Below are 66,423 nucleotides of genomic sequence, written 5' to 3' on the forward strand. Positions count from 1 at the left end.
TGGCCTGGATGCAACTTATATCTCAGATGTCTCTTAAATTTGTTCCCTAATTTCCATTCTCACTGCCTTTCACTTTATTTTAGTTTATTGTTTATTGTAATAGACTTCTGACTACTGTCCCTGCTTTTGGTTTATTTTTCCCACTGGAATATCTAGTAAGCAATAAGGGACACAGAACTGAAGCCTCTTTGGAAGTTATTTCTGTAGAGTTGGTAATTGAAGCCCATGGGAATGAACAAACTCTCCTGGACAGTGATGAAGGATTAAAAAACAACCACAAATCTCTTCCACTAATGAATTCGGGAAAGAGCGCACACCCATTTTTTTTCACTTATTCAATAAATAATTATTAATAATTTTTAGTATTATGCTCTTTCTATACTCTAGGGATTAAGAAAATAATTGAAAGGCAATAGGGTGGAGTTTTCAGCAAAGGCTTCATATAGGAGATAATGTTTGAGTTGACATGAAAGATGAAATAGGGGGTGGTTTAGTTGCTTACGTGTCTGACTCTTGATTTCAGCTCAGGTCAGGAGATCAGGTTGTGAGATCAAGCCCCGCCTAGGGCTCTGTGCTGGGTGTGGAGCTCGCTTGGAGTTCTCTCTCTCCCTTTCCCTCTGCCCCTCCCCTACTAGCACTAGCTCTCTCTCTTTCTCAAAAAAAAAAAAAAAAAAAAAAAAAAAATGGGGTGGGAAGAGGAGGAAAGAGGTGAGAAGTTAGGAGAAACAGAAAAATGTGGACATGAAGCATCCTCGCCTTTTCAAAGTTTTGCAAACATTTCCCTATGTCTGAATATTGGGAGTTAGATGGATAATGAGTGAGATGAATAAATATAAGATACAGCAAGAGGCAAATTTTACCCCGATAACTGGTGAGCTTATATTCCATAAGTAATTTGGGCTTCATTCTGTAAGCAATGGGGGAACCACTGGAGAATTTTTTATTTAGAGTAATAAAAAGGTCAGATTTTGTTTTAGAAAGCCCAATCTGGCAATTATATGAAAAATAGGGTGAAGGATATAGTGACTGGAGACATCCTGCCTATCTATAGTCTAAGTGAAAGAATATGGCCCTGAACAGGGAAAATAGCAATGGAATTGAGAGGAAGGAATGGGTGTGATGGGCATCAAAAAAGTATAATTTAAAGGACTTAGTGACTGGATGGCTGTGTGAGTGGGAACTCCAAGGTGACTAACAGTTATTTGACTTGGGTGAATGGCTGAATATCATTCATTTCTCCTTTGGGTCATTAAAATAACCTCCATATTGATCTTCAGTCTTTTACTCTTTCCACTTTATTCTTCACATTCCCATCAGAGTGATATTTCTAAAATACAATTATATATATATCCTATCACTTAAATTTTCTAGTCGCTACCTACGAGTCTGCGAAAGAAAATCTGTGCGACTTACTTTGGGTTTCTTGGCAGTTAGAGAACAGAACAGCCTCACTAAAAACACCTGTTTTTTATATCATACATTATAAGGACATAACACTTTACAATGATTCCAAGGATACCTTGGAAAGCGGTTCCCAAACCCATATGTATTTAGATTACTCTCTGGAAAGACTATGACAGATGGCTAAAATCCTGAGCCCCCATATTCTTGACAAGTTGTCTTCTACTGTCATAAAGTCTCAGACACACCAAAAAAAAAAAAATAATTGCTTTTTATTACCAACTATAGATTTGGCCCCAAACCCCAATGTATGATCCTGGAGAACTTGAATGGATCACATGAACACCACCTATATTAGGCAGCTCTCAAAAATCTAAATGAAACACAGATGAAGGGGCTTCCTTGGCTCCTTACTCCTAGACCTATTCTCTAATCATTACTCTCATATATTTGTCATCTCAGAGACAAAAAACAACTAAAGGTGACTCAAGGGAACAGAAGCCTCTCCCTGCCCCTAAATCGCTAAAATATGAGCTAGAGATTTTACACTGGCAGCTGCTAGGCCAAATTCCACTTATAAACATCTTTTGCTGGCCAGAACAGTAACACCCTGCAAAATGGTTTAAAACAAATAAAATCTGTATTCCTTCCCTGCCATCAAAATGTGAAAAATCAATTTGCAGTGGGGATGCCCTGTACATTTTGGCGTTCACCAGTCAGCTGGAGCTAGAACAGTATTCCTCTTTAGATGGGGTAGTTGGCTTCCAATTCATCCCCCCTGGCCCAGTTCCCTGATATGGGTTGGGCCAAATGCTTCTCCATCATTAATATGCATGCAAATCACCTGGGAAATGTTAAAATTCAGATATTGATTTGGTAGTTCTGGGGTGAGGCCCAAGATTTGTTCTCAGGTAATGCTAACACTGCTGGACCAGGAACCAGCTTGTCACTTTGGTGACAAGGGATTAGGTAGGTGGCATGATATTTAAGTGCTTTTCTTTGGAGCTAACAGTCTGGTTTTGGATTCTAGTTCAGTCACTTGCTAGTTGAGCCACCCCGAGGGTAGTTCCTGCATTAAGTGTGCCTTGGCTTCCTCATTTACAAAACAATGCTAATAATAGTCCTTAACTCAAAGGAGTTTAGAAAAGATTAAGTGAATCACTGTATATGACAGGCCTCAAAAGAGTATGTGGCACACAATAAGAAATCAATCAATGTTAATTATTATTATTCATTTCTGAAGTCATAAAGGAATAACTAAAATTATGGAATGGTTCCCTAAAATTATGAAATGGTCTTTCAGTGACCTCAGGATGAATTCCAGACTCCCTGGCATGAATTACAATGCCCTTTCGTGACCTGGCCCCTATTTCCTTCTCTAAATTCATCTCTCTACCTTTTGTCTCTAGCAATGCATTTTAACCTTTCTCATCTTGATCTCTCTGCCCTTGGAGTTCTCTTTGCCTAGAATACCCTTCCCTTTCTTTACCCAGACAACTCCTAAAAGCCCTTCAAAATTTAGTTGAGGCAACTCAAGTTAGTTGAGTTGGAATTCTTCCCGGACCCTTCCCATTACCACAGTGAGTTAGGTAGCTTTCTTACATGTCCCCATAGCGTTCAGAGCCCGTCTCTGCCACAACACTTACCACATCATATTATAATAGTCAAATTGTCTTCTTCTTTGGGGAAACTCCTATGGTCGTAAGCTTTCAACAAATGTCAGTTGTGGAATTATAGGTGAATCAATGATCAAATATATTCTTGGTGCTATTGTAGATCTCTATTGGCCCAAATCCTTTTATGAGACCTCTTCTTTTATGAGTCACAGATCTCTGACCTTTAAGAATCCAGACAGGTTACAGCCCCACGCCCCCTCCCAGGGATACACACATACTCACCACTGCCATTACCCCACCAAGTAACTGGTAACAATAGCCCTGTGTGTAATACACAGACATGGCAGTAATTAATTCTTGCATTTTCAGATTCAAGAATATGGCTGATGTGGGGCTCAATCATCAGCTAAGCTACTAACCCAGAACAGTGATTTTAAATCTAGATTCAGCAGACTCCATTCAAATTCATGCTAGGTGCTTTGCATAATTCATTTAACCTTCTTAACTCACTTTTTGGCCTGCAAGACCTCTTACAATCTACCTCCAGTTGGCCTCTCCAACCAAGTCTCACTGCCCTCAATGTGCTCCAGTCACACTAGCCTGCTTTTAGTTCCTGAGATACCCAGCTGCCCTCTGCGGGATCTTCATAGCAGCTGGCTCCTTGGTCTGAGATGCACACCCACCCCACCGACTACTCCCACGCACGTATGGACTCCAGACCATCTCTGCCTCTTTTTCATTTCCAGAATGCAAGCTCCTTGAGGCCTGGACTTGGTTTTTTGTTTTTGTTTTTGTTTTTTCCACCAAGAGTTGTGTCTGGCCCACAGGAACAGCTCAATAGATATGCGTTGAATGCTGAATGAATTAACACTTCCTATCAGGTCACTGCGTAACTGTGACCCCCGTCTAAGGGCAGCATCCCTCCCCCTTTAATTCTAGATGATCTCCCCGCTGGATTTGTTTGCTTGTTTGTTTTTATGGTATCTGTCACTGATTATAAATATTTTCATTTGTTCGATCACTTTTTTCTTTCCCCCTGTGTTATCTCCAACAGACTCTAAGTTACGAGGGAAGAAATGATACTAATTTTGTTCAGTGTCTGGCACCTAGTACTTAGTTGATAAATATTTTCTCTCTAGAGTTGTTCAGTGAAAATTAACTGGCCAAAGAAGAATGATGACACTATTATTCCATTTTATTTATCTGACATATAAAAGTTTCAAGGGCCCTTTGTAGCTGTAAGATAGAAAGAAACCATTAGTATTAACTATAGAAAGTCAGGATAGGAAAAAGCCTAAGATGTCATGAGGGCCATTTTCCTTGCTCTGCAGATAAGTAAATTAGGGCACAGGAAAGGGAAGGATTGTACACCTAGTTAGGAGCAGAACTGGAAATAAAACCCAGGATTTCTAACTCTGCATGATTCATCCATCAGCGGGGAAAAATTTAAGCCCCTACCCTGTGTACTTTGACTTATGTGCTCAAAGAGAAGCTAGGCTTTATGCGCTGGTTCTTAGCGCTGGTTGCAAACTGCAATCACCTGGAGAGCTTTAAAAAGTACTGATGGCTGAGACCCAACCCCAGAGATTCTCGTGTAATTAGGTTAAAGATTCTGATGCCCAGTCTACAACCCCAATCAATTAAATCAGAATCTCTGGGGATGGAGCCTAGGCGTCAGCATTTTTAAAGCTCCCCAGATGATTCCAACATACAGCCAGGCTTGAGAAGTACACTTTAAGAAGAAGAAAGAAATGGACTTATGTTGATTCATTTGAGAATGGAACTCAGGACTCCTGGCTAACATCAGTCGAATTCTTTAACCAGATATTCTTCCCTAATTATCAGTCCCTGGAAAAGACTTTCGTAAAGAGCCGTCGCCAACTTGTCAGAATAGAGCCAACTGTCCTGGAATGTCTGGATCAATTAATCTTGTAAATAGGGACTTTTGAGATGATTTTCATAGTCAAGTTTACAATAATCCAAGGTAGACAGGAGGCAGGGTTGATTTCATGATACTCTCTGCCCAGAAGGAACCTCCAATGGTTAAAAGGAACAAAACATATAAACTTATAGGAAGCAAATAGCTGCTAAGTAAAATATCATCTTATAAAAGGGAGACCCACTGGTATTTTAACACTTATTCAGATAAGGGATAGGAATAGTTTTAAAACCTCAGATTACATTTATTGCAAAGGGATTTAAAACACTTAATAGAGTACCACCTTTTTCATGGAAATTCATTATGTTATCCCACTTGATCTTAGCCAAAAGGCCGAGAAGCGATTCATTATGTTATCCCAAACTGTCTCCAGAATCTGGGAGTTTTGACTGCTAGATCTGACCACTCTGGTGACATCTCTGGTGCCCCGCTGTGAAAGCAGGCAGGACCCCTGAAGCTATTCGGTAGGTCCATTCAAAGGCAGATGCAGGTAAAAGACGAGCCCGGATTGCTACTTTTTAGGATCAGATTTTTCCATTTACAAAGTAGTATTTGGTCTTAGGAAAACTGCAGTCACTTCTATTATGCTTGTGAAGAGTTCACTTGTAGCCAGTTTCTGGAGGTGGTGGTAGTAATTAAGCCAATTACACAAAGACCTCATTTTGATAATCGTTTATTGTCAACAAATGACTCACAGTTTTGGTATCTGCAGCTGGTTAGGAAAATTCTGTGGAGACACTGTCACCTTGGCTCACTCCTTCTCAGTGTGGGCAATGGAAACTGGTTCTTAGCAGGGGTGTAAAAAAAAAAAAATCTTAACTGCTTTATGTATAAAGCACAGATATACATGCAGCCCATAAACAAGTATATCATATATCAGCCTTATTAAAATTTCATAGGGACCACAGATTATATGATTCCTTTCATTTATTATTATTCTTTTTATTTTTGAGAGACAGCACACATGTGTGCATGAGCAGGGGAGGGGCAGAGGGACAGAGAGAGAGAGAGAAAGAGAGAGAGAGAGAGAGAGAGAGAGAGAGAGAGAATCGTAAGCAGGCTTCACACTCAGTGTGGAGCCTGACACGGGGCTCAATCCCAGAGCCCTGGGATCATGACCTCAGCCAAAATCAAGAGTTGGACCCTCAACCAACTGAGCCACCCAGGCACCCATACAGGATTCCTTTTATATGAAGTGTCCAGAAAGGTAGATCTGTAGAATTAGAAAGTGGATTAGTGATTGTATAGGACTGGGGGAAATGAGGATGGGGGGCTGGAGGTGATAACTAATAGGAACAGGGTTTATTTTGGGGTTGATGAAATGTTCTAAAATTGACTGAGGTGATGGTTGCACAACTCTGAATATACTAAAAGCCATTGATTTGTGTACTCTGAGTGGGTAAATTGTATGGTATGTGAATCATATCTCAATGAGGTTGTTAAAAAAAAACACTTCCCTCCTTTAAAATAAATCATTGGGGGTGGGGGTGACTAGGAAAAAATGTTCAAAAAATGCTCCTTAAGGGGGCAATAATGAAAAGAGAGAGAGAGAGAGAGAGAGAGAGAGAGAGAAATTGTCTTGGACCAAAACACCAAGGAATTTCATTTTCAGTCTCTGCATTCCTAGCCTAAACATCTGCCCTGACAGATAGTCCCCACTTAGCTGAGCAGTGCCTTGCCTCCTGGATCCTACGCAAGCCAGGTAGTATCCCACACCTCTACCAATGGGTGGAGTCTGGAATTAACTCTGCTGCCCAGAGCCCAGAGTCTCTACTACTAGTTGGGCTGAGAAAAGGCATCGGGGGAGGTATGTCTTAGGGGAATCAGGAATCATGGCTGCCTTACAGGAATCATATTAGGAACTCTCTCCTAAGACCTGGGTAGCTTAAGACCACGAGAGGCTCCCTGAGCACTTAGATGTTGAACTCAGGTTAAGTCCTCTGGGATACCAACTCTGGGGTGGTTAGAAAACATGGTTTTTGTTAAGGGGTACTCTCAGAATCAACTCTTGTGGAAAAGAGGGGAAGGAAGCAGGAGTCAACTGAGGGAAAAGTTGAGCTATGACACAGCTCTGGCAATGGGCTCAGCCAGCCCCAGGAGAAGCTCTGAAGTTGAGTTAGCCCTTCAGAGTTGTCCCAATAGCTGAGCATGAGCCCTTTATTCCTGACGGGATATCTGGGTGGCACATCACAGCATTCACCCCCCCATCCCCAACATTTCATAAGGGTCAGAAGAACGCCCGTAGAAAGCTCATGAGGTAACCTGGTCGCTGTGACTAAAGCAGACTACAGAAAATGACCTCCCAGATGAATGCATTCTTTTGGTCACAGAATCATAGAGAATGGCTTCGTATAGTATTATAATGAGTATGCAGTTAACACTAGCTAATATCACAAACTTCTATTGATATTATGATGACATAGATGAACCAACAGTCACCAAAGAAGCTTCATCTGTCAATGAAGGATATTTAGTAAATGCTGTCAATAATGTGCATGTCAATACCATGCATCAATGTGTTGTGTTATCTAACCTGTGGTATCAGGTATGTTACGCTATTTCCTTAAGGCAGATTGCCACATAATATAAAACACTATATAAATATGTTTAATTTTTTCACACATATTGAAGAATGTACTCGTCAAGATCTCACATGTTCTGTCAGACATAGCTTTGGGAAACCCTGCTTTTTTTTTTTAATTTTTTAATGTTTATTTATTTTTGAGAGAGAGAGACAGAGCACAAGGGTGTGTGTGGGGGTGGGGGCCAGGGGGCAGAGAGAGAGGGAGACAGAATCCTAAGCAGGCTGCAGGCTCTGAGCTGTCAGCACAGAGCCTGATGGGAGGCTTAAAACTCACAAACTGTGAGATCATGACCTGAGCTGAAGTCAGACACTTAACCGGCTGAGCCACCCAGGAGCCTCAGAAACCCTGCTCTTATCAAAGCTACTCCCATCCCTAAGCCTTCCATGCTGTGTTCCTACTACATCTTTCTGGCTGCTATTGCTCTTCTAAAGAACCTTATATTTAGAAGGCATGAAGAACCCAGACTGTTCACAGAAGGGCTTTGGAGAGACTGTGAATTCCCTAGAATTGAATGAGAAGTGTGTGCATCATTGTCTATGTACATTTTTCTAGGACAGGGGTGTATAACACTCATAAAATTCCCAAAGGGGTCCATTCCTTTGGGTTTATTAATCATTTCATCTTCAGTGATGCTCTTTTTACTGTTTTCTTACATTCACTGTGTATTTTTATATTCCATTGGGTGTTATGAAGCAGATGAATTCCCACATTTCTTCAGTGCTTCCACTCAGGTTCCTCTTTTAACACACTCTGGGGTTCCTCCTTAAAAAAAAAAATCTCCAACTTCTTATGTGTCTTTTTTGAACAGAAACCTCTTAACTGATGACATACATACATTAATATTCACCCCCTGATAGTGGATATAGTCCAAGTAGGTTCAGTTCTAATATATCCAAGAAGCTCCCTACAGTGGTTGACGTGGCTGCCCAAGATGAGAGCATGCTCAGGGAGTTCCTTTCCTTGCCTCTATTTCCACATATACTCCTTTGTCTTGGTCTGAAGAGAAAGCCACTGGGCCTGTTAAATCATACAAGCAAAGAAAAAAGAAAAAAAAATGCCATTGAATGTTTGTCTTTTAGCTACCACTTATTAGCACTTAACTATCAAGCACTGGGCTAAGTGCTATATAAATAATCTCACTTAAGTCTCATAACAAGTCTATAAGGTGGATGTTACTGTAATTCTCATTTTACAGAGGAGGAGACTGATGCTTGTCAAGGGTACAGTGCTCCAAGTCACACAGATAATGAGTAGCAGAGCCACAGTTGACTCCCAAGTTGATTAACTCCAGGGCTCACACTCTTCACCACTAACCTTGACTACCCCAGAACCATGCAAGGCTGGCTTTTTAACTTTTTTATTGGAGGGGAGGAATATATATATGTGTATATATATGTATACGTGTGTGTGTATATATGTGTGTGTGTGTATGTGTGTACTAAAAAAAGTTACAAGGCTTAATTAATGATTACAAAATGAATGCCATGTAACCACCACCTGGGTCAAGAAATAGAACATGGCTGCCCTGTGTCTCTTCTTATCTCAACTTCCTCCCTTCTCACTGAAGGTAATCACAATATTGACTTTTATGATAATGGCTTCCTTGCTTTTTAAAATATTTTTACCAACTAACAATGCATTCCTAAACACAATTGATTAGGTCTGCCCTTTTTGAGGGGGGGGAGGGTGGTGTATAAATGAGATCATACAATTTCTCTTTTGCTATCTTGAGTTTTCCATTTGCTCAACTTTATGTTTTAGAATGACCTAAATGCTTATGGCTGTAGCTTGTTCGTTTTTGTTGCTGAATAGTGTTCAGTTGTGTTAATGTGTCACAATTTATTCTTTCTGCTGCTGGTAAACATTTGGATTGTTTTCATTTTGAGGCTATTTGGAATAATGCTGCTATAAGCACTCTTGAACCTGTGTCCTGGTGTGCATGTGTACACGTACTTCTAGGCTATAAACCTCAAAGTGGGATTTCTGAGTCATGAGCTATACATGTGTTCAACTTTATTTATTTTTTTTATTTAAAAAAATTTTTTTTCAACATTTATTTATTTTGGGGACAGAGAGAGACAGAGCATGAACGGGGGAGGGGCAGAGAGAGAGGGAGACACAGAATCGGAAACAGGCTCCAGGCTCTGAGCCATCAGCCCAGAGCCCGACGCGGGGCTCGAACTCACGGACCGCGAGATCGTGACCTGGCTGAAGTCGTACGCTCAACCGACTGCACCACCCAGGCGCCCCTCAACTTTAGAAGAAAATACCAAATTATTATCAAAGTGACTTACTCCATGCTCCCAACTGTGGCATATGAGATTTCCCATTGCTTCATGATAACGTGCGTTTAAAAGATAGGCTACAGCTTTGTTCCTTGCCTTTTATGGGGAAGAATCTCAAGTCCAAACACTGCTGCTCTATCTCCCATAGGTACACCAGGGCTGCTTTGGCTAGTGAACTTCCATTTTCCAGCCACATTTCCTTTTTCCACTTATATCCTGTCCTTTGGAAAACACCTCTGAATTATTATCAGAAATGAATTCAGCAGAGCTCACAGAAAGGAACAGGAAAAGAAGACCGATAATGGAAATTCCTATGAAGATATTCTCTGTGTAGCTACGTGACACAAATGTCCCAGACATAGGCATGATTTTCCATTTTTCAGGTTATAACACACACAGCCCACATGCTGACCAAACACACAGGTTTAGCCAAGTGTTTCCTATAGATGCTGCGCTACGATTAGTAATGAGGGGGTGGCAGGTTTAGTTTGTCAGAGGATTGAGTCAGACTGGAGAAAGAAAGCTCTGGAAAGGATTTTTGTCTGATGTTCAGAACAGAGTCCAGCACATAGTAGGTGGTCAATGAATATTTGTTGGTTGTTTAATGTAAGCTGAGTGTGTCAAACGTCATTTCTAATTTTTTTAATGTTTATGTATTTATTTTTGAGAGGGAGAGAGAGAGAGCACAAGTGGGAGAGGGGCAGAGAGAGAGAGAGGGAGATACAGAATGAAGCAGGCTCCAGGCTCTGAGCTGTCAGCACAGAGCCCGATGTGGGGCTCGAACCCATGAACCATGAGATCATGACCTGAGCTGAAGTTGGACATTCAACAGATGGAGCCACCCAGGCGCCCCTCAAACATCATTTCTAAATATTTCAGGGAGAAGCCCAGTGACTTTATGGGTTCTTGAATCTGTAAGGGAGGGAAACTTTTGACATCCCAAGCTGTTACTACAGTCAGCATTTCAACACTCCTGAATCAAGCACTTTTCTCCCTCCCTCTTCCCTCTAGGCTACACGCACTGAACTGAGCATGTGATGGGATGAAAGTGCCAGTGATGAACTTGCTGAAGACTCAGATCAAGAGAGAACTTCAGGATCTTTCAAGTTCCAATTACATGTGGATATCACCAAATATAGCTGATTTTACCTTAAGAGGGCTGCCACATGACAAAAGGATATTTTTTGTGTTATTATTCATAATTTATTTAAAAATATATTTAGAATGTAACCTCCTGTGCCAACCACTGTACTAGGTGACAGAGAAATAACAGTGAATAAGATAGAGATGTTTTCAACATTTTAGTCTAGTGAGGGATGTGGACCAAGTAAAGCCCTGACAATTAAACTTCATTGTAATTGGAACTATGATGGAGGAAACAAAGGAGTCTGAGAGCATGAAAAGAGGGTACAAAATGCGTGAGGGAGATGGAGGAAGGCTTCCTGGAGGAAAGGATATCTAAACAGAGACAAGAAAGAGGAGTAGGAGTTCGCCAACTGAACAAGAGAGGTAAGAAAATGCAAGGCAGAAGGTAGAGCATGAACCAAAACCAAGAGGCAAGAGAGAACAAGAAAGTGAAAAATGTTCAGAATGACTAGAGCACAGAATATACGAAAGATTGGGAGAGATAAGGTTATAGCAGAATTCAGGGGCAAGATTATTAAAAACCACATCAAGGAGTTCAGAGCAGTGGGATACTAAAGGAACATTAAAACAATTTTTTTAAGTTTATTTATTTATTTTGAGAGAGAGAAGGAAAGAGAGATTCCCAAGCAGCTCTGCACTGTCAGTGTGGAGCCTGATGCAGGGCACAAACTCGTGAACCATGGGATCATGACCTCAGCTGAAACCAAGAGTCAGACGCTTAACTGACTGAGCCACCCAGGTGCCCCTAAAGGCAGAATTTTAAGGAAGAAAGTGACAAAGTCAGATTTGGATTTAGAAGTGTGTTATCATAATCTGAGCCTGAAAATATGATGACCTATACTAAGCTAATGACAGTAAGAAATGAACTATATTTAGGAGGTGCAATTGGTAAGGATTGGTGACGAGCCTGGGGTGAGGACAGGGAGAATTCAAGAAACTTAGCGTGGCAGTTGGGTGAATGATTTACTGAGATAGGATACACACGGAAGAGCAATTTGGGGAAGGGGGTAGAATAGTGGGTTTTATTTTAGTTGTGTGTGTTTGAAGTGCTGGTGAATTATACAGTGAAGATGTGTACTGGGCAGATAAAACTCAGGAAAATCTCTGAGTCTTCTATGTAAACTTAGGAGGTCCAGCAGCCACTGAGTAAATGGTAGAATATTGTGGCTGTGGCAAACATATTAAAGGAAGCTAACTGGTTTGGTGGATGTTTTTTATTCCCCCATCATAGGCTTACATTGGTTTAATTTTCTGTTCTGGCTTCCTGGCCGTATTTGTTGAATAAGGACCTCAAAACCTGGTGTTTGTTATAAAGCAGATTCCAACAGCTAAAATCCAGATCCTTTCTTTCCAGGCAGCTACCTGGGCTACATTTCAAAGAAGGGACTCGAAGAAGGTAGCAATGGAGTTCACATTGCTTATTGGAATCAACACAATGACAACTAACTTTTTAAGCATTTGGAACAGAGTGATGCCTAACACCTTTACAGCTGCCTACAGACACACAAACAGCTCCACCAACTGCCTCCTCAAACGACCTCTAACTCATTGCTGCAAAGACTTAGGTGTTCTCCCAGGTAGGGTCCAGCCTAGACTAGAATGAGGGTAGTTCTTGCTGAAACATAAGTTAGGTTGACTTGTATAGCTTAAGAAACATATTAGACCTTTGAATTCAAACTTCAGTGAGCTTTTTAAAACCCCAACCTCTGCTACACCCCTCCCTTTTAAGGATTATTGAAGTGCTTTTCTAGTTTGCCAACAAACCTTTCTATATCTCAGTTTATATCTCAGCTGTTCAGATATTGAGCCAAGGAGAGACAACATTTTTCCTTACCTCACCACAATCCTTGAGAGGGCACTGGGGCTGAGAAAGGTTAAATCATTTTCCCAAGGTCAGAGAGCCCACATTCGTTAGCAACAGTGCTATGTTGGCTCCCATTTGCTATCCGTTATCTTAATCTTGATAGTAAGAATAATTTCCACAAAAATGATGAACATGTATTGAGCATATATTATGCCCCCTAAACTCAATGAAAACACTTGACATAGATTTTTGGCATTTAATCTCCACAACAGTTTTATGAGGTACTATCGTTTCCACTTCTAAGATGCGGATTCTGAAGCCTAGAGAAGTTATCACCTGCTGAATGCATGCAGGTGACCGGTGGCAGAACCAGGATTTGAACACAAAAGACTGATCTCATTGTAATCAAATACACTTTGGTTGGGGGGACCTCTGAGGACCTTCTCCCACCACCCAACCCCCTGGTGCCACCTGTTCAAAGATTCGGTGATTTATTTCTGTACTCTGGAGACTTCACATAAGTTATATCATGAAAAGTATGGTTTTGAGTGGTTGTGTTGAGTTTATCTGGTTTAACAAATTTTTTTGTCTAGCTTAAGCATTGGAAGTAGGTCAGGAAGAAGTAGGTAGAGTCAATCACAGATTGGCCCAGGGCCAAGTTGAGGTAGAGAGATCTATTTTTCAACCTTGAAGGTGCAGAGAAAGGACTGAATTGGTCTTCCACTGCACAGCTTGGGAGAGCCTAGTGCCTCCCCATACAGTGGAAGCCATCCTTGCCAGTAGGGGTCTCTGCTTCACAAAACAATATCCTATTGGCTCTTCTTTTGGATCCAGAAACATGAGGCTGGCTGGATTTTGTTCTCAGTGCTCAGAAGGAACTCTAGAGCCCAGATTTACCAGGAAAAAAAAAAAAAAAAAAATATATATATATATATATATATGTATATATATATATATGTGTGTATATATATATATATATATATAACAACATTTTACCTTTTTCTGGCTTTATTTTTTTAACTGAAAGAGGATTGTTAACAGGCAACTAAAACATAACAAAAACTTTAAAAAATAACTCCTGAGCATGGTCGCCCCCAAAGTCTCTAAGCTAATGCACTAGATTTGGAAATGTACATTTGTCATGCTTTTTTGAACTTGTACCCTAGCTGTCTGATCGTCCTCCATTCCCATGATACTCCTGTCCTGCCCTTCCATTCAGGTCTGTCTGTTTTGATTCTGAACTCTTCTCCACACCTTCCCCCTCTTCTCAGTCCTGCTAAGGTGACCCTGTTAAAGCTAGTACTTTGCCAATAATAGCCAACTCGAAAGGATGTAGTGCCTTACCTTCTCAGCACAGAAAGGTACTTGATGATTATAGAACAAATGTATCAATTATAATGCCACTTAGTTGCTAGAAAATAGATGAAAACGAAGATTGGAAGAAAAGAAAAAGGAAAGAGGTGAAGAAAAAAAACCTGTTAATAAACTCCTCTATGTGATAAAACATGTGTTTTCACATGTTTCTCTCTTAATATTAGTCTTAGGAAGCTTCCTTAATCCCCACCAGTGAGCCTGAACTTTGATTTGCTGAGAAAACTCAGAGAGCCCTGAATCTCTGTTCTTGATAAGCCAGATATTTTACACTCCCAGCATATGATTATCTTGGAAGCAAGTGTAGTTGAAGCTGTATGATCATCCTCATTCTTTTTCTCCACCCTACCCACCGTATGTTCAAATATCTCCCTCCCAGGCTCTTACTTCAGCCCGGAATTTACTGACAAAGCCTCTGCAGCCTGTGAGCGGGAGGGTTGGGGCAGAATGTGAGGAAAGGAAATAAATAATGGATGATAAGTTTGGCTGGTGACATATTGTTACAACAGCAGCAGAATCTGCAGGAGTTTAGATGCAGTTCTGCAGATTTGAAGAGATCTTCAGTACAAGAGAAAGCAAAGAAACGCTGGCTGCCTTCAGCAGCTCTATAATTATGAGCCCACACTTCACAGTTATCATAAGGCAACCAGAGTGGGCCCACACGTCCAAACATTTGTGGTCGTCAAAAGTGTAATCCAATCCACCAAAAGGTGCATGAAAACAGCTACCTGCTCAAAAAAAGCTCTCTCTTACACTCCCTCAGCCTGAAATGTCCCATTTATTCATCAAAAATTAATGGTTCTCTAGTTCTAACATTATGGCACCAGGGGAACAATATTGTATAAGACAGGTACTCAAATTCAACTGATTTGAGTAGAGGAAAGATTTGTTAAAGGTTTTGAGGGGAGAGAAAGACAACAGCAAGATGATGGACTAAGAAGCTATAGGCCTTCCTTCTCCAGAGATGCCATGTTAACAATATACTGATGAGAATACCCCTGTGAGAACCCTAGAGACCAGTCAAGAAGCTACAGCACTCAAGGCATTGTAAAACCAAGAAAGGATTCCAACAAAAAGGGTAGGAAATGTTCAGTATTTTCTCATGCAGAATAGTATGGAGCAACTGGGAGGTGATCCCTCAGACCAGGGGCTCTTCATCAGGATGTTAGCAAAAGAATGGGCCATGTGCCCAACATTCTATTTTGTCTGGGGTTGCCTGAATGACTGGTTTCTATCCTGCCTGACTTGGACCATCTAAGAAACTGGTACCAGAGTTTGGAAGCCTTTGAAAACAGAGGTGAGCAAGTCAGAGCTGCAGAACCCCAGGTAGACACCAGGGGGAGCAACAGATCAGAAAAGGTTTGAGATGTCCTAGAACCTGCAGCTGAATTGATTGGTGAAGGTCTTCCCCTGCGCAAAGCTAGCACACAAAGACCAATACTGCTGGGAAAGGTGGTTGTTTCTTCAGATGCTCAAATCCAGTAAAAGATTACAAGGCAAACAAGAAACACAGGCCAATTAAGGAACAAAAATAAAACCCCAGAAACTGACCCTAAAAAACCACAGATCTGGAGTGCCTCGGTGGCTCAGTCAGTTAAGCTTCTGACTCTTGAGCTCAGCTCAGGTCATGATGTCACAGTTCGTGAGTTCAAGTCCCCCCTGCCCCATGGGACTCTGCACTGACAGATTGGAGCCTGCTTGGGATTTTTTCTCTTCCTTTCTCTCTCTCTCTCTCTCTCTCTCTCTCTCTCAAAATAAATAAAGTTTTAAAATTCACAGATCTCTGAGCTGTCTGACAAAGAATTTAAAATAACTGTCATGAAGATGGTCAATGAGCTATAAGAGAACACAGACAACTAAATGAAATCAATAAGATGATGCAGGAAAATGAACAAAATAAGAATATCAACAAAGAGATATAAACTATAAAAAATAACCAAACAGAAGAGATGGAGCTTAAAAATACAATAACAGTACTGAAAAATTCATTGAGGGAGTTCAACAACAGAGTTTGTAAGGCAAAGAAAGGATCTGTGAACTTGAAGATAAGTCATTTGGACATGACTTACTCCTCTGACTCATCATTGAGTCAGAGAAGTAAAAAGAAAAAAAGAATAAAGAAAAGCAAAGAGAACATAAGGTATGCATGGGACTCTATCAAGAGAAATAATATACATATTAGGGAATCCAGAAGAAGAGAGAGAAAAAGGGGTTGAGAGCTTACTTGAAGAAATAATGGCCCAAACTCTCCCAATCTGAGGAAAGAAATAGACATACAGATTCAAGAAACTTAGAGAATCCAACTATGATAAATCCAAAGAGAACCACTCTGAGACACATTACAATCAAACTGTTTAAAGTCAAAGATAAATACATCATTTGAAAAGCAGCAACAGAAAAATAATTTGTAACGAAGAAGGGAGGGAGTTTCAGTAAGATTTTCAGTGGATTTCTCTGCTGACACTTTGCAGGCCAGAATAGAGCAACCTGATATACCCAAAGTGCTGAAACTAAAAAAAAACAACTGTCAACCAAGAATACTGTATTCAGCAAAACTGTCCTTCAAAACTGAAGGAGAAATTAAAACTTTCTCAGATAAACAAAAGCTGAGGGAATTTATCACTAACACACCTGCTCTACAAGAATTATTAAAAAGAGTCTTTGAGTTAGGGCACCTGGCTGGCTCAGTTGGAAGAGTGTGCAACTCTTGACCGCAGGGTCGTGAGATCACCCATGTGGGGTGCAGAAATTACTTAAATAAATAAAAACTTTAAAAAAAGAGTCTTGGGGCACCTGGGTGGCTCAATCGGTTGAGCATCCGACTTCTGCTCAGGTCATGATCTCGCAGCTCGTGGGTTTGAGCCCCGTGTCGGTCCCTGTGCTGACAGCTTAGAGACTGGAGCCTGCTTCAGATTCTGTGTCTCCCTCTCTCTCTGCCCCTAACCCACTCGCATTCTGTCTCTGTCTCTCTCAAAAATAAATAAACATTAAAAAAAAAAAGAGAGAGAGAGTCTTTTGGGCACCTGGGTGGCTTAGTCAGTTAAGCGTCTGACTTCAGCCCAGGTCATGATCTCGTGGTTCGTGAGTTTGAGCCCCATGTCAGGCTCTGTGCTGACAGCTGGAGCCTGGAGCCTGTGTCTCCCTGTCTCTTTGCCCCTCCCCTGCTCATGCTCTGGCTCTGTATCTCTCAAAATTAAATAAACATTTAAAAAATTTTAAAAAGTAAAGAGTCTTAGAGGAGCACCTGGGTGCCTCACTTGGTTAAGCACCGGACTCTTGGTTTCGGCTCAGGTCATGATCTCACAATGTGGGTTTGAGCTCTGTAATGTGCTCTGTGGAGCCTGCTTGGGATTCTCTCTCTCCTTCTCTCTCTGCCCCTCCCCTGCTCTCTCTCTCTCAAAATAAATAAACTTTTTTTTTTTAGAAAGAGTCTTTGAGTTGAAACCAAAGTAGAGTAGACTGCAACACAAAGATTTATGGAAATATAAGACTCTCTAGTAAAGTAAATATGTAGACAAATACAGTAACTTGTACTATTGTAATTTTGTACATAGACTATATATAACAAAAACATTTAAAATAACTATAAATTTATGTTAACAGATATACAATATATAAAAATATAAGTTGTGGGGGTGCCTAAGTAGCTCAGTTAGTTAAACATCCAACTCTTGATATCAGCTCAGGTCTTGATCTCAGGGACATGAGTTCAAGCCCTGTGTTGGGCTCCACCCTTGGCATGCAACTTACTTAAAAAAAAATATATATATATATATATGTATATATATATATATATGCACATACATATACATGTTGTGACATATTAACAAAGTGGAGGGGTAATGCTGTAAAGGAGTGGAGTTTTTATATACATCCAAAGTTGTTATCAGTTTAAAATAGACTGCTGTAACTTTAAGATGTCTTATGTAATTTTAATGGGCACAGAGAAAACATTATATGAGATATCTAGTCAAATTCATAAAAAGTGAAAGTGGAAAGGTGGTTACCAAGGACTGGGAAGGGAGGGAGGTGAGGTTTTTAATGAGTATAGACTTTTAGATTTGCAAGATGAGCAAGTTCTGGAGATCTGCCTCAAAGCAATGTGAATATACTTAACACAACTGAAAATAGACTTTAAAATGATTAAGAGGGTACATTTTATATTTTTTACCACAGCGGAAAAAAAAATGGGAGAGTTAGTGCTTAATGGGTGCAGTTTCAGTTTTGCAAGATGAAAAGAGTCCTGAAGATGGACAGTGGTGATGGTTGCATAACAATGTGCATGTATTTAACGCCACTGAAATGTATACATAAAAATAGTTAAGACGGTAAATATTATGTTTCATGTATTTTCCCAGAATTAAAAAAAAACCCCACTAAATCCAAAGTAACGAATAAATATCAATGAATTCACTTCAATCTAAATTGTGTTCCACTTTCCCTGGCATAGCACATTCAGAATCCAGGACATAATATTCCCGAAGATTTGCCAATAGAAATAAGCAAAATGTTGGGGGGGCCTGGGTGGCTCAGTAGGGTCAGCCTCCGACTTTGGCTCAAGTCATGGTCTCGCTGTTCGTTGGTTTGAGCCCTGCATCAGGCTCTGTGCTGACAGCTCAGAGTCTGGAGCCTGCTTCAGATTCTGTGTCTCCCTCTCTCTCTGCCTCTCCCCTGCTCACACGCTATGTCTCTCTCTCTCTCTCTCTCTCTCTCTCAAGAATAAATAACATTAAAAAATATTTCAAAAGGTGCGCCTGGGTGGCTCAGTTGGTTTAGCATCCAACTTCGGCCCAGGTCATGATCTCACGGTTTGTGAGTTCGAGCCCCGTGCCGAGCTCTGTGCTGACAGCTCAGAGCCCGGAGCCTGCTTTGGATTCTGTGTCTCCATCTCTCTCTGCCCCTCCCCTGCTCATGCTTTCTCTGTCTCTTAAAAATAAATAAACGTTAGGGGCGCCTGGGTGGCTCAGTCGGTTAAGTGTCCGACTTCAGCTCAGGTCACCATCTCGCGGTCCGTGAGTTCGAGCGCCGCGTCAGGATCTGGGCTGATGGCTCAGAGCCTGGAGCCTGCTTCCCATTCTGTGCCCCCCCCCTGCCCCTCCCCTGTTCATGCTCTGTCTCTCTCTGTCTCAAAAATAAATAAATGTAAAAAAAAAAAATTAAAAAAAATAAACGTTAAAAAATTTTTTTAAAAAAAGGAAAGAAATAAGCAAAATGCTGCCATTAAACCTGCTCCACAGGCAAGAACGGTGCCCCCCAATCTACAACGTGGGCAGCGTGCTACCAGCACGAGGCATTGGATGTGCCACCTGCTCCACTACCGCTGGACTCTGTCACTGGCAACACTTGTCAAAGCAGTCCACAGCTTCTCCCCCCGGAAGACCAACACCCAGTGAACCATAAGGTAGCAACTGACAGGATCATTTTATGGAAACTTCCTATTAGCCGAGTAGCTCCAAAGCAATGTTCCAGAAACCAATGATATTGTAACACCTTAAAGATGCATAGATAATATGTTTCAATCAGGAAGTTAAATTTACAGAAAAAAAAACCCCACAAAAAATCTAAAGGGCTTGTAGTTTTAAATTCCTTTCAATGCCCTGAATTCCATCTGACTTTTATAAATAAAAACGCTTGCTTTTATACATATTGTGATCCATAGTCAGCCTACCTCATTTTTTTTTTAAAACATCATACAAAGACCCTCTTAAGTTCTAGCAGGTACCCTGTAAGTTGTAGCTAGGTACAATAAAAAAATAATAATACCTACTCTCTTGAGACAGCCGGTTTCCAAAATGTTCCCCTACCATTCACATCCTGTGTAGTCCCTGCCACTTGGTACCAAGGTTAGCCTGTGTGACCAATAGAACATGGCAGCAAGTGATGATATATCACCTTCAAGATTCGATTTCAAAAGGCTATGGATCTCTGAGATCTCTTGCTCTGGGGGAAGCTAGGTACCGTGTCATGGGGATACTCCGGAATCCTATAGAGAGACCTACCTGATAAGGAACTAAGGTGTCCAACCAGCAGCCAGCAGACAATGGAGGTCTTCCGACAAGGATATGGGTAAGCTTGGAACTGGAAGCATGTCCAATATAGCCTTCAGACAATAACTTCAGTGCCAGCCAATAGCTTGACTGCAACTTCCTAAAACACCTTGAGTCAGAAACACCCAACTAAGATGCTCCCACAGAAACATTTAAAAATAATAAATGATATTTTAAGCTGTTGAATTTGGAGATAATTTGTTAGGTAGCTGTATATAACCAATACATCTCTCCAGCCATTCTGTAAGGGAAAGGGATGTGTGCGTGCGTGTGTGTGTGTGTGTGTGTGTGTGTTAAAATGTTGAATACCTGGTGACACACACACACAATTATGAGATTCGGAACAATGGCCCCAAAATGCACATACTCATAATCTCACATACCAACAGCAGAACAGGTCTCAGTCCTTGGCCAATAGACTGCTGCCAGATTAGCTCCAAATACCTAACCCTACTAACCTGAAGTTTTACCAGGAGAGATAAATGTCATTGGGTCTTGTAGTATCAGCTCTTTGAGAATCTCCTGGAAGGCACAACGTCTGAAAATAGCATTTATGATTAAGGTCATGACAAGAAACAAAATCTAACTCTAATGATTCATCTAAGGAGACTTTTCACATGGAGACTCTTTACAGAAGTGTGGGAACGGTTATAGGAACCAAGAATGTTGAAGCTTCCAGAGACTAGCGAGCTAGGAAAGATATTTGGGCAAAAGGCAGAAATTCTGTTACCAGAGTCCACTGACAGGTGAGCCCAAGGAGTAGGGGGCACCCAGTCATACCTATTGTAATGACGGGACACAGCCACCCCAAAACCATGGTGCCAAAGCAGGGAGCGAGTGGGAAAGAAATGTATTAATCTTTCTCCACTCCCATCCTCCAGTCCCATCATGGTGGTGCTTTCCTTTGGGCAAAGCTGACCAGCAGCAAGAGGGCAAAAGAGCCCAGGTGATGCACAGGTCAGTTTCCCAGGGTACAAAGCTAGACAGAAAAGGGCAGAGGATGGATGGTGGGGTGGCACAGCATTAGAACATTTTTAGATTCTTTTTCTTTATAGTGTTATTTTTTTAATGTTTATTTATTTTTGAGAATGAGAAAGAGAGAGAGTGAGAGCACAAGTGGAGGAGGGGCAGAGGGAGAGAGGGGGGAGACACCGAATCCGAAGCAGGCTCCAGGCTCCGAGCTGTCAGCACAGAGCCTGACACAGGGCTTGAACCTACAAACGGTGATATCATGACCTGAGCCAAAGTCGGATGCTTAACTGACTGAGCCACCCAGGCGCCCCACATTTCCAGATTCCTAAAGACTCTTAAAGATTATCTAAGACAGTCCACCAGTCTGTGTAAATCCTCTTTATCTCACCCCTAGCAGACATCCTAAAACTCCAAAGGTGGCAAAAAGCATAGCTTTTGGAGTCAAGCAGGCCCTCTCCCTGCTTCCGAGCTGTGTGACCTTGGGCAAATTACCTAACCTCCCCCAAATAGCAGGTTTCTGTTTTGTAAAGTGAGTGCCATAATAACCTAATAGGGTTATGGTGAAATTAAATATTAAGTGCAGAGATGAGGAGACTTATAATACTTAGAATTTAATATAGATGGGTAGGTAGATAGATAGATAAACAAACCGGAGTGATGCATGAGAAACAAGTCACAGTGAATGCCCATTGGGAAGAATTTTGAAGGAATGAGTCCAGGGTAGAAGGGAACTTTTCTTTTTATTATCTGGTCTTTTTTTTCTTTTTTTAAAAGTTTGTTTGTTTGTTTGTTTGTTTATTTAGAGAGTATGCGCATGCACACACACATGTGAGCAGGGGAGGGGCAGAGAGAGAGGGGGAGACAGAAAATCCCAAGCAGGCTCCATGCTGTCAGCACAAAACCCCACACAGGGCTCAAACCCACAAACTGTGAGATCATGACCTGAGCCGAAATCAAACGTCAGATTCTTAACCACCCAGCCACCCCTATTATATGCTCTTTTATAGAGAGTATTGTTGGGATTTTTTCCACTTATAGGTACGATCTTTAAAAGAAAACCAGGGGCGCCTGGGTGGCTCAGTCAGTTGAGCAGCCGACTTTGGCTCAGGTCATGATCTCGCGGTCCGTGAGTTCAAGCCCTGCATCGGGCTCTGTGCTGACAGCTCAGAGCCCGGAGCCTGTTTCAGACTCTGTGTCTCCCTCTCTCTGACCCTCCCCTGTTCATGCTCTGTCTCTCTCTGTCTCAAAAATAAATAAACGTTAAAAAAAATTTTTTTTAAAATAAAAGAAAACCAAAAAAACTCCCTTGACACCAATAGTCTTTCCAGTGAGTGTCTTGTATTCTGCTGCTTATCCCATCCATTCCACAACTATTATAAAGTGTTTACTACTATAATAGGTATTGGGGCTACAAAAAAATTAAGATACCATCCCTGCTTTCGAGTAGCCAGTCTAGTTGCAGAGACAAAAAGCAAGCAGATAAGCATTATGCAGTGTAGTTAAGTGTGGCCTATCTGCTTTTTGTTATTTAAAATTTGAAGACACACACACACACACACACACACACACACACACCCTTTTCTTGTTGCACTTACCACATTCTAACATCCTATATAACTTATTTATTTATGATGTTTATTGTCAGACTCCCTCCACTCCATAAGGATGAGGATTTTTGCCTACTCTGTTCATTGATAGATCTCCAATGCCGGAAATGGTGAAATTTTTCAGTGGATGTTTGCTGGATGAATAATTGCTATGTAATAAAAAAGCATGACAAAGGAGCTACCAGAACAAAGCGTAAAAGGAACATCGAACTTGTATAAGGCTCTACAGGAGGGGTGACACCTCATACTTAAACTTGAAGCAAATCAGGTGGCTTTGGCTAAAAGACCTAATGTTGTTAAGAACAAGCAGATGAGAAATACAGAAAAAGGAAACACACAAGAAACTTGAGTCCAAAGGCATAGAGAGAGATGTAAGAGAATGGAACATATGGAAAACTGAACATATGGCAATAAACATTGGGTGCTGGTAATTGTTTGTGCTGGCTGGGTGGTGGGTTCTTGAAGACTTGTTATACCGTTCTTTCTCTAGGTTTAAAATTTCCCATAAGACAAACTTCAGGGTACATGGATAAACTATTTTTAATAAGTATAAAAGAATTTTAAAAATGAATGTGTTCTAGGCAGAGGGGCACGGTTATAGTTACCAGCCACATGTAACAGCAGCCCAGCTGGGATGGCAATACTGGTGGGTGAAGAGGTAAATACCTGGCAAGGAATATATAAATGCATCATTTTTTAATTGTAAATGACAACTCAAAATAGCTCAAGTATAAAAGGGAATTCATTGGTTCATTGGGGACTACAGACTGTCTCTGGCATTAAAAACTGCCGGATCTGGGGCAGCTGGGTGGCTCAGTCAGTTAAGTGACTGACTCTTGGTTTCAGCTCAGGTCATGATCTCACAGTTTGTAGGATGAAGACCTGTATGTGGCCCAGCGCTGACACTGTGGAGCCTGCTTAGGATTCTCTGTCTCTCCCTCTCCCTCTCTGCCCCTCCCCTGCTCACTCTCTCTGTCTCTCAAAATAAATAAGTAAACTTAAAATAAACCTACGGGATTCAAGAATTTAATTGATACCACGGGAGCTCTGTCTCTCCTCATATCCTTTTGGCCTCTGTTCAGTTTCATTGTTGAGATACTCCTCTAGGGGGTGAGCAAGATGGCCATTGATAGCCTCCACCTCAAATCCTCCCAACTTAAAGAACTTTTCTCTCCCAATGCTCGTTTATAAATCTCATGGAAATTTCTGATTGGCTCTATTTGGGTCATGTGCCCCCCCCCCCCCAACCAATCACTGCGGGATAGGGTGATGGAGTAATGTGATTGGCCAAGCCCGGAATAGGTGCCATAGCAAGTGAGGGAGGGGGAAACCTCAGCCATGATTGACAGCTCGCCAGGATCACATGGACTAGGGGAAGGAAGAATCCCCTAAGGAAGGGATGCTAGCAGATCCAGATAGCTGGTATCATGGCTCCCACTGAGGGCCATGACTGATACTGGAGATGAGAAGGTTGGGGGGTGCAGAGCGGATTGAGTAGTAGCCGAGGGTAAGGATAGGCAGAGAGGCCTCATTTTTCTAAATAAGGCTAGACTGCACTGGACCCTGGAATTATACAGAAGTTTGTTGTTGGGTTGGAGGTGAGTGGACAGATGCGAGATGAGTGAAAATATGAAGACTACGTTAGCCCTCATACAGCTAATGCTACATCTGCGCAGGAAATGGTTAAAAAACCTCCCACTTTTCCACGGAGGGAGGATTGAAGGTTGAATGTGGATAAAAACTTGTACTAGAAATGCTGTAATTTTCTCAGGTAAATTGTGAAGTTGAATGTGATTAGAAAAACATCCCCCAAATAGCTTTGGTTTGGTTGGCATGTGACCAAACCCTGAACAGCTGAGATTAGTATAAAAGAGATTCAAATGCATGTCTTTCGCACACGCTTAAGAAACCGAGCTGAAGGAAGGGGAAAACAGCACACGCCATCTGTTTAGGAGGTGTGCAAGCTCCAGAGTGAGCTTGGAAAGAAAGGGGGCTTTCGTCTTTTAAGACCAGTAGGCAGGGAGAAGGACACAGGCTCAGGGAACCAGAAACAAGGTCAGAAGGCAGGGCAGACAGAGCGTCTGAGACCCATAAAGCCAGCAGGAGCACGGTGCCTTCTGCTGTGTACCACACCAAGTCCTTTCCATCAAAATAGTTCCACATACACCTTCTCTGAGAAACCTCCCCATGTATCTCAGCAGTAATGAGTTATTCCATTAGTGGTGAGGTCATCTGTAGGATTGCCCGTGCCCAGCACTCGCCTATTAGGAATAAAAGGAGAGGTTTTGGTTTGAGTCAAAGGACCTACTGTGGCTCAATCATCTCTCTCCCCTGTGAGGTTCATGAACAAGCAATACATTCAAGAGCCATCAACGGATGAGAAATCAAAATACAACTTTATTTTCACTTGAATAAGTGCTCAGTCTCTCAGTGCAGAGCTCTCTTGTGAAAACAAGGCTGGAGCAAGCAGCTGACGGGGAGGGCCCACCTGAGCTTCTCCTTCCCCACTACACATCGACCTCTTTCCACCCTCTGCCCTGCCACACGGGACCAGAAACCGCAGCAATAAAAAGTATGTTTGGCTATGCATCTGAGGAAGAGAAAACAAGATGGCCAGATCCCAAGAGGAGGCCTTGGCTCAGCATACCTACTCCTGCTGCATGAGCTAGAAGGAAAGGCTGATGGAGGTTCCTAACCCTGCCCTTGTTAAATGTGGCCCAATTAATTTCCTGGAATCTGAACGATCCGATGAACAGGTCCTCTCTGGGAGAAGGCAAAGGCCAGGAGAGAAGGGGAGAGATGAGCCTTCCCTTTTCTCTAAATACTTGCTCCCCGAAATGTGGGCCCTCGACCAGCGGTATCGACATCACCTAGCAGCTTGTTAGAAATGCACAATCTTGGGCCCTACCCTAGATGAACAGAATGAGGGAACTGCGTTTTAACAAGATCTCCAAGGGATTGACATGCACATTAAAGTTTGGGAAGTACTGAGTTTCTGAATCCTAAATTCATGCCCAAACTGTCATTTCAATCTCTGCTTGCTTCCCAAAATAGTGCTCTGCATATGGTCAATCGTTAATGAAAGGGTGTTTGAGAAATTCTCTTTGGCATCTATTTAATTCCATGTGAAGGAAGGAGATCACTTCTGAGAAGCCAGCACACATTTACCAATGAGTGGCTGGGAGACAGAAGCACACTGAAAACAAGCAAACAGAACAGTTCTAGACATACACACACGGCTCTGCCGAGCAGGACAGATGGGCATAGTAAATCTCTCGCTCCATCCCCCCACCCATAATATTCTCTCCCTCACTCATGCTCTCCTTCACCCAAGCTACTATTAAGCTCTTGCGTCAGCTCTGTTTCAGACACAGGATAGTACCACGTGGATTACATGTCTCTTGCAGCCCTGTCTTCAAGCTCAAAATCTGAGAACGATATGCTGCACCACTAAGCCAGGACATGGGAGGATGACAAAAAGCAAATCGGCACATCAGTGTTTCTCACCTTTACACAGTTGTGACTGTCACGACCCAATTCATATCTTATTTTGGACCCGGGCCTGGATCTCCACTTGCCTGAGTAGGAAGTTAATGACAAAAACTCAGAGCACCCCACCCCCAATTTCTTCTCTTCGCTGTACCTGATAGAATACCTCATAGTAAAAAGGGCCAGGGGCTGGCAAATATGTATGGATTAACAAGAGGCTACCATAATTATTAGGGGATCCGGGGCGCCTGGGTGGCTCAGTCGGTTAAGCGTCTGACTTCCACTCAGGTCATGATCTCACGTGAGTTTGAGCCCCGCCCCACGCTCCCCTACCCTCGTGGGGCTCTGCGCTGACAGCTCAGAGCCTGGAGCCTGCTTCAGATTCTGTGTCTCCCTCTCTTTCTGTTCCTCCCCTGCTCACACTCTGTCTCTCTGTCTCTCACACTCTGTCTCTCTGTCTCTCTCTCAAAAATAAATAAAGATTAAAAAATTTTTAAAAATTATCAGGGGATCCAATAATGACAGGATTTAATGACGCATGATTAAATGCACACTTACAATGTACTTCACAACAATTCTGTGAAGGAAGTAGTATTCATTCCTATTTAACAAGTGAGGGAATTTGATGTTTTCAAATGTCAAATAACTTACCCAGAAGCAGCAAAGACAGAAACCCAGCATGCACCTGAAGTCCAAAGCCTCTCAACCACTACAATAATACGGTATTTTACTTATCAGAAAACAATGCAAACTCACTGAGTGACTAAAGAATTATTTTTCTTCTCTGGGGCTAATGTGAGTTTTAAATGAGATTAAAGATGTTAACACACTTGGAAAAGTAAGATACTGTAACATACAAGGTTTAGTTTAATTTAGTATATTAAGATCCTGCCCAAATAAAAGCCCTCAGTACTATACAAATGGCAACTCTGCGTGTAACAAATGTCCACCCTTATGATTCAAGATACCCCAGTCCACTCAATATACAGTTCTCATTCATCACAGGCTTTAAAAGACTATTTAATCACATACAATTGAACATAAATAGAGCAGGAAGCTGTATATAACACTCCCTGCCACTCATGTTGGTTAAAAGAGTACTTTGTACAAATAAGGATGTAGAACACAAAGGGTGGGAATTACACCAAAATATTAGCAGAATATATCTGGGTGTATAGGTTTCTGGACTTTGCGAATCGTCTAGGGCAGTGCTTCTCACACTCTAATATCTTTGTCCCTTCACGGCAGCCGGTTCCCAGCAGACAGCCGACACTCAGACAGGCTGGAAGAGCAACCGAAGGAATGGAACCTCCCGAGAAAGGGCACTGTCGATGGAAACTGGAACGCATGCACGCCCAGCCCGATGACCAGCAGTAACAGGTGTTTTCCATCTCTGATCTGTGATTCATTCTGCACAGCTGCGGGCACACAGAGGCGTCAGCGGCTCCTGGAATACCGCGCCCCACACGCCGAAGTGCAAAGGGTTCCGGGCGTCTGGGCGGCCACAGAGGGAGACACACCTCGGCGACAACCTGGATCCACACAAAAAAGAGGCCCTGCCACCTTAAAAATATTACTGCCTGACTGCAAAGAACCAGAAGCTCGGTGGCTTGTGCCTACGCCCCTTGCTCCTCGCCGCACCTTCCTTTCTAGTTTTCAAGTAATCTATTGAGGGTGAGTCTGCATGCGTCTGGTTGCTGGCGGACCCCCTCCCTAAATACACACACACGCACACGCGCGCGCGCACACACACACACACACACACACACACACACACACTCTCCTTCCCCCATCGGTCTCTTGCAGACAAGGCGCGTCTCCGAGGGTTGGGTTGAATGGGAGAGAACGGGGCCGTCTTTGTCATTAATCCTCCCCTCCTTCGGGCGAGCCAAGCTTCTTCCGGGTCAGCGACAATCACCGCCACCCCAATCAGGCCCGCGGTCCCCCATCCCGCTAGTCCCGTGCGCGCGAGGGCCAGGTCGCCACCGCCCGCAGGTTGCGGGAGGGGAGGAGGGCGAGGAGGAGGAGGAGGAGGGCGGGCGGCGCGGGAGAGGGGGAGGGAAGGAGGGAGGGAGGGGACGGCAATCCGAGGAGGAGGAGGAGAGAGCAGCCTCCCGCAGCTGGCGAGGAGAATGGGAGTGCGGGGCGCCAGACCGCCGCGGGGTGTCACGGCCGCGGCCGAGCTCGGCAGGCGCGGAGCAGGCGCCCGCCGCTTTTAAAGCCGGGAGGGCGCGGCGGCGGCGGCGGCGGGCGGATCGCGGCGCGCGCGGGGCGCCGGGCGGCGGCCGGATGGAGAGGAAGGGCTCGGCGGCCGCGGCCAAGGGGAACCCGAGCCCGCCCGCGGCCGGCGAGGCGCAGCGGCCGCCGCCGCCACTGTGCGTCCCGGGCGGTGGTGGCGGCGGCGGGGTCCCGACGCGCGGCCAGGTTGGGGCGGCGGCCGAGCCCGCCGAGTTCATCCGGCGGGCGCACGAGTTCAAGAGCCAAGGGGCGCAGTGCTACAAGGACAAGAAATTCCGCGAAGCCATAGGCAAATACCACAGGGCGTTGCTGGAGCTGAAGGGGCTGCTGCCGGCGCCCGCGGAGCAGGAGCGGGACTCGCGCGCGGCCTCCCCGGCAGGGGCCCCCAACCCCGGCCGCCTCTCGGAGGAGCAGAGCAAGACGGTGGAAGCCATCGAGATCGACTGCTACAACAGCCTAGCAGGTGAGCTGCGCCGCGCCCGCGCCCCTCCTCCCCTGCCCGTCCGCCCCCCGCCCGGCGCCCGGCTCCGGGCGCAGGCCACCCCCCCCACCGGCTCTCGGGTCCGAGCCTACCGCTGCGGCGCGCCCGCGCTGCCCGCTTCCCCGCTGGCACCGTGCTGCTCCGGGAAGGAGAACCCGGGAGGGGGGCGCTTTGGAAAAAGTGACTTTTAGGATTATACAGTCCAAAACTCGTTGTCATCCCGTGCCCCTTCCCCCTCGTCCGTCGTAAATCTCACCTAAAAATAACTGGACACACAGAAGGGGACCCAGCTGGCCTGGTGGCGATCGCTGCTGCTACCGCTCACCAGTGGACCTGGGTCCAAATGCGGGAGGTGGCGCCCAGGGTGGGCACCCGCACCCACCGCATGCCCAGTGGCTGCCCTCCTCGGGTATCATTGGCACCAGAGCTCGCCCTCACCTTGCCCTCAACTGACCGCATCCCAAAGGCTAAGGTCCTTCCCCAAGTTCCCTTGGCCTCAGTAGCAAAGGGCAGTTTGCCACGAGCCTTCAGCATCTTGAGCAAAATGGATTCCAAAATGCCACTTTCTTCTCTCTCAGCTGTGCTGGGGCCCCCGGTTGCCAGGTGAAGAAAGCGATCTCAAAGGGAAGCTAGTTCATGGTTGAGCTTGAGCTGTGTGTAACATCCTCCCTCCCTGTAGCGCTGGTCCTCTCCCCAGCTGGCTGCTGGGCCTGATTTGGAAAAAGGGGACCCTTCTGTTGGGATGAGAAGGCGAGATATACATTCCAGAGTTCACTTTGGTGATTTAGGTCAAAGTCAGACATTTTTAAAAATTTAACTTTGGCACAGGAAAATGTAAAACCTCACAAACAACAACAACAAAAACAAAAGGAAGAGTCTGGGTCTTTCCAGGGCCTTCCTGTGAGAAGGTGGGAGATGTTGGCAGACGCGATGACCTTATATTTGAAAGGCACTCTCTACTCCTCTCTCACCCCATTTGATGGGATTTGGGCATGGTCCAGCTCCTCTGGCCAAGTAAAAGGCCATTCCTCCTAGTTCCTAACCCTTGAAGTTGCCTAAAACTAGCTCCGGACAGTTGGGGCAGAGTCACTTTGAGAGAGTGACTGGGTGTGGCTGGGGATGGTGGATGTGTCTGGGGTGCAGGCGGTAGGGGCATGAAAAAAACCTGGCAGTGATTCTGCTCTGTTCCCTTTGAGGTTGCTAGTGCCAGCCTGCCTCTGTCTTCCCGTGATGCCATGTCCAGGATCATCCCGACCCAGGCAAAACCCAGCCACTTTATGAATTGTAGTTTGCGAATGTAAAGGATTAATAGACTGGTGGTAGTAGCAGCTGTAAAAATGGTGGTGCTAACAATGATGGCGGCAGATAAAGTAGTGGTATAGCCAGATGGACTATCTTGGTCCATCATAATGTACAGCTTGATTCTCTTTATTTCCTGTAAGTCTCTGGCACCCTTGCTTCCGCCTGATGAATAGTTAAAGGGCAGAGTGGCCGTGGGTGGAGGAAGAGGCACTCTGGATCACTAATGCGGCGGTTTCAGAGTGGTAATGGAGTCTTAATATTTAGTGTTGTCCATGGGCATTCTAGGCTTGCCCCTCACCCCACGCTTTTGGCTGCTGGCCTGTGGCTAGGACTGCCCATCTCCTACCACTGAAGTGGTTACATTTCCATGGTGAAACCAAAGACGTGTCCTGGGTCAGGCGAGCCCAGTCAGGGTGGGGCTCAGGTCCTGCCAGCTCCTCCCCACCCTCCCCACTCCCCCCACCCGCGCCCCAGGCACTTTGGAAAACTTCTGTGGTGGGAGAACGGGGAGTACAGGAGCAGATTTCCCCACTGCTGCCTTCTCCAGCACTCACCACTCTTCATATTAATACTTCATTGTGTGCACTGCGCTGGGCACTTCATGCACAATGTGCTTTTTAATTTTTTTTTTTTTTAATGTTTATTTATCTTAGAGAGAGAGAGGGAGACAGAGAGAGACAGGGCGCGAGTGGAGGAGGGGCAGAGAGAAAGAGAGACCTACAGAATCCGAAGCAGGCGCCAGGCTCTGAGCCATCAGCACAGAGCCCTACTTGGGGGCTCAAACTCACGGACTACGAGATCATGACCTGAGCCCAAGACGGACAGCTAACCGGCTGAGCCACCCAGACACTCCAATGCACTTTTTAATCTTTACACCAACTTGCTAAGAGATTGTAGAGAAACAAAACAAAACAAAACAAAAAACAACCCAAGGTTCCAGAGCCATTCAAGTTCAAAATCAATGTTCTTGTCATCACACCTTGATGCACAAAGTCAGTGTCTCGAGGCCTCTGTCTCCCTGAATCCAGGGTCAGGTGGGCTTTAGAGCCCTACCCTTGAAAAATTCTGTTGGGGGATCTGAGCCCTGATAACCAGGAGGAAGTAATACAGTACCTTAATTCAAAAACCTCATAGGGCTATTTCTAAATATTTTCAAGTTTTAATGAAAAAGAAAAGAAGAGTAATTATAAGCTGAGCAGTCGTGTCAAAGCCAAAATCTGTATACTGTATAGAAAATTCAGCTGGGAGAGGGGATCCTGGAAGTCACCTGGAGAGGGAGAAGCCTGATGTTGGTTTCCTTTGGGATAATGCATTAAATCTGTTACTACGATCTCAGAAATTCTAGCTAATAGGAAAGTATCCTTTCTTGTCAGATTACAAAAGTAATACGTACCTATAAAGTGTTTTTTTTCTTTTAGAAAATATCAAAAAGTTTAAAGAAGAAAATACCAAATTACCTTTAATCCCACCACCTAAAGGCATTCCTTGTGATGTATTTTCTCCCTGTGTTTTTTTTCCTACACATAAACGTAAACTGCTCGCAAAGCAAGGACCTCCTGTATCTCCTGCTTTTATTTCCACTTACCATTATGCCAGGAACACTGTTACGTTTCATTAAAATCTTGTTGTGAAGATTGTTCGAAATGGGAACATGAACATTTTAAGTGTGGGCTTACAATTATCATCGGATGGCAAGGGAAGAAAAGATCACTGTTATTGTTGTCAGTGACACAACAGTGCAGTGTCGCCCATAATGTACCCTGTCCCCCTCACGCCTGCTAATAGGAAGGAGACAGCAGCTGCACATTCTTTCTGGCAGAAAGGCAACTGACCCTTCCATCTGGGCCACAGTGCCTGCTGAGTGGCCCAGCCAGCTCCTGGTGGAAGCAGCCTGAAGATGTTCGTGCCCACAAGGATCTGTCCTCCTATGATGTCCTATGGACATCAGCTGTCCATAGAGGGAGATGTTTGGGATTTGGAAGGAACTTGGACTAGCCCAGAAGTACCTAGAGGATGAGGCTCTGTTGCCGAGGGCATCTTCGCACCAAATAAAATGCTGTGGTGAGGCTTCTGGAGAAAACTTAGGTCTGATGAACCCTGGTACTCTTCATGGAAGGCTCTAAGAGAATAACAAGAGGGCAGCTAGAATGTGCTAAGAAATGCTAGTCTAAAAATCCACTTAGAAGACTCGAGGAGGTCGCATGAAGGGTGTGAGAGCAGTTATCAACGTGCCCATAGTTGTGGTCCATTCTGGCTTGGAGTCCCTCCTGATTAGGAGGGATCTGGCCAGTGCCTCAAGACCCCTGGATTTGATTTTACCTGTCTTATTCTTCAAGGAATTAAAAAAAAAAAAAAAAAAAAAAAAGATGGGAAGCATCCTGTTCTTTCAGAATTTCAAATGACTTTGACACAGTGATTGAAAGATCTTCTGACCTGCCTGGGGAGATACAGGAATCTAATCCTTACCAAAGCTGCCAAGGAAGCCTGTGTTGGCCTGGTGATCGACTCCTGTTGACCTTGAACAAGACACAAGACTCCCCTGGGGCCTTGGAATGTTTTGTGCAGAATCTCTTGAAAGGCAGGGCCTTTAGCTCTACATGATTCCTGTGGGGCTGTGGTGGCCCCAGCTGGGGTGTGATCAAAAGGTTGCAACATGTAATGACTTTGTTGGTATTTTCAAATGATATTCGAGACTCAAATGCCAGTGGTAAAGATATGTGCCAACAGGCCATGGCATTGGATCTGAAGGCTAGATGAGAGTCAGCTTGTGCCTCTATCACTGGCATACCCTGGGACTTTGGTTAAGCCCATACCATGTCATTTTACCCATTTTCCCATCGATTTAGAGCTATGTTTCAGAGGGGTTTTTAATTTTTTTATTTTACCAAAGGGACAGATAATATCCACTGATCCCAACTGAAGCCCCAGGACAGGGGTGTGACAAGGCCTAGAGGAGTCACACTGGGTAAAGGCCTGGGATGGACGTGCCTTAAAGCCACGGGACCAGAGCTGGCTACATAATTTATGGCGCCTAGTGCAAAATGAAAATGTGGAACTCCTTGTTCCAGAAGCAGGGAGAAAGTATCATTAAAGGTGTTAAGAGATAAAGCTTTTTTCTTACTTTCAGGATCTGTCTTTCTCTCTCTCTTGACTTGACATGGTGCTTTTATTTGCTATTTAATGTCATTGTAAGAAAGTTGAAATTTTAAATTATTGGCATGAATGTCACTGTTCATCTTTATATTGTGCGATGCTAGTTTTAAGTGCAAATGTGAAAGCACTTAGGTTGTGCGTGAAATCACATAAATTACACAATTCACATTTTGTAGCTTATACAGGCATATGTAGTTTCTTCTTGCTAGAACAGTGGAGATGCTGACAAAACAAAATCAACTGGCTTTATTTCATTTCTTTGTATGCATTCTTTTTTTTTTAATGCTTTTTTTCTAAGATTATTATTTTTTCTTTGGAGAGAGAGAAAACGATCTGGGGAGCGGGGCAGAGGGAGAGGGAGAGAGAACCCTAAGGAGGCTCCGAACTCAGTGGGGAGCCTGACTTGGAGCTTGATCCCACGACCTTGGGATCCCGACCTGAGCTGAAATCCAGAGTCAGACTCTCAACCGACTGAGCCACACAAGCACCCCTCTTTATATGCATTCATCATGTGGGCACTTTCCACCAAGTTTGGCTTTCTACTGACTAGGGAAAGGAACAGGGACTATTCCCTACTCTTACCCTGCTCTTTGCTTCTGTGTCATCACTTTCAGCACAAGTGGTTGGCTAGTATCCAGGGAAGTGACATAAGTAAGAAAGGATAGGAGGGGACTTGAGGTCATTTGTGCTTCTCACTGCTTTCTTTCTGCATGTGTAGCAATTTCTGGGTTGAATGAGAAGCATACCTCTTGGGGCTGTTAGCTGGTCTGCCTGCTGACTTAGTTACATCCCTGACAGTCTTACCTTGTACTCGAGCTGGGTCTTGATGAACTCTTACGTGCTGTGGGCCCGCTGGAATTCTGTGCTCATGGGGCATCATGACTGCTCTATGCAAGTGGGGCTGCAAAGAATGGCTGTGCCTGTCTCCTCTGCTCCCGTTTGTGCTTCATTCCCATCGAACTTCACTTACAAAACACAACTCCAAAGATGAAGTTGTTAGGAATTTCCAGGAAGCAACAGCAGAGCATTAAGCCCAGTGCAGGGCCCTTCTGAGCACAAGTCCTGTGTGATTGCGTGAGTCACCCACCCTTGAAACCCCCCTCAGTGGAATACCAGAAGATGACTGACTGGGTGGAAACATTCTAAGGTGGACAAAATTAGATCTAGACTCTGAGGCAGGTTGTAAGACAAAGGGCACTCAACAGAAATTGATGTGGAGCCAGAGAACCAAATATAAAGATGGATGGATTACAAATGCAAGAATTCAGTGGTAAAAAGGGAGATGATGAGCTAGAGTCAACATGTACCTCAGTAGCCAGAAGATGAGTTTTGGGGTTAAGGATTGGTCAAAGGAAGGGGAAAGAAGAGGGGTTTCATGCTGAGATGCTCAGCCAAGAGCTTGCCATCTGGACAGGAGAGCTTGACTGGCCAAGCCATCGCTGGTCCGAAGCTGTTCCTTGGGCAGCATCTTTGCCAATAAATCTTTGCCTGTAAATGTGGCTTCTAAGATCGTGTTCCAGGAGAAGATGGGAGAATTGAAACTTGTAGGATGCTTTCAAGGAAAGAACGTTCTGAATGTAGACTTTGGGCTGAGTTTCCAGAGTGGATTCTGGGGGCACCTGGGTGGCTCAGTCGGTTAAGTGTCTGACTTTGGCTCAGGTCATGACCTCATGGTTCGTGAGTTCGAGCCCTGCGTCAGGCTCTCTGCTTCAGATCCTCTGTCCCCCCTCTCTCTGCCCTTCCCTGTGTTCTCTCTCTCTCTCTCTTTCAAAAATAAATAAACATTTAAAAAATAAAAATAAAATAAAGTAGACTCTGAAGGTCCTTAGTTTACCAGCAAGGGAAATGAGTTGGGTGGCTTTTCGCCGGAAACTCTTTAGGACACCTTAAAGTCAAAGTCCCTACAGCAAAAATACATGGGAGTGTCCCATCCAAGGCAAGGGGACTCAGCTGCAGTGAGGACAGGAAGGCCAAGATCTGGAGCATCCAAAAGTTGCTACAGGAGCTTTACAAGTTGTGAGTGACCTCCAGATGGGATATTCCCTTCTTACAGCCTCTCTTTCACCACCAGTCTATGTCTACTCCAAATAGCTCGGATAAAAACGAAGTGTTTCAACCAACCCGCCATCAACTTCCTGTTTCCCCAGTGACTTTGGGAAGTCAGATGTTCATGTTGGGAACAGAGTTTTCCATTTTCACCAAAATGGTTAGTCCTGCTCCAACCACATAGCCACAACCTCTAGCACTGACAGTGGTACCAGACATAAAAAAGCCAAAGATAATGCTACAAAAGATGAAAGGAGTTTAGCCTTCTTGCTGGTATTCATGTGACCTTGAAATCATTCATTAGCAATGTAAAACTCATTCCCTTTCTCTTATACATAGACATTTTCATGTCAGCAATAAAATGATGCCAACGTCTAGTAGGATCCAAACCAACACTTCCCAAATATTTTTGAAAAGGAAGCAGGATGTGTAGTGCCAAGGAAGGTTGACTTGAACTAAAAGCATCTCAAGTTGAAATGTATCCAAGTGACCTTCCCTTCCCTTTCTGCCAAAAGGACATTCAAAGAGTACTCAAGGGACATCTGGGTGGCTTGGTCGGTTAAGCGTCTGACTCTTGATCTCCGCTGAGGTCTTGACCTCAGGTTGTGAGTTCAAGCCCGGCGTTGAGCTCCCTGCTGGGTGTGAAGCCTACTATGAATGAATGGATGCACGAACGAACGAATGAATGAATAAATAGCGCTCAAGTTACAGACAAGGTTTACATGGAGGAAGCTCATAGGGCAAATGTTTCCCTTCCATGGTGTTTCTGTATATAAAGAACAAAAATTGAGAAGTGGTGCTAACTAGCTATCTTGAGAGTTATGTAAAACCAGAATTATGATTTCAGATTTGTTTGGGACCCCAAACCTTACTTACGTGTGTGAATTCCCTTGTCAGCCTGACCAACCGGGCATCTAGTATAAACTTAGGTATTTCCAACAATAGAGATACTCACCAGCACCACAAAATAACAACTACAATAATAAAATTTTAGTAACAATCATGGAGCTAAAGACTACCATGACAAGCCCAATTCCTAGCACCAGGTTGATGTTTTAAGAATGTGTTTGAGGGGCGCCCTGGCGGCTCAGTCAGTTAAGTGATCGACTCTTGATTTTGGCCCAAGTCAGGATCTCATGGTAGTGAGATCAAGCCCCGTGGCAGGCTCTGCACTGGGTGTGGAACCTGCTTGGGATTCTCTCACTCCCTATGCCCCCCCTCACCCCGCTCAAGTGCACACGTGTGCACTCACTCTGTCTGTCTGTCTCTCTCAAAAAACAAAAAAAGAGAATGTGTATGAAATAAGTGACAATGCTTATTCCAGTAGCTGTCTCATATTAAGGATACAGTAAATTCAATCATTCCATTAATATTAATTGAGCATTTAATATGTACTAGACCCAGGGCGTGGGGCCTGAGTATACAGGAATAAACATGAAGGACAAGGTCCTCCACCGTGTGTGTGTGTGTGTGTGTGTGTGTGTGTGTGTATGTGTGTGTATACCACCTACATGTATATAAACATATATAAATTACATATAATTTACACATTTATAAGTATACTTATATGTTTTTAATATATATATTTTCATTTGATCTGCCTTTGTGAGACAGAAAACTTAAACTTGGAATAGCTACGTCACTTATCTGTGGTCACGTAGTAGTATGTGGCAAGCTGGGGTTTCTCATCTGCCACTCTGTAATTCCAAAGCCCATAGTCCTAACTGTTCACCTCACAGCCTCCATTTTTAGGAGTTTCTTCCTTAACTACTAAAATTTGTCTCCTTGAAATCCACCCATATTCTGTCTACCCTTGGAGGCAACATAGACATCTCACATAGACTACATCTCTTCACCTTTGTAGTAAGGACAAGCCTTGGCATTTAAAAAAAACATTTTTTTTTAAACGTTTATTTATTTTTGAGACAGAGAGAGACAGAGCATGAGCGGGGGAGGGTCAGAGAGAGAGGGAGACACAGAATCCGAAGCAGGCTCCGGGCTCTGAGCTGTCAGCACAGAGCCCGACGTGGGGCTCAAACTCACGGACCGTGAGATCATGTCCTGAGCCGAAGTTGGACGCTTAACCGACTGAGCCACCCCGGCGCCACAAGCCTTGGCATTTTTAAGGCAACTCACTTGCTCATCTTCCAGTCTTATGTTCTGTAGGTCAAACATCCTTTTGTTGTGATTGTGCCTTCTGTGATTAGGATTCCCATTCCGTGACCATCCCGGGTGGTGAAGAGGCAAGTGGCCTGCATTCTGTAACCAGGTCAGAATTTCCCTGGGTCTTTTGTCATTAGGAAGATGACCTGAATTTGTATGGAGAGGTGTGAGGAGCCAGTGAGGCATAATTTCCAGTGAGCCTAAAGACTGCAGAAGCCCTACCCATACGTCCTCCTCTTTTCTGTCCCCCTTGCTCCAGTTAGGAGGTCCTGAGAAATTTAAGTGGAAGGGTTAAGAGCAGAAACTCATTTCAGCCATTACCATCTCAGTAATCACTTTGCGGACACAGTGAGAAATGACCCACTAGATGAATAGCATCTGGAATTATCCAAAGGCATTACTCTAGACCTGGTCAGTTTTAATGTCATGAGAGGGATGATACCATCTTTTTAAAATATGTTTCAGTTTTAGTACCGAGTGAGGTTGGCCATGTATTATTTATTCCATGCAGTGTGGGGCATTTGCAATCCTAACACCCTGGAAAGTACTATTTATTTTTTGGTTAGTGTCTTTATGATCGGCTGGTACTAGGTTCTGACTTTGTGGCTCCAAATGTCATCTCCCAAGAAACAAAAACAAAGAAGCCCCAAAGCCAGCACCAAGGAGACCAGCTGGCCCTGTGTCTAGTGCAACACTAACTGAGGTAGACCCGCATGACAGCTGGGGGCACATTCGCCACATATGTGAACTTAACCTGTTCGCAAAATCCCTGACCTTGATTTTCCTCACTTATTAAATGGGTATGGTCAGGCCGGCTTGACTCACAAGGTGAGGGCGAGGAGCAAGAAGATAATGTATGTGAATGTGCTTCCTAGCCTACAAAGTATTAGAAGTGTAAATTGTCGTTTTAAGTGATATAAATTCGTCCTGAACGTTAGCAATGTGCCTCTGGTGTTGAGGAAGGGACGGCGTGTGTACTCAATGCTCCAGATTCTTATTTGGCCCCTGAATCTCAGAAATCCTGACCACCTGTATTGGTAGCTCAGACGCAGCAGATTGAGTATTGGAAGGAAACTCACTCATTCATTGAATCTTTACTGTTCACTATGCAAATCGAAATCTTCTCTGTTCTCCTCCAAACATGGCACGGGGGCAGTGGGAACTAGGGTTCTAGTCTAGGGTCGGCTGCTCACTTGCTCCGTGACTGTGGACAAGTCACGGCACTCTAAGCCTCCGTTTCCCCAAATGTAAACAGTGGGGGTTGGGCCAGTGCCCTCACAAGTGCTGGACTGTCTAGGATTTTGAAGGCCTTTCGGCGACTCCCCCCAGCCGTGTCCCAGCCTCTCTTTCTGGGAGCAGATTTAGGAAAGAGACAAGAAACAAGCTCTCTTTTATTCTAGTTTACTGGTATGTGCTGACAAATAGCCATGCAAAGATCTCAACTAAGATTTCCAAGGCAACCCTTGCAAATATGGGAGTAAACCGAAATAAGGGACCTCACAGCCTCCCAGGATGATAGAGTCAGACAGAGGGTCTCTGCCAGAAACCAGGGTAAGTGTTGGAAGCCTATTTAAAATGCCATCTGGCCCCTGGACTCTTAGTGGATGTCACAAAATATCACCTGTTACTGCTCTATCTTCCCAGATTATTTCAAAATTCAGACTTCGATTTGGAGCAGGCAACAGTTGCTGGCTAAGTTAACAGCGTCTCAGACAGTTGCTGCCCTTGGCCCAAAGCTAAAGATCCCTCAGGAGTCTGGGGTACAGCCAAGCATTTGGGGATATGGTTCTGGGCCTCATGCTCACCCCGAGTCCAGCGATGAGCTCCTTGCTCAAATGGATCTGCACCCTCAGGCTGTGGAGGCTGCTGGGTCATTGGGAACTCGTGTAGACTCTTCTTTATGCCATGATAGGGAAGAAGGGCTGTAGCCCTGTGTGTGCCAATGAGGATGGGAGGGAAGACAGAGAACACAGAGGGACAGACACAGGGCAGTGTGGCCTCATGGGAGAGAACTTTACTTAGTATGACAGGATCTAGGTTTGAATCCTGACTTCCTGTGGACTCCTCCATTAACCCCAGGCAGGTCCTGACCTCTCTGATCTTGTTTCCTTTATAGTATGGGAGTGATAATATGCAGCACACAGGACTGTGATGGTGATTGAGATGAAATGACACAGCAGGCATCATTAATAAATGATGGCTTGTGTAAATCTAACCCCTACTCCGGTAGGGACCAGGACGGGAAAGTATGTGAGACGGGAGGGACAAAGGACCCTGCAAAGGAGGTTATGGGGGCGTATGGGAAGCAAGTGAGCAAACAGAGGAGGTCAAAAGAGAGGTCAGTGGCTTTAGGGCAGGGGAAGTGACCAAGGTGTAAACTAATAGCCTTCAGTGTGGGTGTTTCGAACCTGGTGCGTTCCTGGGCCCAGGAGGCTGAGTGAACAGGTAACCCATCAGGCTTCCTCTGAAGGGCAGCAGAGCCAGAAGCAAGGGCCGCTGGGACATGGGGTCTGTGCCTCCTTGCAGCTTCTCGGGATACAGGTTGGTCCAGGAGACAGAGACTGCTGGGCTCTAGGCAGACGTGTTTCGGCATGAAACTGTATCGGCAGATAAGGTTCGGTTAGAGTCCGTTCTCTGCCATTTTCCATCCTCTACCTCAGGATCCTCTGACCGTCTCTTTGAACTGAATGAGTGGGGTTAGAACCTGGGCTCTCTCACAAGTCAGACCAGTTGAGAGTCTGAGAGCAGAGTGTAGGATTTGCCAGGGAGAGAAGACGCGTGCTGTGATCAGTTGGGTTCCCTGGGGAGCCTAACAAGCAAGAAAGCTTACTCGCGGGAAGGGGACACGGAGGAAGGCAAGGCCTCCTTGAGAGGAAGACATCTGAGGGAGAGGCTGTGAGGCCGGTAGCCTCAGGCCTGCTCTGTGTGCTCTGTTGTGCCACATGCTGGTGCCAGCTCCCCAAGCTTCCCTCCTGGCATTTCACGAGGAAGGCCCTTCGCTTGCACAGGCATCCTGAGAGTGAACACACTAGCAGGCGTGTCCCTTGGACTCTCCTGGTAATCCCCCCTTGCAGGCGTGCCTCCGCCATGATGCCCAGGGCCCTCTCATGGCCCCAGGTCTTCCCAAGTCAGGGCCCCGGGAGCAGGCAGTGCTTTCCGCTCAGGACACCCTTCAGAAGCCTTCTCTGCACTCTTCTTTGGAGTTCTACCGACAGAATGGGCGGAGGTGATTTTTAACATAGTTTTCCAATTACAAAAGTGAAACGCTGTAATTGTAGAAGATACTGCAAATAAAAGAAATTCAAAGAAGAGGCAACAACTCACTTGTCTTCCAGCCATCCTGTCAACTCTTTTCTGTTTGGGTTGGTTTCCTCCCAGTCTTTCTTCTGTGTCCATATAAACATATATCAGCTAGCCCACTTCAAGGTCCACCTTTCTTCAGTTTATTTAGGAAGGAAGGGGTTTGTCTCGTTTGTGCTGGGGCTACCCCCGGGGGCCCCTGACTTCCTTACCCTGTCCCTGCAGGATGCCGCTCACTTTCCCCGGGTGTCAGCCAGGGGGCACTTCTTCCCTTTGTGGCCTCTTCCCTTTCACATCCTGTGCTACCACCCCATCAGGCTGTACAGTTACCGAAGGTTGCGGGATCCAAAAGGGTTTACATCTCAAAAACTGAATGTTCAAAATTCTTTTTCTTTTTTAAAAAAATGTTTATTTATCTTGAGAGAGAGGGAGAAAGAGAGCACGTGCAAGCAGGGGAGAGGCAGAGAGTGAGGGAGAGAGAGAGAAGCCCAAGCAGTCTCCACACCGTCAGCATGGAGCCCAATGTGGGGCTCGATGTCACGAACCATGAGATCATGACCTGAGCTGAAATCAAGAGTTGGGTGATCAATTGACTGAGCCACCCAGGTGCCCCGACCGCTTAACTTTTTTTTTGGCAGGTTCCAACATCCTACCATGTTCCTCAGATTCTTTTCTCCCCTACAAACCTTCTGTTTCTTAGATTCTCCCACTTTCACATTCAGGTCGTTTCACAGACAGAGCAGTTTGCTCATCTTTTTATCTGCCTTATTTGCCTCCAACTCATCTCTAAGTTTCACCTTACCCACTAGAGCAGTTGGTGAGGGTATTCTTTTTTTTTTTTTTTTTTAATGTTTATTTGTTTTGAGAGAGAGAGAAAGAGTACAAGGGGAGGGGCAGGGAGAGAGGGAGACACAGAATCTGAACTCCAGAGCTCTGAGCTGTCAGCACAGAGCCCAATGCGGGGCTCGAACCCACGAACCATGAGATCATGACCTGAGCCAAAGTTGGATGCTGAACCAACTGAGCCACCCAGGAGCCCCTGATGAGAGTATTCTAAAAAAAGGATAATTTCTTCCCTAAGAGGAACTCTGATGACTGCTATTGCAAATTCTCCACCTGATACATACACACACACACACAGTTATTTTTCACAAGATTCACATTGTACTGCACAAATGTTTACAACCTTTATTTTTCCACCGATGTTTTCCACTAAGAATGTCTTTTCAGTGTCATGAAGTATTTTTCTACAGCATGATTTTAATGTATGTCATGTTCCATTATACCCATGTCCCATTATTTATTTAACCAGTCTTCTACTGGTAGATAGTTTGGTTATTTCCAACACTTTGCTAATATAAACAGTGCTGCCATAGAGAGGCCACAGAAGTGCTCTTTCTGTTACATATGTGCCTGTTAATTAACTTACCCCCAAAATATCTGGTGACATGATGTTTGCACAGGTGCCATGGAAGGATTGTGGGGAAGGCAACAGGAATAGGAGAGAGGATGCTGGGGTCCATAGGGATGGCGGGAGAGGTCATCAGACCAGGAAAAGCCTTCTTTAAAGTCCAAAAGGAAAATAGGATGGGATTTTGGCTTCTGAGATTTCCCTTCATCCTGGCTCAGAATTCCTGACACTAAGCATGACATGTGTCTTGGCCAGAGCAAGCAAGGTAAACATAATTTCAGGCGATGGGTTTCTTCTATTGCTAGGTATGTACTTATCATCACATTCCAACTGGCCCAGCTGCTCCCCCCACCATTCCCACTTCCAACCCAAGAAAGGGATGTTAATGAAGACTCCAATAAGCATTAATCCTGTCCTACCACCCATTCCTATCCTGTGTGTCTACCACAGTGAGGTCAAGAATGAGAATTAGGGGCCACAGGGAGATAACTTGTCAGTATGCCACCATAGCACCTGAGTGGTTCCCTCATGAACAGGGGTATGTCAAAGGCACCGAAAAGCTGAACTGACCTCAGGCTTTGGCATTACACTCTGTTGAGCAGACTCTAACATCTCTTAAAGGACTATCAACATGAGCCTTCAACTTAAAGGATTTTAGATGGGTTTTTCACCTTAGCTCTCTCACCTGCCATGTTAACACCTAAGTGCTGGCCAAGAAAGGCTGAAAAAGAAGAGTGTCAGCTCCTTGAAGGTACCAGTGTCTTTTCAACGCTGTCCATTTTCCTCATGAAGCCCTGGGCATAGGCCGTGATGAATAATTTTTTAAAATTCTTTTAATGTTTATTTACTTTTGAGACAGAGAGAGACAGAGTGTGAGTGGGGGAAGGGCAGAGAGAGAGGGAGACACAGAATCCGAAGCAGGCTCCGGGCTCTGAGCCATCAGCACAGAGCCTGATGTGGGGCTCGAACCCACAAGCTGTGAGATCGTGACCTGAGCTGAAGTCGGATGCTCAACCAACTGAGCCCCCCAGGCCCCCCTGAATAATTTTTTTAAAAGTTTATTTATTTTGAGAGAGAGAAAGAGAGAGAGCACGAGTGAGTTGGGGAGGGGCCTCAGAGAGCGAGGGAGAGAGAGAGAGGATCCTAAGCAGGCTCCACCCTATCAGCGCTGAGCCTGAAGTGGGGCTTGCACCCACAGACCATAAGATCATGACCTGAGCTGAAGCCAAGAGTCAGACACTTAACTGACTGAGCCACGCAGGTGCCCCGAATATATCTTTTTCAAATAAGTTTACTAAGAGGCCCTGCCCAAATTGTGTGGCGATGGTGAGAGCAGCATCCCTTGTTCAAGCAGCTCTTGAATGTTGGGGACATCCAAGTGAAAAAGTCAAAGGGTGGGGAAACAAAGAGCAGCTGGGTCCTGGTGCAAAGTAGGGCTCTTCAAAGACAGTTTTGCTAAAACAAAGAAAGCAAAGGAAGCCGTTGGCAGTGTGTGTTCAAATCAAATGCGAGCATGTGCTGGATTGGAAAACAGAAGGCCAGAAATGAATGTGAATGGCCCCAGAGGAGACTGAACCCACTGGACAAAGCCACACACTCCTGGCAGTGGGAGCTGCAGCATCACTGGCAGGAGAGCTCTTGTCTGGGCACCAAGCAGGGCAAGGCTGGTGTGAACAGATACAGCCATCTTCCTGCTCTTACAGTTTCCCAGTGCCTTGGACTCGGAAGAGACCTTTAGAGATCATGGAGTCCAGGTTTCCAGGTCAGCTGGAGTGGAACCAATATGGGACTTGGGTTTAGATGACTCTGGCTCTTTCCTTACAAGTCAGATGGGCTCAGCAAGCCACTTAACTTCCTTAAGCCTCAGCTTCTGGAAACAGGACGAATAATACCTATTTCCCACAGTCATCTTGAAGGTCAAGGGAGTTGTGAAACAAGATACTAACGTTAGGTATTGCTACTTATCAAGCATACAATGTATGCAAATCACAATGATGTGATTTTGCTGTGGGAGGATTTAAAGATGCCCTACAGAATTCTTGTCTGGAAGGGCAAGGAAGACATGTTTCATGAATAATTGCAATGATGGGCATGATCTGAGTATATGGCTGTGAAAAATCATTTTATTCTCTGGAAAACTAAAGGGTCCACTTGATGATTATACCTATAGATCTGACCTCATTGGAAAAAAAAGAGTCCCCAACAGGAAACCATTACCATCAGGTAGTAGAAACAAACAATGATTTCCCAGCAAGTTAGAAATAGAAGGAAATTACCTGATCTTGATAGTTTCTACCAAACAACTAAAGCTAACACCATGCTACATGATGACAGATTGAATGTTTTCCCTCATGACCCAGTGCACCCTTGGGCATTTGTCCTAGACAAGTGAAAGCTGTCTGTGACTGTTCACAGCAGCGTTATTCACAATAACCAAAACACCAAGAACAGCTCAGATGTCCTTCATCAGATGAAATGGTCAGATGATGGTACATCCACACCGTGGAATACTACTCAGCAGTAAAAGGGACAAACTGTTGATCCATGCAACAACTTGGATGCGTCTCAAGGGGATTATGCTGAGTGAAAAAAAGCCGATTCCCAGAGGCTTCCTACTGTATGGTTCCTTTTATGTGATGCTTTGAAATGACAAAATTTTAGTAAGGAAAAATGGACTAGTGGTTGTCAGGGGCTAAAGAGGAGTTGGGGATACAGGAGGGGTAGAGATGCAGTTATTAAAGGGCAATAGGAGGGATCCTGATGGCAGTGGAACTGTTTTGTAACTTTGAAGGTAGATAGAGGAATCTACATAAGTGATAAAATGGCATGTAACTAGACATACACGCACGAGTACAAGTAAAGCTGCAAAAATCAATCTGAGGATTGTGTTAGTGTCAGTCTTATGGCCAACACATTATGCTATAGTTTTATAAGATGTTACCATTTGGGGGAGACTGGGTCAAGGGTGCAGGGGAGCTTTATGGATTATTTCTTACACCTGCATGTGAATCTACAGTTACCTCAACAAAAATTTCTGTTAAAAAATAATACTAAGGGGGTTGGTTTTACAAGCACCAGCTAAGGTAGGGGTTGTTTCAGGAAGAAACCAGAGACGGATCATGTCAGCCCTAGGAGGATAACAGTAGACTCTGGATGGAATTGGAGATGTGGTGGTTTTAGAAGTTTAAAAAAAAAAAAAAAAAAAAGGCTCCGTGGAAACTCTGCACTTAGTTTTGTTTGTTTGTTTGTTTTCCTCTTTGATGCAGAGAGGGATCTAGAGAGTTATACAGGAAGCTTCCAGATGAGAAGTATACATAAAGAGTGGGCAGTTTGGCACTGTGAGGGCCTCACACTTAGGCCTCACAAGAAGCAGAACTCAGGCCTCAAATCTGTCCAATGAAGGAAACGAGTTAAAATTCGTTATAGGCAGTTGAGCATCCTGGGAAGGCAGTGTGTGTAACACTTGGGAGCACAGTCTCGGGGGCCAGGTGGCTCAGGTTCACATCCTGGCCCTGACACTTAGTTGTTTGTGACCCTGGGCAAAGTGAATGAACTTCCCTAGGCCTCAGTTTCCCCATCTAGAGAAGTACTAGAGCCTTAGGTTGTTATCCATATGAAATGAGTTAATGCTTACAACAGTGCTTGGCCCATTCATACTTAATAAAAGTTATCTGCTCTTCATTTAACTACCCTTCTGGAAGGATGGATGGACACTTCCTCCTGGTACAGGGCTAGATTCTCTTGAGCTTATTATGGACCATTTCAGCCTTCTGCCCTGTTTCCCCATTTCCCTGGCCTGAGCTCCTGTTCTCCAGCGAGAAGTCTCTAGACTCTAAGAAGAGAAGAACCCAAAGTGTCACAAGCTGATCATCTGCCCGAGAACAATTGTTTTCCCACACGTGCAGGTTTTTCTAGCTCTAGGATTGGCCATCTGGGACGTGTGTGCCCTCACGGGTAATCCTGGAGCTCCTCCCTGCTGTCCTGGGCTCTCAAGGTTTAACCAACTGGTTGATCCCTAAGAAACATACATCCAAAATGCTAGTATATAAAGTACCAGCCCAGAAGGTGAAGGCTACCTGCAGGCACCCGCTGGGGACTTACTAAAAATGTGTGTTACTGGGCCTAGCCCTTGGGAATCCACATCACTGGGCATGGGGCCTAGGATCTCCACGTTAAACAAGTTTCCACGGATGATTTAATGAGAAACATTTGTCTGCGGGGTTCTCGTCAGATGTCAGACTTTCTTTCATCCTGCCAGCAAGCCTTCAAGGAAAAGGTAGATAGCGGGGCGCCTGGGTGGCTTAGTGGGTTAAGCATCCGGCTTTGGCTCAGGTCATGATCTCACAGCCTGCGAGTTTGAGCCCCTTGTCGGGCTCTGTGCTGACAGCTCAGAGCCTGGAACCTGCTTTGGCGCGGCTCCCTCTGTCTTTGCCCCTTTCCCCACTCACGCTCTGCTCTCACGGGCTCTCTCTCTCAAAATAAATAAACGTTTAAAAAAAATTTTTTTTTAAGGAAAAGGTAGATAGCAACCACAATTATCTTTATGTTTACCCACTTCAAACTTGAGACCCTGAGAGGTGACGCGTTTTAACCCAAGGACACACGCGTGAATGCCACTGCTGGGAACACCGTCGCATCAACTAACTCAGAGGCACTGAAACTCACCAGCAACTTGTCTGCTAAAAACACTTCCGACTTCCCTGCTCCCCCCCACCTGCCAGACTCTCTATTGCTGTATAGAGTCAGGAGCTGACTTATTAATTTTCCTGCCACGCTGGCATTTAGAGCTCCTAGCTCTCCTGGATTATTGGGGCTGCAGAGGAGCTCAGTGACTTTGGGTCCAGCCCCACCCCATCCATAAAGCTGTCAGCCAGATACTGACTATGGAACCTGCTCATCCATCCTTGGTGAGGGAGCAGGTGCAGACAGCACTACTGTTTGCGGTTGGGTGTGTAGAGGGGTAGAACCACCTGTTGACTCAGAGGCTGTCCCGGGTGTAAGCGAGGAGAAAATAGGCCCGGAGCCCCACTCCATTCATTCCCTTAAGCCCCCTTTTCTGGCTGCAAAGCTACTTTTGGAATGTTCTCTGCATATACCCATCCACTCCCAGTAGAGAAGACCCACCTCTGAAAGGAAAACCGGCAGGGAAAACCAAGCCTCAGACCTGGGTTTGGGGAGCACTGGGGGCACGTGCGAGTTTATATATGTCCAGGCCGTGAAGCAAAACTGAGAAATCAAAAGAAATCAGGGTTTTCAGAACTCTGAACTCCAGCATTTGTGTATGTAGAGGAGAAAATCAGCGCTTTCATGGAGAGGTGGAACTGGGGTGGGGGTGGGGTTGGTCATTCCAGTCCTGGATACGGAGCCACACGCGTAAAGTTTCCGTCGTTTCACTGCCCAGGCCGCATTCTCACGGCTCTGTCATAGAAAGACCCTCTAAATCACCCTCCAGAATGTCTCTGACCCATCTTGAAAATTTGCTTTAAATCCGGCTTGAGCTCTGGGTATGTATGTGTCATACCCTGTGTGTAGGACTCAAAATGGAAATGTTCTCTGACGAATGTACACGTTGCTGGGGAAACCATGTTTGACAAATGGCTTCCTAAAGAGCTGGCGCTTATGAGAATCGGTTTCTGTGCCCAGCACCGTGTGAAGCACATACCATACGTTAATTTTCTCATTTTCTCATCACAAGTGTTCCCACAAAATAGATATTATTATCTCCACTTAATACATAAGAAGAATGAGGCCAAGGGAGATTAAGTAACATGCTCAAGGGCCTGGGCTACTAGGTGGCAGAGCTTGGATTGCAGCCCAGTCCTGGATCCCCAGATCGAGCAATTGATGTTCAGCCAGGACACCCCAGAACTGGCACAACGGCACAATACTATATGCCTGTCCGGATAGGTTATGACCTATCCCGGTCGTTAAATATTCCGAATGTCACCTCCGTCCCGATCCAGACTCCATCCACTTTATGGCTATGCCGTGACCCCTTAAAAATAAATTCGAAAACCAAATAGTTTGGTCCACTTTTGGGAGATTTCCCCCCACTAATGTAATGGCCACTCCCTGAGCCCACGTCTCAAAGGGATGAGCAGTAAGGTGTATTAGTTTCCTAAGGTCGCCATCACAAAGCAGCACAAAGTGTGGCTTAAGACAACAGAAGTCTTGTCACAATTCTGGAAGCTAGGAGGGCAAGGGCAAGGTGTTGCTCACGTTGGTTCCTTCTGAGAGCTGTGAGGGAGTAGTCAGTTCCATGTCTCTCTCCTAGCTTCTTGTGGCCTAGGTTCCTTGGCTTGTAGATGGCCGCCTTCTACCTATGTCTTTTCACATCGTCTTTCCCGTATGTGTGTCTGTCTCTGTGTCCAAATTTCTCCTTTTTCTAGAGACACCAGAACCCTGTATTGATGGGCCCTGTATTGAATTAGGGCCCATCCTAGTGACCTCATGTTGACTTGATTACCTCTGTAGAGACCCTTTCTCCAAATAGGATCATATTCTAAGGTATTGAGGATGAGGACTTATCTTTTGGAGAAGTCACAATTCAACCCATAAAGTGGGGCAACCTCCTTCTCCTCACTCCCGGCCCCAATCCGGTCTTTCCTTCCCTCCCGTCCAGTCCATGCTTCCCTTCTGGGCAGCTGGTAAGGACAAACTATAGCAGATCAGTTGTAAGAAGAAAACCAATGACTGCATGAACTTGTCCTTCCTTCTCTCATCCAGCTTCCCTTCATCTCATGCCGGTGAGTGGCACTTTGCCCAGGCAGTCACTATGCCCTGCGTGCACCAGGAAAAACAAAAACAAAACAGGTGCCAGAGCCAGGAGAACCTGACATGTTTTAGCCTGAGGTCTCAGTGTGGTTGCTTTGGAAAACATCAAACATATGATTTCCTCTGTTCGAGTGCACGGCTGGGCCATGGGGTTCTTTCGGTTGCCGATTCTCTTTTTCCTACCACAGACCCCTTTGTGGAGTAAAGAAAGCCTGCCAGCTCCTTTTATAAAAGCATACTCTAACCACCCAAGGTTGGCAGTGGAAGCAGAATCTCCACATACAAGGGATGGTTGGACATTTATAGCCCAATTTTTGTCCCCCCCAATTTACCTTTCTCTTGTAACTTGCACTGTCTACAACCTCTGTCACCATTATGGGCTTGGGGAAGGCTTTTCTCTTCTAGAACTTCTTCCCAACCATTAGAAACTTGTCTTAATTCTCCACAGCTTGGTTGATGCAGGGCTGCAGCATTTGTTTAAACATGTCAGAAGACTCAGAGACCGGAAGGTTAATAACATTTCTTTCAAAAGGGTTTCCGGGTGTGATTGTCTGGGAACTCAGGGCTATCCTTACGTGTCCACCGTGGACACGGCTTCCCACTTTGCACCCCCTCTGCCACCACATGACTACATCTTTGGATCCAAATATATACTCAGAGTGGAGGCCACAGACGGGAACAAGCTTCCTCTCCATCCAGCATGAGGCCTGCCTTCCCAAGTTCACAGCCTCCTCTGCTGAGACTGACTGATGGTGGCTGAACTTACTCCCTTCAGGGAAGATCCTGCCCCGGTCCATGGCCTTGGGAGACCACATAATCCAATCTCTATGTGGAAAAAAAAAAATCTCCACATAGAGGGAGATTTGTTTTACAGAAGCCCTTTTGATCTCTGCCCTACCACTCCTGAGTGCCATCCCCAACAGAAGATACCTCACCATAAGTCACAGGGAGACAGAATTCCTTTCGAAGAGGAACCAATGAAACAATGGCATCTTTCTGTTCAGTGGCAACCATTTGTATTCATAGGCTGTTAGACTGCAATGGAGAGCACAGATTATTCAGCCAAGTGGAGGCCCCTCCCTTTACAGATAGGAAACTGAGGCCCAGAAAGGGAAAGTGATTTTCATACTGTTGGCTAATGGCAAAAGTGGGACTAGAATCCAGTTTTTCTGATCCCCAGCCCAGTACTCTAAAATATTGGCCCATTCCATATAGCAGAGCACTTAGACTGTCGTATTGTAAACTTTAATTCACATGGAGACCAGGTTACAACAACGTGGAAGAATACTTCTGAATCATCAGCGAACCCAAAATGACAGTCTTAGCCCTCCTGGATGAAGGGCTTTAACCACACGAATGTCACAGCAGAGGGAAAATATTTCAGAGGTTCCCTAATGTTCTATCTCCTGGTTGCCTCTTAAACTGATCCCCCTCCCCTGTCTTTCTGCCTCCACTTGAGCCAACCTAGTCAAACCATTTCTTCATCCCAGGTGACTAATAACAAAGTCCCAGATCCTAAACACAGTCCAGAAGGGTCTGGGTGTCCTGGTTTCATCTTACTTTTCCAGCTTTTTTAGAAAAATGTTTTTATTTTTGAGAGAGAGAGAGAGAGAGAGAGAGCGCTTGTGCATACATGAGTGGGGGGAGGGACAGAGAGAAGGTGACAGACAATCTGAACAGGTTCTGCACTTTCCACACAGATCCTGAGGGGGGGGGCTTGAACCCACGCACCAGATCATGACCTGAGCGGAAGTACGACGCTCAACTGACTGAGGCACCCAGGTGCCCTCACCTTTCCTTCCTTTTACCCATCCTTTCCATCTCTCTGTTCCAACCAGGTGTGGTTCCCCAGAACTCCTCAAATAAGTCATTTGCCCCCCACCACCATCTCTTTCTCTAACAGAGAAAAGAAAAAGTTCTGCCTAGAAAGAAAAGAAAAAGAAAAAGATTCTGCCTAGAAAGCTTTTTCTCCTTTCCACCACTGAGATCACTGGTTCTCCAACAGAGGGGAATTTTACCCCCCACAGGACATTTTGCAATATCTGGAGACATTGTTTTGTTCTCACAACTGGCATCCAGTGGGTAGAAGCCAGGGATGTTGCTAAACATCATACAACGGGCAGGGCATTCCCCCACAACAGAAAATTATCCAGCCCAAGATGTTTTAGTGCTAAGCTGAGGAACAATCAGTCTTCAGAGCTTCACTTAAATACCACTTCTTCCATGAGGTCCTCCCATGATACTGTATATTGGTTGAGGTCCCTTCCCCCTCAGTGTGTTCCCACTCTTCCCTTCTCCTTCTCCATCTTGGCACATGGGAGTATCTGAGATCATGGAACCCGTGCCTTCCCCACCAGCCCATTAGCTCCAGGACAGAGTAGGTGTTTGGTTCACTACTGATCCCAGTGCCCAGTGCAGTTAGGGATTGCTTTTTGCCTTATTGACCCTACCACACAGAGAAAGGTGGTTTACGCAGGTGACGTGGCTTTTACCAGGGCTTACTTGGGTTTTGGAGGGCTTCAAACACAGACCCACAGATACCCATGGTCAAGAGCACAGTCTGGGGATCCTGGCAGAAGTGGGTAAATATCATAATTCTACCACCTCCTAGTTGAGTGACTTTCAGTAAGTTACTTAATTTCTCTGGAACTGGGTTTCATCATTTGTAAAAGAAGCATAAAAATAGAACCTGCTTCATGGTTACCGTGAAGATGAAAAGGTGTGGTATACGTAAGGTACTGAGCGCCATCTCTGACATGGGGTAAGGGATTAACCACTAAGAGGAAGAAAGGGCCATGGGATGACGTGACCCATTCTAAAAGTCCACCATAATCCCCAGGCCCTGGGTGGTGGGCATAGCGACGTGGAAGGAACATCAGGAGACTGCCGATCAACCTCTCCTGAACTCTCTCCACTCCTTAGAGTGTGCCTACAAACATCCCCTCTTACCTCTCCCTTGGGCTGGTTATATGAACCCTAAATAGCTCCCCACCCAACTAGAGGGGTACCTAAAAATCACCTATAGGTAGGGCTGCAGGCAGCTTTCCAGACTGCCTCTTTCCCCCTCCCTCCTGGACCCTCTTAGGAGCTCTGGCCTGGCACCCCAGGTTTCTCCTCTGGATCCCACCTCTCTGGCCAGCCTTCAGACGGCAGCCCATTTAGACCCAAGTCTAGCTTTCTCTGTCTTCCTGGGCTCCGCCTGTGGTGCCAGCTGGGGCCCCACCCCCTTAACAGCCTGGCCCCACCTCCCACCCGGTCTGAACCCTGGTCCACAGTCAGGTATCACAGTTCCCACCGGATCTGGCTCTGCAGGGGAATTTGCAACATTTGCACGACACGATTCCCAGAATTTGATTGCTATCCTTCCTTTTGCCCCGGAGGAGGAGGATCTTTTCCATTCCCAGCCCTCTTTGCTTCCTTTCCCCAACACCCCACCCTCATTTTCGACATTCAAAAGCTGTTTTTAAAAGAGACAAAGGTCCATTTCCTACGCTGCTCAGGTCAGCAAACAGAAGTGTCCATCTGAAGATGAACGGCTAGATGGGAAGAGGGCGGCCCCGCCCGGGGAAGTGAGGATGCCAAATGAGGCACGTGGGAGCCCAGACAGGAAATCCTTTAGCTCTGGGAGCAGGTGTGGGAGCCGAGTCCCACACGGGTAGCCATGCACAGGAACCCCCTTGAGAGAAACCCCTCCCTGTCCACAGAGCCCTGTGAGCAGCAGGGCGGACTCCAACAGGGGTCCCCACAGCTGATGGAGGAGAGGAGGAGGCTGGTGGCAGGAGCTCCGCCGGATGGACCCCTGGCCACCAGCCATCCTGGTTCTCTGTGACCCAAGCCGCCCACTCCCAAGGGACTAGCAGGCCTGTCACTTCTGTCAACTCCTTTGGCTTTCTGCCCCGGGGGGCCTGTGGAACCTGATGGGTCAGTTTCTAGATCTAGGCTGACTCTCTTTCCACTTCCTGGTTCTCACACCTTCAACCTGAGAGAGACTGTGTGGTGCCCCTCCCCCTCAGCCTACAAGAGGGATGTGGTTTTTTTGCTTTGGGGTTTTATTTTTACCCAGAATGCCCAGTGAAAGGGCATTAGGTCTCCTACTCAGCAATTCTGACCCCTGGGAGGTTGTTTAAAGGATCAAAACAGCTGAAGTTAGACCCCTGAAGATTTAAATCACTGACTTGTCTCCATCCCAAAGAGACAATGCTTCGTCTCATGTACGATAAATGGGAGCACAAGGCCTGGAGGTCCGCGTTCTCTCACCACCACCCAGTCTGGTCTTGGCGGGAAGAGCACTTTTGTTTCCTACGTCTCTTTTTATTCTCTCTTTATTCACTTCAAAGAAGCAGACAGGTGTCTTTCCCCCTGCCCTGCATCCCATTTTTTGGCAATCCCTCCGTCATGTGTAAGACAATCTTTGCTCAATGCCTACTAAACATTTGAGTGATCGCACGGAGGGGGAGGTAGCTAGCTCAGCAGGGCTGGGAGTAGGGTGAGGCAGGGAGGCCCCTGGGCACACGAGGAAAGAGGGCATCACTCTCCAGGTTCTCACACGCTTCCTGACCCTGACCCTGACCCTGGCCCTCTGGCTGATTTCTGGTGAGAGAAAGTTTCAAGGAGGGATGATTTACTCAGAGATGGCTGATAGAGAATAGGAACGGGCCCCACCATGGGTACCTGCCAGCCTCAGCAGGGACACGGGGCCTCGCGGGTCCAGAGGTGTGCCCTGTACAGGCTGGGCACTGGCCCATCAAAAGGTCCCTGCTCCTAGGAACTGCAAAGACAAACTCGTATGAAAGGGAACTTGAAGAAAGTCAGAGGCAGTTGTCCCTGAAGGGGTGCAGCGTTGAAAAGAATTGTAAGAATATTAAATAACACCTTGGGTACTTACTGTGTACCAAGCCCTGTGTTAAATACTTTATGGCCATTATTTTAGAAAATCCCCTCACCAACTCAATAAAGAACTTGGGCTGTGGAGCCTGGCAGCTTAGATTTAAATTTCAGCCTTGCCTCTCTCATGTTATGTGACCTTGGGAAATGACCTGATCTTTCTGGGCCTCAGCTTCCTCATCTGTAAAATGGGAAGAAGAGTAGGACCTACCTCGTGGTATCCCGAGGATCATGTCAGGGAATACAAGCAGTGACACAAGCGCCCCGCACAAGGTGAGCACTTGACAAGTATTAGCCACAGTTAGTATTGTTATTGCTTCTTGGAGCTTATTCCTAGGGCTGTCACAACAAAAGTCTCGTAAGCTGGCGGCTTAAACGATGGAAATTTCTCGCGTCAGAGTTCCAGATCAAGGTGAGGGCTGTGAGGGAGAATCTGCCCCATGCTTCTCTCCTACTTTCTGGTGACCTCAAGCATTCCTTGGCTAATAGATGGCCATGTTTTCCCTGTGTCGCTTCATGTCATCTGAGCTCCGTGTGTTTCTGTCTCTGTGTTTCTGTGTTTGCCCCTCGTCTTAGTCTGTTTGGGCTGCTGTAACAATAGCATGGACCAGGTGGCTCTAACAACACAATTATTCCTCACAGTTCTGAAGGCTGGGAAGTCCAAGATCAAGGTAGTAGATCTGGTGTCTGGTGAGAGTCTGCTTCCTAGTTCACAGACGGCCATCCTCTCGCCGTGTCCTCACGTGGCAGAAGGGGCAAGGGAGCTCTCTAAGGTCTCTTCTAAGAGCACTAATTCCAGTCATGAGGGTTCCACCCTCACGATTTAGCCACCTCCAAATACCATCTCACCGGGGACTGGTTTTCAACATACGAATTTGGGGGGGGAACATAGACATTCAGTCTATAGTGTGTTTTTTTATGAAGACTCCAGTCATATTGGATTAGGACCCACTCCAACGACCTTACTTTAACTTGATTACCTTTTTTGTAAAGGTCCTATTTCCGAATAAGTCACATTCTTATGTACTGGGAGTTAGAATAGGACTCCAACATATCTTTTTGGAGGGGACACAATTCGACCCATAATGCCATGCCAGGTAACTCACTTAAGGTCACACAGCTTGCTGGTCATGAAACTGAGTCTGAGGATCCTGGATTATTTGATGACAAATCCCATGTGAAGCCCCAACGCGACTAAACCTTTTCTGGGCAGGGAGAAAGAACCAAAGAGAGACATTCTGAGTCTGCTGTGTTGGTAACTTTTCCCTTCCTTTCTCTCTCCCTCTGTAGCCTGCCTCCTCCAGGCCGAGCTGGTAAACTATGAGCGAGTCAAAGAGTATTGCCTCAAAGTCCTGAAGAAAGAAGGAGAGAACTTCAAGGCCCTTTACCGGTCTGGTGTGGCCTTCTACCACCTTGGAGACTATGACAAAGCCCTCTACTACCTGAAAGAAGCAAGGACCCGACAGCCGACAGGTAAGGAAGGCGACAATTGCTTTGTTTTCTTACCGTCAGCCCCACTGGCAGCTCCTGAGGCCTTCTCCTGGTGGTGCTCAGCTCCCTTGCTAGCACAGCCCAGTGTGGGCCAGGACCTGGAATGAGGAGAGTAAACAGTCCGTGCGTTTGCCTGGGGTCTGGGTTCCAGGGAGCTTGGGCACCTCTTTCAAATAGAATATGGAATTCTTTGTTTTTTGTTTTTTTTTTCCAACCCAGGATCCGGCTCTTTTCACTTACTCAATAAATACATACTGAATTTTTAGTGCATGCCACAGTTTGTGCTGGGCGCCAGGGATGTGACTGAGAAGGTATAGTCCCACCTTGTGAGGATCTCACGCTCCACTTGGCGAGACAGAATACGAATGGATGCTCTTTGGCGCTAGGCTCGGCATCTTACGGGAAGTGTGCTCTGACTTCTCTGGTCAAGTGCCGTTTCTTAGAACCTGCATTACCTGGACCACCCACTTAAATTCATATCCACCAGCTCAGCCATGCATTCATTCCACAGATATTTATTGAGCGGGTCCAATGGGTCAGGAAGTATTGCGTAGATAGCGAACCAAAGGAAGCTGCTACCTTCAAGGAGTTTCTTACGTTATGACAGAGGAAGATGGACAGTAAACAGATGGACAGATAATGTAATATTTAGTAGTGGTAAGTGCTAGGAAGACAATAAAGCAGCGTAAAAGAATCAGGAGTAAAGGGGGTGCTGTTTTAGGCCGGGTCGTCAGGAAGAGCCTCTTTGAGGAGGTAACTGGTGGCATTACTATGTTTGCCTTGAGTTTGACTTGATGTTGCCATGGTTGTTCACGTGGCTGATTTTTTAAAAAATGTGATTCTCCTTCAAAAAGACTTTAAGAACCTCAGGACCAATTTGCCAACATCCAAATGTATACTTTTCTCCCCATGGTTCGAAAGAACACCCATATCTTTCCTTTTATGTGCTGTTGATTTGTTTTCTGCATATGAATTGTGTTCTATAGCGCAGACTAAGGGAGACGTGAGGACGAAGGACTCGTTTAACAGAATTTTCTTGGACGCTTCTATATGCCAGCACCGTTCTAGATGCTACCGCTGGCATTTTTGAGTAGTAGACGACACCCATTTCTGCTTCCTGAAGTGTCGCATCCCAGGCAGCCCCGAAGCCCTTGTATCGCGGTGCGCGTAGAGCTAGGTGGCTGTTCCCTGCCATGCCCCAGTCACTAATTCAATGCCTGACATTGGGGGGGGAATGCCCCATTTGTGGCGAGGTGGTGCCTGACCTTACTGATCAAGACAAATATAAGACAATGAAGCAGAGTCATTTTAAACTCTTCGATTGGAAAACATTTACATTCCCTCAATATGTATCGCTCATTGGATGAAGCGCTTTTAGACTTACCTATTTTGGTCCTCGCAACAATTTTATGAAGAAGGCACCATGATCCCCAGGGGAGGCAGGCTGCCGAGTCAGGTGCACCACTTACCGCGCGTCTCCTTGGGCGTCTTAATCTCTCCAGGGCTCAGCTCTCCCTTTTGTCACGGTGAGGATGATGCCAGGTACTCGAGATGATTGTAATGAGGGTTAAATGGTAATGAAGGTAGCAAGCGTGGCCCAAAGTAGGCATTTGAAAAATGGAGGCTGTTTCCTGCGGATGAGACATGAGGCTCAGAGAAGTTGGTAACTTGCCTGAGGTGAAACTCCAGAGTCTCCACCAGCTGTGCTGACTCAGCACCACTGGGATCTGCTGCTGCCTGGGAGTAAGTGGAGGGAGTCCCCCGCTCTCCTCTCCTTCCCATCTGCCCCCTGGGTCCCAGTGACCCGTCCACATTTGGTAGGGGTGGTGGAAGGGAGGCCGGACTCCTGGTCGCCCCCTCAGGCTCCGTGATCTGCAGACACAGCTTTGACCTGAATCTGCGTAGAGACCCCACCACGCGTTCCCTAAGGTGTGCTTTTGACCTGAATCTGCGTAGAGACCCCACCACGCGTTCCCTAAGGTGTGCTTTTGTCCTCGCAGACACCAACGTGATCCGGTATATCCAGCTGACAGAGATGAAACTCAGCAGGTGTTCCCAGAGAGAGAAGGAAGCCATGTAACCAGAGCACCTCCCTAGAGCTGCACCTGCGCCAGACCTGGGACTTCAGGCGAAGAGCCCGATGAAGAGCCCCTCCTGGGTTTTGTTCCCTTCTCCCCACTTCTTCCGGCTCCCCCTCCTTCCTCCTGCTACTCCTCCACAATCTGTCTGCTCCCGGTGTGAAGAGAAGGAGACACACAGTTTGGGAATCTGGTCGGTTGCCCGCAATGGAGAGTCCCCTTCTCTAGTAGGTCAGCTACTGAGAGGGACCTCACTTCTTCAGGGACAGCTGGAGAGGACTCTTACGGGCTGGGAATGCTGTTGCAGCCTTGACTTTGGCCAGTGCTTCTGACGGAGGCAGAGCCTGGTAGGTGTACCGTCCCAGAGGCAGCAGGCACGGAGACCACGGGCTGGACCCCTCCACGCTTTCCCGACACGCCAGAGCATCTCCAGGCAACCGCGTCGAATGCGGGGATGAGACAAACACCAGAAGCATCGGTTAAGCCAACAGACCCTGAATTTGTACACTGGATTCCCCACCCCGACCCCCCGTAACCTCAGCCCCTGCCTCCCTCCCTCACTTGTTGTCTCGGCTTTCTTCTCTCCCCCGCCTTGGGGATCTGAGACTCTGCCAGGTTTCACATGCCACTGAAGCCCACTCTCAGTGCCCTCTGGTGACCACACATACCATTCTGCCATACTCCCACCCAGCAGGCAGCTGTGACAGCAGAGGGGCAGGGTGAAGTGGGCCCGGGGCCGACCGCATAGGTGACGGAGGGGAGGGGAGCTGACGTCTAGGGGAAGGAGCATTGTATGGACTGGGGATCGAACTGTGGACCGAGTGTAAATAAAGATACATTAACGGGCAGCAGTTCCTGTCATTTCTGTTGGGAGCGGCCCACTCTCTCACTGTCCCTCCCTCCCCCAACTCTCAGAGCTACTTCCAGCCGGGCAGGACTGGCTTCCCCCACAGCAATGGGCCGTTTGTCCGGTGGTGAACAATGTGGGCCGCCGCCTTTGTGCAGTAGAGTGGGCTGGTGTCGTGGAGACTGCCCAGGGACTTGGCTTTGTGGGAACTTGCACGGCCTCCTTGTGATGAAATTATCTGGACTCAATATCTAGCACATAGAATGTGTTCAACAAATATTTGTTGAATGAATAAATTATGACTGCAGACTGGCTCCCTCCTGCCTTAAACGAATTTTATCCCAGCCTAGTCTCCCGATATCGACGCTCTTTACGCTATGCCATGTTGCTCCAGTCAAATAAGAAGCATTTACTGAGGGCTTACTGTTTGCCCATCGTCGTGCAATACACTGTGGGACATAGGATGTAGTCCCAGTCTTTAAGGAGGTGGAAGAGTTGAGAAATACTCCTATGAGATGATCACCACCGACACCTTTAATTTATATGATGCTTTAAATTTTTCAAAGCACTTTCGTGTATTTTTTTGTGTGACTAGTGAGACAATATTGTACAAATTAAAATATATACAGATGCAATAATGTTAATAGTTAGCATTTATTAAATGCACTGTCCTCAGATCTTTACATGTATAATCTCATTTCTTTCATGCAGTTACCCCACGAGACACTATTTCCATTAGGTGGAGAAGGAAACTGAAAACCAGACACAGTAACTATCCCAAGGTTACATGGCCTCAAGGGGCATAGCTAGGATTTGAACCAGGTCTGTCTGACTCCAGAGCTCTAGCTACTAACTACTCTGTAGTCGGTAATAGGTGCTCTACAAAGTGTTATATTGAGCGGTTACAACCAGTCGAGAGCAGGACAGTGTGTATTAGGTTGAAAAGCCTTGACTGTGCCAATGGTATAGTAGGTACCACACGTGGGCTGCCTCTTGTATTTAGCTCAAGGTTAAAAAAAGGTTCCTAACACTAGGCTCCCCAGTGGTCCGGGTGGGGACGGGCCAGGAAAAGACATCTGAGACCTAGCAGTTATTTCTGCGTATCGTTCATTCTATTTTCTGATGTCAGCACATATCCCAACCCACCTAGCATTCCCCCAGCCATCAGGGAAGATTCACAATTATAGGTAGAGATTGAAAGGAAACACAAAGGTAATTATGGGTTATTTGTGTAATCAGAGGCTCTACCACTAAAGGATCTAATCACAGCTGAGGGGCCCCGGAGCCAGAAGCCCAGGTTATATTCACACAGCTCCTGAAAGGCTTCCGGCCAGGGTTCGAGAAGGTGCTAGGAATCTCTAGGGGGGTTCGCAGTTGCTTGCCGGTAGCTCACCTCTGGGGAAGAGGAGAAGCTGCCACATTCTCCCCCACACCTACCATATCCTTGCCTCTGCCCTCTTCTTCCAGGGTGGTTTCACATGTTCCCAGATCAGAACCATCCCACAGCATACGCAACATAGGCACATGTGTAAAACTCCCCTGTTCTCAAGCTTCCAGCCCGGAAGGCTTGTGAGTTGGCCAACTGCTTGTCAGGGTCTGAAGGTTGAGGATGAAGTCAGAGGTGGACTGAAGAACCAGTTCCAACCAGCACGGTCATCCTTTGCTCCCTCGTGCCATCAGGAAGGATTTGGACTTAACTGCTCCAACATGGAGCAGGAGAGAGGGTCTTGCCTCATCCAGGAAGTTGGGGCAGGGCTGGACAGGTGGGGATAAGACTGTTGCCATCCTTCTAAAGAGAAATGTGGAAAACCAGATTGTCTGGTGATTCACACATACGTGCTTACTGGAGTCCATTCACTGTGACCCAAAGATAAGTGATCCCAAAGTAAAAAGCTGCCTTGGCGGTGTTGTTTGATGTTTGGGGCGGAGGGATTGAGTTTGCTGTGCGTTTGTCCAACAGAGACTTAAGAGAGCGAGTAAGCAAAATCAGGTCTATTCACCTTAGCAGACCTTCAGCTTCCTTCTCCCATCCCTCCCCCAAGCAGGGACTGTGATCACATGCTTTGTTTGCAGATGTCCCTGAACTAGACCTGGAGCACTAAACCTGGATGTGACCTGCTTCGTCATCCTGCTTGGACTTTTGTGATAGACTCTTTGGGGGGTGGGGGGGTGGGGGGGTAGGGGGGAATTGTACTTTTCTTGTTATTGCTAGGAAAGCCTCACGTGTGTATTGTGCAAAATTTAGGGAGGGCGGGGGACACAAACTCCAACCCGTCATCCTACCACCCAAGACAAACATAGCTATCCTTTTGGACTCATCGTTAAGTTCTTTTTGGTATAAATGTAGACGTGCCCGTGCAGGGTTGTTTCTTTTTTTAAAGACAAAAACTGGAGTACAGTGTATATACTCTTCAGTAACTTAACTTTTCAAAATGTGTATTTCTATTTCAGAATATGTAATACATGCACAGATACAAAATTCAAAAAGGGCAGAAAGCTCTACAGCAAGAAGTAAATCTTTCCACCCTGTCTGCCAGCATCTAGTTCCCTCCAATTACTTGTGCTGTATGTCCTTCCAAAAACACTTATGCATTTTCAAATATATGCGTATATATTCTTTTGTCACACACAAATGGTCGCACATCAGACACACTGTTTTGTACTTTGTACTCCTTCACTTCCTATACCATGGACGAAACATTTTTTGTATGTCTCTCCAACTTTTTCAGCAGCACCTCCATTATGTGGATGGGCTCTCATCTGGTAACCAATCTCCTAATAGCGATTATTTTCATTTGTCCTCAATCTTGACTGTAAATAATGTTGCAGCAGACATTCTTGTAGCTAAATTTTGCATACACCGATGGCCATTTCCTTGGGATAAAATCCAAGAAGGCAATTGCTTGGCTACCTTTAAGAATTTTGTTATAGGTTGCCAACTGCCCTCCAGAAAGTTTGTACTACACTTTGCACTCTCCTATTTGCAGACCTGAGAGTGCCCTGTTCCCCGCACCCTCACTAATAGTGGGTATTGTCGCTTATCAAACCTTTCCCAGTTCGGTAGGAAAATAATGGTATGTCAGTGTTATTTGAACTCACGCTTCTTCAATTATTAGTGAATAGCATCTTCAAATGCCTACTGACCATTTGTACTTGTTTCTTTGTGATTTTTCTATTTATTTGATATTGCTATGTTTATCTTTATTACCAATTTGTAATTTTATTAAGAATGTTATTTTTGTCAAGAAACATCCCAAATAGGCTTTCCAAGTGCTCTGCTTTCAAATTTTGTTTATGGTGCTTTTTGACACACATAAATTCTTAATTCTGCAACTAATTTGTTTCTCTGTTGCCACCTCCTTCTGCCTGCGGTCCACCCTGTCATTTCTGTGAGAGTTCCTCTTCCAGAACATGGTCTGATTATGTCATTCCACAGCTTAAAAATCTTAAGCATAGCACACAAGGTTCCCTAGGTAATTTCTCCCACTGACTCTTCCAGGCTCCCCTCCTGGTCCTCTTCCAACAGTATCCTATGTTCCACAGTCACACAGCCCCTTGTGATTCTCCAAACTCACTGCTTTGGGTCTCTGGGCCTTTCCATGCTGTTCCTTCTGCCTAGTAGGCCATGCCTCAGCCCTCCAATCCCCTCTTTGTCTTGCTAACTCCTATAGGCCTCCACCAAGGCATCAGTGCTCAAAAGCTTTCCCTGACCCCGTGGTCTGTACTTCTAAAGCAACATAAGCCTACCTGTGGGTAGCATTTGCTACAAAGAATTGGACCTTCCTACTGATGTTTGTCTCGCTCACTCCCTGCATGTTCCTCAAGACAGGTGCTATGGTTTATTCACCTTTGCAGCCAGAATGCTGAGCACAATGCCTGGCACACAGTAAGTGCTCGATGAATACTAAGCCCTGAGCCTGGAATGAACGGTTAATGGATTCAGTGGCAAATGTTACTTGGGGTAAATGCAGGCCTGGACTGGATCTGTGCTTCTGAAAACTGAGGAACTGTAGGAGGCTCAGGTTGGAAGAGAAGCCACGTGCCCCAGTGCTGTGCTTCCCAAAACATCAGAATCACTTGAAGTAGCTTTTTAAAAATACATACTCTCAGCCTCTGCCTTAGACCCATCGAATCAGACGCCTGGGGATAATACTCAGGATACTATAGTTTTTAAAAAATATCCTGAGGTGCTTCCAATGACCCGCCTGGTGAAGGAGCGCTGTGAGCTAGACCAGCAGACAAATCAGAGCACCCAGACCCACGGAGCTTTGTTTGAATACCACTTGTGACACCCACTCGCTGTGTGACCTTGGGGCAGTTGCTTGACTTTTCTGATCCTCATTTTCCTCCCCTATATATGGGGATAATTTTATATCCCTTAAAAGGTTATCAGTAGGATTAAGAAGCAGGCGCCTCCTAGCCCAGTGACCAGTACAGGCTAAGCGTGGAATAAACATTCATTTTTTTCCCTCCACCTTGTGAGCCCCGGTTTCCTCAGTTATGGTATGGCTAATACCGGTATGTTCATCCTCCATTTTCCCACACTGCACTCTAGAAGGAAGGAACTCCCAATAGGCTCTCAGATTACTCTCTAATCAAATAGGACGCGTACTTGGTGGGGGTGGGGGTGGGGTAGAGGGGAGTGCAGAGGAAGCCACTTGCTTTCTCACATGCCCTCTCCCAAAATATCAGAGACTGCACAGCAATCAGTTGGAATAATTCTGCTGGTTTTCAGAACCAAGTATCTTCCAGTCCCATCCAAAGATCAATCCAGTTTTCTCCCTGTGGTTCCACCCAGAGGCCAGTGGCTTCCGGGCTGTAAGAGGATGGCGACCATCAGGAAAGAGAGTAGGCCTTGCCTGTTTCCTTCCAGTGCCCTGGGATCCTACGCCCATGCCTCAGGGCAGGAGAGAGAAAAAATGGCTATGAGCCGGAAGTAGCTGATCTGCAGCTGCTCTGTGAAGGTGCCCCCTGCATCCTTACCTACATGCCCTCTCCCCCCAGCCCTGAGCAGGCTGCACAGACAGGGAAAGTGCATTCAGCCCATCAGGCATGACAGAGTTCAAATTACCAAGTCAGCATGAAAAGTCCCACTCTAAATGGACTGAAATTGGATTCTATTAAAAACCACACTCAGTGAGGCCCTTGGCTATTAATATTTGCTAAGACATGGAGGAGGGGGAGGAGGCAGAGGCCCCTGCAAAAGGTCGGGGATCTCAGCTGTTCAACCAAATTGCTTGTCTGGAAGCAAGCCTGCAACTGAAAGCCAGTTAGCCTTTTTTTCCCTAACATCTCACAGAATATTAGGGCTGGGAGTAGTCTTAAATCTCACCAGTTTAGCCTTTCATCTGACAGCCGACGGATCAAGTCCAGGGAAGGTAAGTGACTATTCAAGGTCACCCAGCTAGTCAGTAACAAAGCCAGAACTGGAACTAGGTCAGTTTTCTGACAACAAATTTAATATTCTGTCCCCTGAACCAAAATGCACTTATATAGACAGCACCTGTCTTAAAAAAAAAAAAAAAGTAATGCTGTAAAATTCTCCTCGAGGGGAGCCTGGGCAGCTCAGTGGGTTAAGCATCTGACTCTTGATTTCAGCTCAGGTCATGAGATCGAGCCCCACATTGGGCTCTGCAGTGGCAGCATGGAGCCTGCTTGGGTTTCTCTCTCTGCCTCTCTTTCTGCCCCTCCCCCCTCAAAATAAATAAACTCAAAAACCAAATTCTCTTCTAGAGAAAGAAGGAACATAGTACACATTCATTCATCCAGCCCCTCACCCAATAGTTAGCATTCCAGTCACTTCATTCTAGTGGTTCAATGATTAACAAGGTATGTTCTCTGCTTGAGAAGCTTATAGTCTGTAGAGAAGAAAGAAAAATAAGCAGGCAACTTCAAATCTGTGTAATAAATGTTACAAGACACCAAGGGCATACATGGAAGGGGCATTTTTACCAATCCTGGAGGATCGGTGAAGATTTTCCTTAGTGGGTACCAACTGGTGGAGGAGAACTGGTGAGAGATGAGTGAACTTCAGGGCCAATGGCAAGGCTCTCTTGCTCCTTTTCTTGGATATAATACGAAGGGATTTGAGACCGTCCTCATGAGCTTTCTTTTCTTATGCTTTTCCTGGTTTTTCAAGCCTGGGCTCAGGCAATGTCACTTTTACTACCTGCATAGGCCCATGGGCTGAGAAGTCACAGAAGGCCTTGAAGGTTAAATCAGCTGATTAAATCCCCTCCATGTAGAACAGGGACAAATGGCTACATGTGTTGTTTCTGAGTGCAACCAGAAGCTCTTCCAGACTTGTGATTTCCATAATAGGCAAAAATTCTGTACGCAGTTTCACAAATGTAGCTCCAGAGTCATGTTTCTTGTTCCTTTGTTTTCTCTAAGCTCAGCCTTTTTATTCTAGAACAGCACTATTTGAAATAAAATGTGTGCCACTATTTGAAATAAAATTTTAAATTTTCTAGAAGCCACACTTAAAAAAAGTAAATGTAAACAGAAAAAAATACTTTTAATAATATATCCTGAATAAAAATAAAGTTAAGAAAATAACCAGAAAGAATAAAATACTCGGGAGTAAAGTTAACGAAAGAAGTGCAAAGCTTAAATTCTAAAGACCACGAAACGTTATTGAAAGAAATTAAAGAAGACTTAAATAGATGGAAAGATAGCCCATGTTCATGAATTGGAAGACTTAATATTGTTAAGATGTTAATATGTTACTACTTCCCAAATTAATCTATAGATTCAACATAATCTTTACCAATACCCCAACTGACCTCTTTGCAGAAATCTACAAACTGATCTTAAACTTCATTTGGAAATTCAAGGGACCCAGAATAGCCAAAACAACCTTAAAAAAGAAGAGCAAAGTTGGGGGACCCACAGTTCCAGAGTTTAAAACTTACAGCAGGGGCGCCTGGGTGGCTTGGTCGGTTAAGTGTCCGACTTCGGCTCAGGTCATGATCTCACGGTCCATGAGTTCGAGCCCCGCGTCGGGCTCTGTGCTGACAGCTCAGAGCCTGGAGCCTGTTTCAGATTCCATGTCTCCCTCTCTCTCTGCCCCTCCCCTGTTCATGCTCTGTCTCTCTCTGTCTCAAAAATAAATAAATGTTAAAAAAAATTTTTTTAAACTTACAACAAAACTGCAATAGTCAAGACTGTGCTAGCATAAAGGTAGACAAGAGATCAATGGAATAGAAATGATAGTCCAGAAATAGGCCCTCACATTTGTGGCAGATTGATTTCCAACAAGGAAACTAAGATATTTCAGCGGAGGAAAAAAGAGTCTTTTCAACAAATGATGCTGAGACAAGTGGACAGTCACATGCCAAAGAATGAAGCTGGACCACTACCTTACATTATACGCACAAAAAAATTTGCTCAAATGGATTAAAAACCTAAATTCAAGTGCTACAACTTTAAAACTCTTAGAAGAGAATGCAGGTGTAAATCTTTCTGATCTGTGATTAGGTGATGTTTTCCTGGACATGAAAAGCACAAACAATAAAAGAAAAAAAAATAGATAAAATGAACTTTTTATCTACCAACATTAAAAACTTTTTGTGCTTCAAAGGACACCATCAGGCAAAATGACAACTCACAAAATGGGAGAGACTCTTCAATCTTTTGCAATCATATATCTGGTATTTGTAATTAAGAATATATATTCACATCACTGTGAATATACTAAAAGTCACTGACATATACATTTTTTTAAATTTTAAAATGTTTTTATTTATTTTTGAGAGAGAGACAGAGACAGAGCATGAGTAGGAGAGGGGCAGAGATAGAGGGAAACACAGAATCTGAAGCAGGCTCCAGGCTCTGGGCTGTCAGCACAGAGCCCGATGCGGGGCTGGAACTCACGAACTGTGAGATCATGACCTGAGCCAAAGTCAGACGCTTAACCGACTGAGCCACCCAGGCACCATGGAAAATTATTATTCTTAATCTTGTCTCTAGGATTTAGCAGAGGGCCTGGCAC

At 45.3% G+C, this 66,423-nt stretch overlaps 1 protein-coding gene across 1 annotated transcript; it reads left to right on the forward strand.

Annotated features, from left to right (window-relative positions):
- The first annotated feature begins 28,333 nt into the window (after positions 1-28,333).
- Positions 28,334-59,107, forward strand: TTC9 (tetratricopeptide repeat domain 9). Its single transcript, XM_027066056.2, has 3 exons — positions 28,334-28,963; positions 55,305-55,487; positions 57,506-59,107. Exons 1-3 carry the CDS (start codon positions 28,552-28,554, stop codon positions 57,583-57,585), a joined length of 675 nt encoding a protein of 224 aa, XP_026921857.1. The 5' UTR covers positions 28,334-28,551; the 3' UTR covers positions 57,586-59,107.
- The last annotated feature ends 7,316 nt before the right edge of the window (positions 59,108-66,423 follow it).

This window comes from Acinonyx jubatus, chromosome B3 (genome assembly GCF_027475565.1).
Source record: "Acinonyx jubatus isolate Ajub_Pintada_27869175 chromosome B3, VMU_Ajub_asm_v1.0, whole genome shotgun sequence".
NCBI lineage: Eukaryota > Metazoa > Chordata > Mammalia > Carnivora > Felidae > Acinonyx > Acinonyx jubatus.

Coding starts and splice junctions, on each gene's coding strand:
- TTC9 (XM_027066056.2), top strand. CDS start 28,552: ATGGAGAGGAAGGGCTCGGCGGCCGCGGCCAAGGGGAACCCGAGCCCG. Junction 28,964..55,304: donor CTGCTACAACAGCCTAGCAG/GTGAGCTGCGCC, acceptor CTCCCTCTGTAG/CCTGCCTCCTCCAGGCCGAG. Junction 55,488..57,505: donor AAGGACCCGACAGCCGACAG/GTAAGGAAGGCG, acceptor TTGTCCTCGCAG/ACACCAACGTGATCCGGTAT.